The 51,902-nt window shown below is 37.9% G+C and overlaps 3 protein-coding genes and 1 long non-coding RNA gene across 4 annotated transcripts; 2 read left to right on the top strand and 2 right to left on the bottom strand.

Annotated features, from left to right (window-relative positions):
- The first annotated feature begins 4,730 nt into the window (after positions 1 to 4,730).
- On the top strand, positions 4,731 to 31,736 carry LOC140137521 (tyrosine-protein kinase STK-like). Its single transcript, XM_072159238.1, has 11 exons — positions 4,731 to 5,165; positions 7,853 to 7,946; positions 9,046 to 9,144; positions 9,840 to 9,943; positions 13,511 to 13,660; positions 14,761 to 14,916; positions 25,956 to 26,101; positions 26,842 to 26,958; positions 27,759 to 27,927; positions 28,841 to 28,972; positions 29,372 to 31,736. Exons 1-11 carry the CDS (start codon positions 5,003 to 5,005, stop codon positions 29,575 to 29,577), a joined length of 1,536 nt encoding a protein of 511 aa, XP_072015339.1. The 5' UTR covers positions 4,731 to 5,002; the 3' UTR covers positions 29,578 to 31,736.
- A 1,466-nt stretch (positions 31,737 to 33,202) lies between these two features.
- Positions 33,203 to 36,958, top strand: LOC140137522 (uncharacterized). Its single transcript, XR_011856857.1, has 2 exons — positions 33,203 to 35,738; positions 36,103 to 36,958. It is a non-coding gene; the product is annotated as an uncharacterized lncRNA (long non-coding RNA).
- A 1,937-nt stretch (positions 36,959 to 38,895) lies between these two features.
- Positions 38,896 to 40,866, bottom strand: LOC140138364 (sepiapterin reductase-like). The gene has a single exon (XM_072160272.1). The coding sequence runs from the start codon at positions 40,847 to 40,849 to the stop codon at positions 40,055 to 40,057; it is 795 nt and encodes a 264-aa protein (XP_072016373.1). The 5' UTR covers positions 40,850 to 40,866; the 3' UTR covers positions 38,896 to 40,054.
- A 6,285-nt stretch (positions 40,867 to 47,151) lies between these two features.
- LOC140137105 (uncharacterized) lies at positions 47,152 to 48,856 on the bottom strand. Its single transcript, XM_072158763.1, has 2 exons — positions 48,266 to 48,856; positions 47,152 to 48,078 (listed from the first exon to the last, which is right to left on the bottom strand). The coding sequence occupies exons 1-2, from the start codon at positions 48,854 to 48,856 to the stop codon at positions 47,152 to 47,154; spliced, it is 1,518 nt and encodes a 505-aa protein (XP_072014864.1).
- Positions 48,857 to 51,902: the final 3,046 nt, after the last annotated feature.

The following is a 51,902-nucleotide window of genomic DNA, read 5'->3' as shown; positions in this document are numbered from 1 at the left end:
TGATAAGCTCTTCAAATATTCAGAGTCGCAGAAAAAAATCAAGACGGGAAAAATAATCTTTAATATCATTTTTCTGAAGCTCTGAAAATATTCTGTGAACACGATCACTCGTGAAATATTTTCTGCGAACTTTCTGCGACGATAACTGATAAATAAAACTAAACGCCAGTGACAGGAATGAATATAGCATAAGTAGGATTCGTTCCCCAGAAAAGCAGGTTTTTCATTGATTTGCCAAGGAAATAATTTTTGTTGTTGCATATTGTTTTGGAAAAACTTCAACTGTTCACATCTTTGGAACTAAATTAATGTTCAATAACTAGGATTTTGGGTCCTAAAAAGGGGGGATCAAAAAAAATTCAGTCCTTAATAGAGGGGGATCAAAAAAATTCGAGGGTAAAATTCCGGAGTAAAATGTACAAGAAGGCATGTACATTCCAACAATTTTGCACGCTCCGCACGCACGAATGTTAAGTATTCAATTTTGTAATCTCAAGCTACAAATCAACAAAATGTGCGCACTTTACAATTTGGGTGTAACACTATGACTCCAATGAGTAATAACTCCAAACAGTCATTTTTAGCTAATGACATAGGGGTAGATCCGGGTGGGAAGGGGCATAAATCCCCCCAATATATTGTTAGGGGATGGTCCATACAATCAGCCCCACAAAATTGACGCCTGTATATGGGTTTCTAACCAAAATTAACCCCATATTTGGTCATTTTAAAATAAAAAGTGCCAATTTTTGTGCGCTTCGTGCAAATTAATTCTAAGACTGCGCTGGGGCTTTGCCCCTGGACCCCACCTGTTTAATAATTGTGTTCATACTCGCGCTCCGGCTCCACGCTCGCAGAAAATATTTCAAACAACAGTTCACGTTCCCAGAAAGGAAATTATTTTTCGCTGCCCTGGCGGCATACAAGGTTAGTTGACGGTGCATGCATCACAGTACGGTCACCGACGGCAACCGTTAAAAAATCGATATGCTGCCCTCTATAGATATAGCATTGATCCCTTGTTCTCGAATTCAAATGTAATGCATGTGTAAAATGAATTTACCAAAAGCCGAATCCGGATTCGGCCGTCTGCCGTATTCATAACGAATTATTATTGAAGGGATCAGATATGCATAATTTCAGTCCGCAAAGTGCAAGAAGACAAGAGGTCAAATTTTCCATGTTAAAAATAGAATCATGGAGGTATATAAATATATGCTAGGCATGTTTGTTCCTCTTTGTTGTTTGTGTATTAATTTTCATCATCATCATCATCATCATCATCATATCATCATCGTCGTCGCCGTCATCATGCTCATCAACATTAATACCTGACTACTACTAGCCACACCAAAACAGCACACCAAACCAACGAAAATAAAATCAAACCAATTAATCAATTTTGCTGCAAGTCCTCAGAGAAAACCACATTGGTGATACCGTCCATCACTAAAATATCAATCTTAGACGTGTAAGAATTCTTAGGCGTGTAAAATCTTAGGCGTCTAAGATTTCATTGGTCAATAATTGAATACGCCTAAGATGATTGGTTGTTTGGGATTTCTGGTCCTGTGATTCGTTGATTTAAGTCTACCGCGAATTTCTTAGACGCCTAAGATTGCATCTTAGACGCCTAAGAATGCATCTTAGACGTCTAAGATTGCATCTTAGACGTCTAAGGTTAGGCGTATTCTTAGGCGTATTCTTAGGCGTATTTTGAAGGTTTCCGCCATCCATATGGGAAGGGGCGCCGAATGACTAAAAATTTGACCTGTAAAGTTCGCATGTTTGATGCCATTGGTCAATAGTTTGATGCACTCGTGAGGGCGCACAAGCAGTATCGGAAATATTTTCAGGCCGTGTAAGTCGCGTAATTATATCATAAATAAATACAATATGCTGATGATCATCGTTTCTTTAAACATGTACAAAACTCGATCTTGAGCCGATATTTAGGCGTGCCATTTATTATCTCTCTGTCGCCCCCTCTCCCTTTTCTCTCCTTATTCCTTATCTCCCCCTCTGGTGTCTCCTTTTCCACTCAAAGCCCACACTCCTTATACACCTCAACACGAATACACACATTTGATCAGTCACCGGTACATATAGGCCTATTATACGAGCTTCTATACGGTTTTATCCACACAAAAAATAGCAATTTTCTGTGGCATAGGCCTATAAATGTGGTTATCATGATATAGGGATTTCCCCGTTTATTTCCGTTAAAATAGGCAAACAGGATTAGATAATAGCCAAAAAGTCGATGCATGAACTTTGTACCTATTATGATGGTATGTTTCGATATGTTAGGCCCATTGCATACTTTTTATTAGACGTAGAATATTTAATGCAATATGTCTTCGTTATTTAATTTATTCCCATTCTATTTCCAGTCATTTTTAACGAATGTTTGATGACGTAACTTCGATAACGTATTTCCAAGACATTCGACATCATACATGTCATAAATAATTGATTTTATGTAAACACACATTCGTTAGGACTAGGACTGGATGTAATGTCAGAGAGGGTCTGTCATGGTCCCAAGCACTGAACAAGTGCTATGTTATGGAGGACTGATAAAGAAGATCATTGTTAAAAGGGCCCAGCATTGCTCCTTGTCCATGGGCCGCTCGGGCTCTTGCCACACCCCTCGCCGAAAGCTTCTTACTATAAAAGTCGCAGCCTGCACAAAACCTAATTTCATATTGAAGTACCCCGCAATGTCAAGTTATTTTTTGCTGAAAAAGTTTGAAATAATATTATAACTTATTATGTTGGCTGCTTAATGGTGTTCTATGGGAGATTTTATGTATTGAACATGTCGAAAAAGACATTAATTGAAAATAATTTGGTCTGTTTCCTAAAAGCACAATCAATATGGCCGATTCCAGTTAGGTATTAGGTGTAAGTTGGGAATTGAGTAAATGATTACAAAATAATTATGCCAAAATATCAGGTTTGAACAATTAATTAACTAAATTCACTTTCAACAGATCGTATATGATGCATTGTGCTATATTGGTCACCGTTATTTTAAATTATATGATCGTTTATTGTGCAAATACTAGACAAAAGTGAGTCTCCAGCATTTGAAAAAAGGAACAACTAACAAAGATATATTAGTTTCAATGACATTTGCTCACAACACATTTCAAGCTTCCGGAAACACAAATCGTTTTACAACCGTTTGAATGTCGGGTTAATCGTATAAAGGGTCTAGAAATTGAATAACATTCAGAAAACATTTTCGAAAACTTAATGCAAAACATTCCAACTTTATGTTATTAAGTGTTGACAAAAATGTTGCCGAAATGTTTGCCAAAATATATTTTGCAATAACATTTTGTCAACACTTTTAAAATGTTTTTGTAATGTTTTTTCAACAACAAAAAAAGAGTTTTAAAAACATTTATATAACCCGACATTTACATGTTCTTAAAATGTTTTGACCAAAACGAAGTGCGTTTATAACACGTTTTTGTGTTTGCTGGCACAGTGCAGTAAATAATAACAAAATCACATTTTTTTCCTTTCCCAATTTTCGGTACATATTCAAGTAAAGTGTCAAATCATGGGAACATGAAAAGATTGCTTCTGGTTGAGTCTCTCGCCGCCTCTAACACCAAAAAAAACCCCTAGGTTAAAAAACGGCGAGAAACAACAACCATTTATAGTCAACAACAACAACAACAACAACAACAAAGAGCTTTCAACAACAACAACAACAACAAAGAGCTTTCAGCAACAACAACAACCACAAAGAGCTTTCACAGAAGGCTTCCACGCCGAAAAGGGGCCAAGTTGTTAGGGACGCACCACTTGAATACCAGGGGGCTGGCCCGGGGGGCTGGAAGTTTAGAAAAAATAAAATCTTTCCCCACTATCACTAAAAAAACTTTCACCGTTATCCCCCACAATAATACATGACTTATGATAACTAGCCCCCCCGGAAGTCAAATGGTGCCTCCCTTATGTAGGCCTAATGTTGTTACTGGTTGTTAATGTTTTTTGTATATTTTTTGGAGGGGCTCAAATTCTTGTAGTTTGTTAGCTTTTGTTTGTTTCTTGGTCTTTCCCTGCCATCATTCGGAAATATCACCTTCTTTTCACAAAAATGTATTTAGATCTACTATATAAAATTGCATACCCTAATACCCCCTTACTTTCCAAGAAAAAAAAGCTTAAACAGGAATTATTTTGACAGCTTTCTTTTAAATACAAAAATTCCTTCATAGTCACACACTATCAGAACAGAGAAAAATGTCAAAAGGAAGTTAATCATTCTTTTTCACTCTTAATTTTTATGCAACTTCGCTAGGGTCGTTCAACAGGTCGTCACATGCAAGCAGAAACCTTTTGACTATAATTTTCTATTGATAATATTCACTCAACCGGCAATCACAGACAGATCTAAATTCAGAAAGTTTGCGGAATACAAATAATATTACGCCATTTTGAACATTTGTTTCCGCGTTGAACTTTTCACATGAGTGAGATTGAGATATCGATGCCTGGGTCGATTTTCAATGAAACATAGATGCAGGATTTGAGATCATGTTTTATCATTTTATAGCACCACTTGTCCCCTGCCAGTAACAAGGATCCAATTTGAATACAATATGATATCGGTTCAAATTCCAGATATATTTTGGAAAATTTATTGAGCACTATAAATACAAGTGAAAAATTCCGTTTGACAAAAATAAAGCGCAAATATAAAGTTTTTCCCAAGTAACCTTGCAACAAGTGAACGATGAAAACGTTAAACGACCGCGCATTTGTTGCAAACATGCACTACAGACGGAAGTCATTCGAGTAAATCAGATAATAATACACACAAATTCTACAGTACAACACTGTTCTATATACCATATAGCAAGTTCCTGCAACTTTTGGAAGTACAAATTCAACTCAACATGACATAAAAATATATATAAGTTGTAAATTTGTTACTTCTTATTTCATCGAAGTGCCGATCACCGGATCCAGGGATTGAATCATGGGGTGTGCTGGAAGCACAGAAGATGAAGTTCAACCTGCAGCGACCACTCCTAATAATAATCACACTAATCTTGATCCTGGTAGGGTGACTTCATTCGTACATACACACACAAATCCACAGATGGTCATACCAGGCGCTAGCCCTCATACCAAAAAGAAACGTAAGTATATATGATTATGTAATAATTTTTCACTTCATATATAAAAATTATTGATAAATAGGCCTATGAATACTTAAGAGCGAATGCGGCCCTCGCGGCCTACCATAGTTTCACCATGTGCATTAAGTTTCGTATCTGACAGTCTGTTTGACATAATGTTAAAAGGAAACAGAGGACCAATTTTATCCAATTCATATAACAATGTACATAATGTAGCCTAATGCTAATTATTTGATCATTTGGCTTTAGAAGGGTAAACCTGATTTCTCTTTTGTTTTTGAAAAGATACTTTTGTTTTAGTTTTCAATGTCTTTAAAACATTTTTTTTTGGTTGAAATTATCAAACTCCGTGCAAAAATTATAATGTTATTGAATCTGAGGTGTTTAACATGCTTATGAATAAATAAACACTGATAGCAACTTTAATATTGTTAGATATTATTTATAACTTCAAAATATTGTATGGTTTTATAATGCAATTTAATTACCCTAGATTAAAAAATACACAATTACAGTATTATTTTGTAAAGTGTGCCACCAGGTAACCTATACCATGTGTACTGAAATATCTCATCTTCCGTTCTTATCATGCTTATACCTCATATCCTTTATGTCGGCTATCATTGAAGATAATAGGCTATAGGCCTATTCTGTCGATACCATGATAACATCCGTCTTTCCTTAAAGACCCATTCAGTGATCCCAGCGCAAGTGTAAAAATATTAAAATTACTTCGAAATGACTTAAAAGTGAAGGATAAGTCATTCAAATTTCATTTGGTATTTTAGAAATGAAAAATTTGGCAAAAACAAAGAAAACAGAGTATAAGTTATATTGTCGAAGTTGAAGCCCCATTCAAATACATATAGCTAATTTGTCAGTATATAAATTACAGTTTCATGTATAAAATGTCCTATTTTGTCCTATTAAAATGTCCTATTTTGTCCTATTAAAATACACAGGCTATGTTAGCACATCTGTGACAATGACAACGATACCAAAATATGGATGATTTTTACTATCATCCGGATGAGCAAATCACTGAATTGGCCTTTAATAAATCGTGTTCATTGTCCGACTGATACTGAGACATTTTGTGCACATAATACTTGACTCACTAAAACATTTAGTAAAATGTTACAATGTTGATATTTACTTCAGTTCCTTTGTTTAAAGGTTGCCTTTTTTAATCACAGAATTGCAACATATTTTGACCTTGTAAGATTATATGATAACATGATATGAAGCACGTTTTATTTGAATGTTGCCACGAAATGTTTATAACATATTGCTATTTCAATGTCAATGTCAATGCCGGGTGTCATTGTTGGCAAAACAATATATCGTTTTTCAAAATATTATTACAATTTTCATTTTGTAAATATTATTGTTATCGCGTTTTGATAATAACTGGTTTATAAGCGTTTAGGACTGCTTCGAAAGGTTATCACAACATGAAAATGATTTTCAAGTCATGTTTGTGTTTCCTTGAACATTTGAAAAGTGAATGCTTACAAGTTAAAAATTTTCAAGAATATAAAGACGTTTCTATACCAATAAACCTCGTCTATACAAGCATAATAGCCTATTGACAAATTTATAATATTATGGAGTTTGAGCACATAAATTACCGATACAAGCATATACAAACAAGTATTGTAAGACCAATCTATTGTATTGGCATATTTACGGCTGTTTCGTATTAATTTAGCTTTCATCAAAAACACTCTATATGCTTGTAGGCGAGGTTTTACGGTATATAGTGACGCATTTGACACATTAATTAGGCCTAAAAATTGTTTGATTGGCGTAGACCGACCTTAAAAATAGGCTCGACCCTAAACTTTTTTCCTTATTTTTGTGCAATTTTTTTTTCAAAATTAAAAGGGCATTTCGTGATCCACAGCCTCATCCCCCCCCACACATTAATTAGGCCTAAAAATTGTTTGATTGGCGTAACCCGACCGACCTTAAAAATAGGCTCGACCCTAAACTTTTTTTCTTATTTTTGTGCAATTTTTTTTTCAAAATTAAAAGGGCATTTCGTGATCCACAGCCTCATCCCCCCCCCCCCACTTTTTTCAAAAAAAGTTGTTTATACTACTGGAAACATCATGGCTACATAATGTTTATGTACCAAAAATTTCTTGCAGATTAATTCGTTTAGCAAAAATATCGTCAAATTTGAATTTCGTTCTGGTATACCAGAACGAAATTACACACGGTGGCCTATAGAGCAGTGCAATACACATTATTATGTTTTCAGGGTTATTAGGAGTTAAGAAAACCTAATAATGATAATATTGGATGGCTTATTTCGCATGATACCATAACATATCGGATTCGTCATACAAATATCGAACTCGCCGTTGGCTCGTCCGATATTTTATGACTCATCCGATATGTTATGGTATCATGCTCAGCCATCCAATATTATATCATATTATCATTACGATAAAGCTGACGGGTTGGTGCCTAGATACCTATTAACCTCCTTTTTGAAGCGGGTCCGTTTCACAATTCCAGGAATGTGAAGGGGAGTACATTCCAGGTGCGGGCTGTAGATGGAATGAAAGACCGCTCATGGCTAACCATTGTAACCAAGCTAAGATATTGGAACATAATAGCTACTTATCACGCTTACCCAATGTGTATCATTTACCCGGGATTATTTATGTTAATTTTAGTTGCGAAATACGTGGGATTGTACGATTATGATGCGAGAACACCAGATGACCTGACGTTCAGGAAAGGAGACATTCTTCTCGTCAAGAGCAAAGCGTAAGTTCCCATCAGTAAAATATCCCCTGATACCAATTAACTATGCTTAAGTGCTGGCAATACGTAAGGCTTCAACATAAAAAGTCCTAGTTTTAAGATATTTTCTCAAAATATCAAGAGCTAACTTAAGAACCACTGAACTAATACAGGACTTGTTTGTACTCATTTTTGAAAATGTATAAAATACATTTTTCATGCTGATTCTAAATATCAGCTACCTTCGGCTATCATGACTATTCATAAATACGCATTAATAAATACGCACGTGATACATGGGCACGACATACCAAGACCAGCAAGCGTGACCAAATCCTCATGCCATTGAAAAGGATAGGAACTCTTCAGATAAATATCATCAAATTTTAGTATTAATTGAATAGTAATATTACTACGCATTTTGAAAGTATTTGTCGACGGAAAAATATTTATCGACGGCAACGTTTACAATATATTGAAATTATATACAAGTTGAACAAAATAGACAATTTTGCTACACAGGCTCGCGTTGTTTACCGCCTTTGCATTCAAATGTACAGGAAGACCAGCTGCAATGTAGGTCAGTTCGAGACTTACTGCAATATGGCAGCGCGGAGGTGGTTACGTGCGTATTTATAAATACATATTTATAAATTTAGTCGACGCATACTGTATAATTATGGTCATGAAAATGCACAATTCTGAAGTTTTTGAACTTTTAAAGAAAATTTGGAACGTCTGCTGTCGACACCAAAACACGTAAAATAATACGTTTATAATATTTTAAAACATTTTTTATTTACTGGGATATCAGTCTTTAAAAACGTCTTTAAAATATATCTACGTAACCTTAACGAAAGTAATTTCGTCCGCCCTTTCATTATAAGGTCGTTGATCCTACCGATCTTATAATGATTTTCTTCCCTGGTATATAAGTCCAAAGTTCTTGTTGGAAGTGAAGTCTTTAGTTTCATATCCTAACACATTTGATCTGGAAAGCAAAATATATAAAAAGCTATTCAGAGATCTTGAGTTGAACAAGTTTTCACTAATTTTGTTTCATTATCATTATTATAATTGTTTTTCTCATTATTATTATTATTTTCATAATTCTATACAATAGAGACGGTGATTGGTGGCTTGCCCAACATGAAAATGGTGGACCGGAGGGTTACGTACCTAGCAACTACATTGCAAAAGATGAAACTATTGACATGAAAGAGTAAGACTGCTTGTGTATACATAATACATAACATAATTAATTTACCATAATTTACCAATATTGGTTAAATTGTGGTAATTTTTGCCAATTTCCTAGCAAATTATTTGCTTTAATTTTCATGTGACATAGTATATTGAACATTTAATTCCATTTTGTGACAAATATTCATAAACTTGCATTACAAACGGCAATTTTAGCAATGATATGCTTTGATACTATTTAGCCTACATAATTTTCGTGAAAAGTAAATTAATTCTTCTTTGCATTTTCAAATTCGGGTCAAAATTGGTATTTTGGGGCAATTTATTTGTAATGCTCAAATTTATTTGTGACAAGAACCCATTCCGAATTTCACTTGTCGACGGCGTTCTTTGTAACAAACGAGCAACATTATATACGACACTATTTCATACCAGGGGCAGAATAATTAAACCAATGCCTTAAAACAATCATTATCATTCAAAAGAATAGGCTATTCCAGTTGAAATCCATACACCTGCAGCCTATCTCTCATATAGGGGTTAAGATTTAAAATGGAGTCACCCATTCTGGTAACACCATTTGAAATTCACACTACCTATGTGAACGATCAAGGTCATGTCTTCCATCATGTCCATGGGTAGGTTTCAACAGGAATAGCCCAATATTCGGATGGTAAATGTATGATAATCGTATTTCTTACGCTTTCATTACAGTTGGTATTTTGGAGCGATTTCCAGAAAGGAAGCCGAAAAAACGTTATTGGTTCCTGGCCTGCAAAAGGGAAGCTTTTTGATTAGAGAAAGCGAGAGTGCCAAAGGTAGGGTTTCTGCAAGAAATCAAGATAACTTTTGAAACTATCAACAAAAACTATTGAAGGAAATTTCATTTATCTTGCAACTATCTACAGTAATTAACAACCTGTTATCATAATCAGGCAGTATCGACTGGTTTTGGTAACTATCTGTTACCATCACCAGGCAGTAGTGACTGGTTTTGGTAACAACATGTTACCATCACTAGGCAGTAGTGATTAGTTTTGGTAACAACATGTTACCATCACTAGGCAGTAGTGACTGGTTTTGGTACCAACATGTTACCATCACTAGGCAGTAGTGATTAGTTTTGGTAACAAGATGTTACCATCACAAGGCAGTAGTGACTGGTTTTGGTAACAAGATGTTACCATCACTAGGCAGTAGTGACTGGTTTTGGTAACAACATGTTACCATCACTAGGTAGTAGTGATTAGTTTTGGTAACAACATGTTACCATCACTAGGCAGTAGTGACTGGTTTTGGTACCAACATGTTACCATCACTAGGCAGTAGTGATTAGTTTTGGTAACAAGATGTTACCATCACTAGGCAGTAGTGACTGGTTTTGGTAACAACATGTTACCATCACTAGGCAGTAGTGACTGGTTTCGGTAATACCTGTTACCATCACCAGGCAGTAGTGACTGGTTTTGGTAACAACATGTTACCATCACTAGGCAGCAGTGATTAGTTTTGGTAACAACATGTTACCATCACTAGGCAGTAGTGATTAGTTTTTGTAACAACATGTTACCATCACTAGGCAGTAGTGATTAGTTTTGGTAACAACATGTTACCATCACTAGGCAGTAGTGACTGGTTTCGGTAATACATGTTACCATCAATAGGCGGTAGTGACTAGTTTTGGTAACAACATGTTATCATCACAAGGCAGATATTACTGGATTTGGTAACTACATGATACCATCACTAGGCAGAAGTGACTGGTTTTGGTAACAACATGTTACCATCACCAGGCAGAAGTGATTGGTTCGGGTAACAACATGTTACCATCACTAGGCAGAAGTGACTGGTTTTGGTAACAACATGTTACCACCACCAGGCAGAAGTGATTGGTTTTGGTAACAACATGTTACCATCACCAGGCAGAAGTGATTGGTTTTGGTAACAACATGATACCATCACTAGGCAGAAGTGACTGGTTTTGGTAACAGCATGTTACCATCACCAGGCAGTAGTGACTGGTTTGGGTAACAACATGATACCATCACTAGGCAGAAGTGCCTGGTTTTGGTAACAACATGTTACCATCACTAGGCAGAAGTGACTGGTTTAGGTAACAACATGTTACCATCACCAGGCAGAAGTGATTGGTTTGGGTAACAACATGTTACTATCACTAGGCAGTAGTGACTGGTTTTGGTAACAACATGTTATCACCACCAGGCAAAAGTGATTGGTTTTGGTAACAACATGTTATCATCACTAGGCAGAAGTGACTGGTTTTGGTAACATGTTACCATCACCAGGCAGAAGGGATTGGTTTTGGTAACAACATGTTACCATCACCAGGCAGAAGTGATTGGTTATGGTAACAACATGTTACCATCACCAGGCAGAAGTGATTGGTTTTGGTAACAGCATGTTACCATCACCAGGCAGAAGTGATTGGTTTGGGTAACAGCATGTTACCATCACTAAGCAGTAGTGACTGGTTTTGGTAACAACATGTTATCATCACCAGGCAGAATTGATTGGTTTGGGTAACAACATGTTACCATCACTAGGCAGTAGTGACTGGTTATGGTAACAATATGTTACCATCACCAGGCAGAAGTGATTAGTTTTGGTAACAACATGTTACCATCACCAGGCAGAAGTGATTGGTTTGGGTAACAACATGTTACCATCACTAGGCAGAAGTGACTGGTTTTGGTAACAACATGTTACCATCACTAGGCAGAAGTGACTGGTTTTGGTAACATGTTACCACCACCAGGCAGAAGTGATTGGTTTTGGTAACAACATGTTACCATCACCAGGCAGAAGTGATTGGTTTTGGTAACAACATGATAACATCACTAGGCAGAAGTGACTGGTTTTGGTAACAGCATGTTACCATCACCAGGCAGTAGTGACTGGTTTGGGTAACAACATGATACAATCACTAGGCAGAAGTGACTGGTTTTGGTAACAACATGTTACCATCACTAGGCAGAAGTGACTGGTTTTGGTAACAACATGATACCATCACTAGGCAGAAGTGACTGGTTTTGGTAACAACATGTTACTATCACTAGGCAGAAGTGATTGGTTTGGGTAACAACATGTTACTATCACTAGGCAGTAGTGACTGGTTTTGGTAACAACATGTTATCACCACCAGGCAAAAGTGATTGGTTTTGGTAACAACATGTTATCATCACTAGGCAGAAGTGACTGGTTTTGGTAACATGTTACCATCACCAGGCAGAAGTGATTAGTTTTGGTAACAACATGTTACCATCACCAGGCAGAAGTGATTGGTTTGGGTAACAACATGTTACCATCACTAGGCAGAAGTGACTGGTTTTGGTAACAACATGTTACCATCACCAGGCAGAAGTGATTGGTTTGGGTAACAACATGTTACCATCACTAGGCAGAAGTGACTGGTTTCGGTAACAACATGATACCATCACTAGGCAGAAGTGCCTGGTTATGGTAACAACATGTTACCATCACCAGGCAGAAGTGATTGGTTTTGGTAACAGCATGTTACCATCACCAGGCAGAAGTGATTGGTTTGGGTAACAGCATGTTACCATCACTAGGCAGTAGTGACTGGTTTTGGTAACAATATGTTATCATCACCAGGCAGAATTGATTGGTTTGGGTAACAACATGTTACCATCACTAGGCAGTAGTGACTGGTTATGGTAACAATATGTTACCATCACCAGGCAGAAGTGACTGGTTTTGGTAACAGGTTGTTACAGAAACCAGTCATTACTGCCTGGTTATGGTAACAGGTTGTTACAGAAACCAGTCATTACTGCCTGGTTATGGTAACAGGTTGTTACAGAAACCAGTCATTACTGTCTGGTTATGGTAACAGGTTGTTACAGAAACCAGTCATTACTGCCTGGTTATGGTAACAGGTTGTTACAGAAACGGTCATTACTGTTTGGTTATGGTAACAGGTTGTTACCTAAACCAGTCATTATTGCTTGGTTATGGTAACAGGTTGTTACCGAAACCAGTCATTACTGCCTAGTTATGGTAACAGCTTGTTACAGAACCCAGTCATTACTGCCTGGTTATGGTAACAGGTTGTTACAGAAACCAGTCATTACTGCCTGGTTATGGTAACAGGTTGTTACAGAAACCAGTCATTACTGCCTGGTTATGGTAACAGGTTACAGAACCCAGTCATTACTGCCTGGTTATGGTAACAGGTTACAGAACCCAGTCATTACTGCCTGGTTATGGTAACAGGTTGTTACAGAAACCATTCATTACAGCCTGGTTATGGTAACAGGTTGTTACAGACATTGTCTCCGATTATAGTGTCATGTGCATCAGGTACAAGTGTGTTTCTAACATCATATTGTCACTTTTGCACACAGGTAATTACTCGTTGTCACTTCTCGATATGGAAAGCAATCGCACCGTAGTGAAACACTACAGGATACGGAGTACGTTAAACGACCAAGGATATTACATAACGGATAGAATCCATTTTACATCCCTCGATGAACTGGTTCAACATTATGAAGGTAAGTTGTCAATGCAATTTCTGATAACAATATTTAGAGTCGGATCATCATTAAAGGAGGATTTCGTGATCCTAGCATCCTCTTTTTATGACATTTTCAGTAGATATCCACGAAAAAAGCTTATTTCCAAAATTTCAGTTGATTCCGATTTTGCGTTTGCGAGTTATGCATGATTATGTGTATTACACTGCTCCATAGACAATGTGTTGTAATTTCGTTCTGGTGCACCAGAACGAAATTCAAATTTAACGATATTTTGCTAAACGAATTAATCTGCAAGAAATATTTGGTACATAAACATTATGTAGCCAGAGGTATCCAGTGGTGTAAAAATCTCAACTTTTTTGGGAAAAGTGGGGGATGAGGCTGTGGATCACGAAATGCCCTTTAAGTTATATTATTTTGCCGAGTACGGCGTCGGTTATCACAGTACTGGTGCAGCTGGTCCCTACAGTTTGATCAGCTCGTAATCGGCGGGCCTTATAACATCGCGGATTAAAATCAACATAATTTCGAGAGTTGTGACACCTCGCCAGAAGTATCACAAATTATTAATTCAAAGTCTTATACTCTATCTACTTTATTTAAATGCATAAAATAGATCAGATCTACTTTTCGGCGAAGTGGTAAAGGCCCAACAATTCCCGTCGATCGAGATTTCATCATCGTCAGATGTGTTCCTGAAACTGATGAAGCCCGTGATGAAGTCGGAGACACATCTGACGACAGCTCGACCACTCACAGGGACCGGTTGCACGAGTAAAACGACAGCATACTCGTAGCAATAATATAACATATTATGACTTTCCCTCGTGAAAGCATATCTTCTTACTCGGATATCATTCTTATTTTGCATAGCATAAACGTATAACTGGTAATTCATAACCAAAAACAAACCATTGATGATACATATGTACAATCCATTATAACTACTGTGTTTATGTTATGAGCAGTAACAATTATTATATTGATGAAGTACTCTCTTATGGCGGCTTATTTTCATGTTGTGGTATACTGCTTAAATCTTCACAACTTAATCTTTATAATTATGATGATGATGATGATAACAAGTCACTTGTGTACTTAATTTGTCCAAACAGGTTCAGCAGACGGCTTAGCATGCCAGATGACGATACCATGTCCAAAGAGTACTCCAAATAGCATTTCACTGGGTAAAGATGCGTGGGAGATACCTCGGGAATCGCTAGCATTTAATAAGAAGCTTGGAGCGGGACAGTTTGGTGAAGTGTGGCAGGGTAAGTGTGAATTTCCTTATATGAAAATAATCATGAAATGGGTGTGTTTAGGTGGAGGTGTATATCCAGGCTATACATATTATGTAGTAATGGTAAAATCACTTTATGTGAACATGTTGTTGAACCGAACCAAGGAGAGGCAGGTAATGGAAATATCACTTTATGTCCACGTATTGTTGAACCAAGGAGAGGCAGGTAATAGAAAGATCACTTTATGTCCACGTATTGTTGAACCAAGAAGAGGCAGGTAATGGAAAGATCACTTTATGTCCACGTATTGTTGAACCAAGGAGAGGCAGGTAATGGAAAGATCACTTTATGTCCACGTACTGTTGAACCAAGGAGAGGCAGATAATGGAAATATCACTTTATGTCAACGTATTATTGAACCAAGGAGAGGCAGGTAATGGAAAGATCACTTTATGTCAACGTATTGTTGAATCCAGGAGAGGCAGGTAATGGAAAGATCACTTTATGTCCACGTATTATTGAACCAAGGAGAGGCAGATAATGGAAATATCACTTTATGTCAACGTATTATTGAACCAAGGAGAGGCAGGTAATGGAAAGATCACTTTATGTCCACGTATTGTTGAATCCAGGAGAGGCAGGTAATGGAAAGATCACTTTATGTCCACGTATTGTTGAATCAAGGAGAGGCAGGTAATGGAAAGATCACTTCATGTCCACGTATTGTTGAACCAAGGGGAGGCAGGTAATGGAAATATCACTTTATGTCCACGTATTGTTGAACCAAGGAGAGGCAGGTAATGGAAAGATCACTTATGTCCACGTATTGTTGAACCAAGGAGAGGCAGGTAATGGAAAGATCACTTTATGTCCACGTATTGTTGAACCAAGGAGAGGCAGGTAATGGAAAGATCACTTTATGTCCACGTATTGTTGAGCCAAGGTGAGACAGGTAATGGAAAGATCACTTAGGGCTCATATTGAAATACCCTACCACGTTTTCACACAGAAAGAGACAGGTAATGGAAAGATCACTTTATGTCAACGTATTATTGAACCAATGAGAGGCAGGTAATGGAAAGATCACTTCATACCCACGTATTGTTGAATCAAGGTGAGGCAGGTAATGGAAAGATCACTTTATGTCCACGTATTGTTGAACCAAGGAGAGGCAGGTAATGGAAAGATCACTTTATGCCCTCACATCACCTCACCAGGCTGTGTTCGACCACTGTTGGACGTAGCCCTCTTCATTTGCATTTCTTGTCCATGTAGCTAGGTCCCATGTAGACAGTAATGTCATCACGCCACCTCCTCTTCTGTCTTCCTCTAGATCTTTCCCTGTTCTTGGTTGCCATTCTGTAAGCCGTTTAGTCCATCTGTTATCTTCCCTTCGTGCAAGGTGACCTGCCCATATCCATTTCGCTTCTTTGAGTTTAATCATAATGTCTTTGATTTGAGTTTGACGTCTTATTTCAGTGTTCTTAATTTTATCCCTTAAGGTAATGTGTAGCATCTTCCTTTCCATTGCTCTTTGGGCTGTTTGTAGTTTCTGTTCCAGGTACATGGTTGTTGTCCATGTTTCTGCCACATATGTTATTGTTGGCAATACACATTGGTTAAACATTCTACTTCTCAGATACATTGGTAATTTCTTATCACATAGAATGTCCTTGAATCTTCCAAAGCAACTCCAACCTGCCTTTATTCTGATCAAAGCTTCTTCCCTGGTGTTGTCCTCCATCTTCACTGTTTGGCCGAGATATTTATAACCATCCACCTTTTCGATAACATCGCCTTCAACTACAATGACATCCTCTGACTGGTGGTTTGTCATATATTTTGTTTTGCCCTTGTGTATGTTCAGTCCAGTCTTTTTTACTTCCTTTATTCAGATCATTTAACTGGACCTCCATATCCTTTACTGATCTTATCACCAGCTACATCATCTGCGAATCTCAGATCTGTTAGCTTCTCGCCGTCTATCTTGATCCCCCTCTCCTGTAGGTTCAGCTTTCTGAATATATCTTCCATTGCTGTAGTGAATATTTTAGGGGATATTGTGTCTCCCTGTCTCACACCACGCTGAATTCGGATTGTTTTTGAAACATCGTTTTCAATGTGGATTTTGGCTGTGGCATTTGTGTATATGTCCTCAAGAATTTGGACATAACCTTCATTGACTCCAACTTTACGTAGTGCTGTAAAGAGGTCTTTATGTTCCACTGAGTCAAAGGCCTTCTCATAGTCTATATATCCAATGCATAGCTTCAAATTATATTCATTTGCCTTCTCAATAAGTTGGTTGATGGCATGCAGATGGTCTACTGTTGAATATCCACTTCTGAAGCCTGCCTGTTCTCTTGGTTGGTTTTCATCAAGCACTCCTTTTATTCTGTTCTGTATTATCCTTGTGAAAATTTTGTACACACGGTGATAACAGGCTGATAGGTCTGCAGTGTTTTATGTCTGTTTTTCACCTTTCTTGTAAAGGAGAATCACCTTTGCCTCTTTCCAGCAAACTGGTATCCTTTTTACATCCAATATTTGGTTATAGAGTCCAACTAAATGTTGAGTAATCCCCTCTCCTCCAATCTTGATTATATCACTAGTAATGTCATCTGTTCCTTGTGCTTTGCTGTCTTTCATCTCCTTTACAGCCATTTCCACTTCTTTTTGTGTTATACTTGGGATGGCTGATATGTCTGGTGATATTGTATTTGCCTCATTTGATTTGGAACTATACAGGTCTTGATAAAAGTCTGCGCATACATTAAGTATCTCTTGCCTATCATTTGTTAAGACACCGTCTTTTTGTCTCATTTGGTGCATTCTTGATTTCTTCCGGTTCAGCTTTGCAATATGCTGAGGTCCTCTTCCAATTTTGAGAATGATTTCTATTTGTTCTTTTCTCTTCTTTCTGCTCCTCTGTCTACGTTTTTTGCTCACAGTTTTGACGAGCTCTCTGTATTCGCTCTTTTCGGGTATTGATTTGTCGATAATTTCTCTCAATTCTTTCCTCCTTCTGTCCAGGGCCTCAATCTCTTTGTCCTCCTCAGTTGTTTGCTTCCTCCTCTTCTCTTGTGGAGCTACTTCTGCTGCCACTGGTATTTTTGGTCTAAATCCAACTCTTCAATGTCTAGTCCTTCAAAGCGATTTTTCAATTCCAACTGGAATTCTGACCTCTTCTCTCTTAGTTGTAGTAGGATGTTAATCTTGCTTTTCTTTTCATTTCTGATAAATTTGAGTCTGGCTAGTCTTTTGCTGATATGAAGTTTAGCCCTCACCATTCTGTGATCACTTCCTATATCTACTTTTGTGATAACTCCACAGTCCTGGATAATTCCCTTTTGGCTACTGAGAATAAAGTCTATTTGGTTTCTGGTGTGTCCATCGGTGCTTTCCCATGTCCCATAGCGGTTTTTATTTTTCTTGAAGAATGTGTTGCCTATAACCAGCTTATGCTGTGCTGCAAATTCCAGTAGCATTTCACCTGTTTTATTTCTCTGTCCATAACCAAATTTTCCTATGATGGCCTCTTCATCTGGTTGGCATTCTCCTACTTTGGCATTAAAATCGCCCTTAACAATGGTATACTTTCCTTTGTTGGCTTCTATTGCCTTACTCACATCTTCATAGAATATTTCTACTATCTCATCATCGTACTAAGCTAGTGGGCGCATACACTTGGATGATGCTTATTTCGTCGTCCGTATTCCATAGTGGCGTATAGTGGGGCGCCGCGAATAAACGACTTTTCGAGAAAATCGGGTTTGAAGAAATGCCCAATTTAAAATCGACTTGTGTAAATCAGACATTCATTATATTTTGTAAATGATGTGAAATTTCTGTAGTAAACTAAATAGATTTTATTGTTATATATTTTTCAAAAGAAATAAATACATACTATTGCTGGCAAACTGACAATAAAACTATCGTCACTATGGAAAGCGAACAAAAGCATAATACCCTAACCTTACGTTAACCGTCGCCACCTCGGTAGCCGTGTAATCCCTATGGCGTTACTTTTAGTTGTTAAGTATTCCATAGTGGCGTATAGGTCCGATCTGCGTCGCCACTATGACATATGATGTTTTCATTTTGCCGATATTTCATAATTATAAAATGTGTATAAAAAGTGGCGTATGGTCGATCATCGCCACTATGGAATACAAAAATGTCACTTTGTAACCATCATACATTTAATTAATTAATTACTAATTAATTAGCTAATTAAGACTGATGAGACTTAGAAAAAATGAAAGAGAACATCATTAAAAACATATGTGCCAATTTTGGTCATTTTTTTGAAAATTGGCACATATGTTTTTAATGATGTTCTCTTTCATTTTTTCTAAGTCCCATCAGTCATAATTAGCTAATTAATAAGTAATTAATTAATTAAATGTATGATAGTTACAAAGTGACATTTTTGTATTCCATAGTGGCGTATCGACCATACGCCACTTTTTTATACACATTTTATAATTATGAAATATCGGCAAAATGAAAAACATCGTATGTCATAGTGGCGTCGCAGATCGGACCTATACGCCACTATGGAATACTGAACGACTTAAAAGTAACGCCATAGGGATTACACGGCGACCGAGGTGGCGTCACGGTTAACGTTAGGTTAGGTATTGCGTTTTGTTCGTTTTTCCATAGTGACGTATAGTTTTATTTTCAGTTTGCCAGCAATAGTATGTATTTATTTCTTTTGAAAATATATAACAATAAAATCTATTTAGTTTACTACAGAAATTTCACATCATTTACAAAATATAATGAATGTCTGATTTACACAACTCGATTTTAAATTGGCATTTCTTCAAACCCGATTTTCTCAAAAAGTTGTTTATTCGCGGCGCCCCACTATACGCCACTATGGAATACGGACGACGAATTATCAAAAAAATGACCAAAAATCACTATACGCCACTATGGAATACAGCCGACGATTTGGTCTTTTCCTGTCAAGTGAAGGTTCAGTGCAGCTTCTCTGTTGGAGTAGCTTTTTATTTCTGTGACATAATCGGTAAGTTTTGGATGTACAAGAAATCCCCTGTCCTTCTCTCTTGGTTTCTCCTAATCTAATGATATCCCATTTGAATTCTTGTAGTTCATCCAACAGTGTTTTAAACACTTCCTCTGTTCTCAGAGTCCTTGTATTATAAGTACAAATGTTCAACTTTTGTCCAGCCATTTTTCCGTCTCAGTCTTGAAGTTTCCGTTAGGCTTTGGCTTCAAGACGTCATGTTGAGCGTTATGACTAGGCAATTTACAGCTTCTGCATGGTTGATAGCTGTGCCCATTCTGGCCATGGGCTCTACGGCCTCTAGTTTTGCTACTTTCCATAATCTTGAAGGTTTTTTGCCATAAATCGATGCGCTGGCAGGGCGTGTTGTCGATTGAGGTTTCTGTCAGGGTTACCTCACCATTATTCTCCTCCTATCTGTAGACAATCCTGGAGATGTAGGTTCGATGTTCTTGAGATGTCTTGCAACAAGCAACATCTGCAACCATCCAGACTGCTCCAACAGCCTTTCAGGTCACAGAATATTGCCCCCAGAGCCCCCGTCTGTTAACTTTGCCGCAAGGCAGAGCCATACAGGCGATACGCGATTGACTTGCAATCTTCGAGAACGTGGGGGTTGGTAACTACAGAGTGGCGATTAGGAACAAGAGGGCTGATGGAATGCCTCCTGTGCCTACAACCATATAGTATAGTAAGAATAGCAAAGCAAGCAAAGGGTAAATAGCATGCAGGAGAAAGGTAAGGGCATGCAGGGAGAAAGAGGGGGTTAGGTAGGGAGAGCAAAGCAAGGTTGGAGTTGCGCATCATGCAGCCATTTATCACCTACGTATTGTTAAACTAAGGTGAGGTAGGTAATGGAAAGATCACTTTATGTCCACGTATTGTTGAACCAAGGAGAGGCAGGTATTGGAAAGATCACTTTATGTCCACGTATTGTTGAACCAAGGAGAGGCAGGTATTGGAAAGATCACTTTATGTCCACGTATTGTTGAACCAAGTAGAGGCAGGTATTGGAAAGATCACTTTATGTCCATGTATTGTTGAACCAAGGAGAGGCAGGTATTGGAAAGATCACTTTATGTTCACGTATTGTTGAACCAATAAGAGGCAGATAATGGAAAGATCATTTTATGTTCACGTATCGTTGAACTAAGAGGAGACAGGTAATGGGAAGATCACTTTATGTCCACGTATTGTTGAACCAAGGAGAGGCAGGTAATGGAAAGATCACTTTATGTCCACGTATTGTTGAACCAAGGAGAGGCAGGTAATGGAAAGATCACTTTATGTTCACGTATTGTTGAACCAAGGAGAGGCAGGTAATGGAAAGATCACTTTATGTCCACGTATTGTTGAACCAATAAGAGGCAGGTAATGGAAAGATCACTTTTTATGTCCACGTATTGCTGAACCAAGGAGAGGCAGGTAATGGAAAGATCACTTTATGTCCACGTATTGTTAAAACAAGGTGAGACAGGTAATGGAAAGATCACTTTATGTCCACGTATTGTTGAATCAAGGAGAGGCAGGTAATGGAAAGATCACTTTGTGTTCACGTATTGTTGAATCAAGGCGAGGCAGGCAATGGTAAGATCACTGTATGTCCTCGTGTGCTGAACCAAGGAGGGGAAGGTAATGGAAAGATCACTTTATGTCCATGTATTGTTGAACCAAGGAGAGGCGAGTAATGGAAAGATCACTTTATATCCATGTATTGTTGAACCAAGGAGAGGCAGGTAATGGAAAGATCACTTTAAGTCCACGTATTGTTGAACCAAGGAGAGGCGAGTAATGGAAAGATCACTTTATATCCATGTATTGTTGAACCAAGGAGAGGCAGGTAATGGAAAGATCACTTTATGTCCACGTATTGTTGAACCAAGGAGAGGCAGGTAATGGAAAGATCACTTTATATCCACGTATAACCGAGGAGAGGCAGGTAATGGAAAGATAACTTTATGTCCACGTATTGTTAAACCAAGGAGGGGCAGGTAATGGAAAGATCACTTTATATCCATGTATTGTTGAACCAAGGAGAGGCAGGCAATGGAAGGATCACTTTATGTCCACATATTGTTGAACCAAGGAGAGGCAGGTAATGGAAAGATCACTTTATATCCCTGTATTGTTGAGCCAAGGCGAGGCAGGTAATGGAAAGATCACTTTATATCCACGTATTGTTGAATCAAGGAGAGGCAGGTAATGGAAAGATCACTTATGTCCACGTATTGTTGAACCAAGGAGAGGCAGGTAATGGAAAGATCACTTTATGTCCACGTATTATTGAATCAAGGAGAGGCAGGTAATGGAAAGATCACTTTATGTCCACGTATTGTTGAACCAAGGAGAGGCAGGTAATGGAAAGATCACTGTATGTCCTCGTGTGCTGAACCAAGGAGGGCAGGTAATGGAAAGATCACTTTATGTCCACGTATTGTTGAATCAAGGAGAGGCAGGTAATGGAAAGATCACTTTATGTCCACGTATTGTTGAACCAAGGAGAGGCAGGTAATGGAAAGATCACTGTATGTCCTCGTGTGCTGAACCAAGGAGGGAAGGTAATGGAAAGATCACTTTATGTCCATGTATTGTTGAACCAAGGAGGGGCGAGTAATGGAAAGATCACTTTATATCCATGTATTGTTGAACCAAGGAGAGGCAGGTAATGGAAAGATCACTTTATGTCCACGTATTGTTGAACCAAGGAGAGGCGAGTAATGGAAAGATCACTTTATATCCATGTATTGTTGAACCAAGGAGAGGCAGGTAATGGAAAGATCACTTTATGTCCACGTATTGTTGAACCAAGGAGAGGCAGGTAATGGAAAGATAACTTTATGTCCACGTATTGTTAAACCAAGGAGGGGCAGGTAATGGAAAGATCACTTTATATCCATGTATTGTTGAACCAAGGAGAGGCAGGCAATGGAAGGATCACTTTATATCCACGTATTGTTGAACCAAGGAGAGGCAGGTAATGGAAAGATCACTTTATATCCACGTATAACCGAGGAGAGGCAGGTAATGGAAAGATAACTTTATGTCCACGTATTGTTAAACCAAGGAGAGGCAGGTAATGGAAAGATCACTTTATATCCACGTATTGTTGAACCAAGGAGAGGCAGGTAATGGAAAGATCACTTTATATCCACGTATAACCGAGGAGAGGCAGGTAATGGAAAGATAACTTTATGTCCACGTATTGTTGAACCAAGGAGAGGCAGGCAATGGAAGGATCACTTTATATCCACGTATTGTTGAACCAAGGAGAGGCAGGTAATGGAAAGATCACTTTATATCCACGTATAACCGAGGAGAGGCAGGTAATGGAAAGATAACTTTATGTCCACGTATTGTTGAACCAAGGAGAGGCAGGCAATGGAAGGATCACTTTATATCCACGTATTGTTGAACCAAGGAGAGGCAGGTAATGGAAAGATCACTTTATATCCACGTATTGTTAAACCAAGGAGGGGCAGGTAATGGAAAGATCACTTTATATCCATGTATTGTTGAACCAAGGAGAGGCAGGCAATGGAAGGATCACTTTATATCCACGTATTGTTGAACCAAGGAGAGGCAGGTAATGGAAAGATCACTTTATATCCACGTATAACCGAGGAGAGGCAGGTAATGGAAAGATAACTTTATGTCCACGTATTGTTGAACCAAGGAGAGGCAGGCAATGGAAGGATCACTTTATATCCACGTATTGTTGAGCCAAGGCGAGGCAGGCAATGGAAAGATCACTGTATGTCCTCGTGTGCTGAACCAAGGAGGGGCAGGTAATGGAAAGATCACTTTATGTCCACGTATTGTTGAAACCAGGAGAGGCGAGTAATGGAAAGATCACTTTATTTCCACGTATTGTTGAACCAAGGAGAGGCAGGTAATGGAAAGATCACTTTGTGTAAATGTATTGTTGAACCAAGGAGAGGCAGATAATGGTAAAATCACTTTATGTGAACATATTGTTGAATCACGGAGAGGCAGGTAATGGAAAGATTACTTTATGTTCACGTATTGTTGAACCAGGGAGAGGCAGGTAATGGAAATATCACTTTATTTTATCCACGTATTGATGAATCAAGGAGAGGTATGTATTGGAAAGATCACTTTATGTTCACGTATTGATGAAACAAGGAGAGGCAGGTAATGGAAAGATTACTTTATAGCCAGGTTTGTTGGACCAAGGAGAGGCAGGTAATGGAAAGATCACTCAATGTTGATGTATTGTTTAACCAATGTCCACGTATTGTTAAACAGGCCTGAGAATGATCATCCATGAACAAACCAGAAGTGTTTGAAAAAAGCCTGAAAAGTGCGTGAAATTGGGCTAAAAGGTAAAAAAACGAAAAGGAGAGGCAGGTAATGGAAAGATCACTTTGTGTCCACGCATTGTTAAACAGGCCTGAGAATGATCATCCATGAACAAACCAGAAGTGTTTGAAAAAAGCCTGAAAAGTGCGTGAAATTTGGCTAAAAGGTCATAAAAACGAAAAGGAGAGGCAGGTAATGGAAAGATCACTTTGTGTCCACGCATTGTTAAACAGGCCTGAGAATGATCATCCATGAACAAACCAGAAGTGTTTGAAAAAAACCTGAAAAGTGCGTGAAATTGAGCTAAAAGGTCAAAAAAACGAAAAGGAGAGGCAGGTAATGGAAAGATTTGCTCATGTAGTGTTGAACCAAGGAGAGGCGAGTAATGGAAAGATCACTTTATGTCCACGTATTGTTGAACCAAGGAGAGGCAGGTAATGGAAATATCACTTTATGTCCACGTATTGTTGAACAAAGTAGAGGCAGGTAATGGAAAGATCACTTTATGTCCACGTATTGTTGAACCAAGGAGAGGAAGGTAATGGAAAGATCACTTTGTGTCCACGCATTGTTGAACAGGCCTGAGAATGATCATCCATGAACAAACCAGAAGTGTTTGAAAAAATCCTGAAAAGTGTGTGAAATTGGGCTAAAAAGTAAAAAAAAAACGAAAAGGAGAGGCAGGTAATGGAAAGATTTGCTCATGTAGTGTTGAACCAAGGAGAGGCGAGTAATGGAAAGATCACTTTATGTCCACGTATTGTTGAACCAAGGAGAGGCAGGTAATGGAAATATCACTTTATGTCCACGTATTGTTGAACAAAGTAGAGGCAGGTAATGGAAAGATCACTTTATGTCCACGTATTGTTGAACCAAGGAGAGGAAGGTAATGGAAAGATCACTTTGTGTCCACGCATTGTTGAACAGGCCTGAGAATGATCATCCATGAACAAACCAGAAGTGTTTGAAAAAATCCTGAAAAGTGTGTGAAATTGGGCTAAAAAGTAAAAAAAAAAACGAAAAGGAGAGGCAGGTAATGGAAAGATTTGCTCATGTAGTGTTGAACCAAGGAGAGGCGAGTAATGGAAAGATCACTTTATGTCCACGTATTGTTGAACCAAGGAGAGGCAGGTAATGGAAAGATCACTTTATGTCCACGTATTGTTGAACCAAGGAGAGGCAGGTAATGGAAAGATCACTTTATGTCCACGAATTGTTGAACCAAGGAGAAGCAGGTAATGGAAAGATCACTTTATGTCCACGTATTTTTGAACCAAGGAGAGGCAGGTAATGGAAAGGTCACTTTATGTCCACGTATTGTTGAATCAAGGAGAGGCAGATAATGGAAAGATCACTTTATGTCCACGAATTGTTGAACCAAGGAGAGGCAGGTAATGGAAAGATCACTTTATGTCCACGTATTTTTGAACCAAGGAGAGGCAGGTAATGGAAAGGTCACTTTATGTCCACATATTTTTGAACCAAGGAGAGGCAGGTAATGGAAAGGTCACTTTATGTCCATGTCCACGTATTGTTGAACCAGTAAGAGGCATGTAATGGGAAGATCATTTTATGTCCAAGTATTGTTGAACAAAGGGAAGGCAGGTTATGAAAATGACTTTGTTTATTATCATTGCAATCAGTCAATCGAGAAAACAAATAAACTTTCCATTGTCATTAATAATAACTCCCATCTACATTATGTTTCAAGGAACATGGAATGGCAACACCGCTGTTGCTGTCAAAACGTTGAAAGAAGGAACAATGACTCCAGATGCATTCTTAGAAGAGGCCAATATCATGAAGAAACTCAGACATAAGCACTTGGTGTCACTCTTTGCTGTCTGCTCAGATAAGGTAAACAACTATTGAGATTAAACACAAAGAATACCAACTCAATATTACCCGTGTTATTCCTGTGGTAAATCTGCCATTTCATTTGGTGTCACTCTTTGCTGTCTGCTATGGAGATTAGGCCCAAAGAGTACCGACTAAAAACTGCCCCGTGTTTGTTACTGTGGTAAATCTGCCATTTCATTTGGTGTCACTCTTTGCTGTCTGCTAAGAAGATTAGACCCAAAGAAAACCGACTCAAAAATTACTCTGTGTTTATTCTTGTTGTAAATCTGCCATTTCATTTGTTGTCATTCTTTGCTGTCTACTCGGATAAGGTAAACAACCAATGAAATTAAACCCAAAAAGTACCGAGTCATTTAGCGTGTATGCTTTTTCAACCCGCTATTGAGGTTAGTGTAGTGACTAGTGTTGTTTGAGCACAGAATAATGGTCAATTTGGCACATTCTGTTTGAGGCTCCACTACATTCACAAGATGTGTACTCAGCCTTGAAAAGGGTGATTGTTTCAAATATGGTGTTATTGTAAGGGGGAATCAATTAGCTGTCTATTGATATGCAACACGATATGAACATGTCACAAATAATCTGAGATATAGATGCTTGAAAAACCTTTCCAAACTTGAGTTTATTTTTTTAATCCAAATAAAATTAATTCTGTATTTTTCTGGAATGAGGAGTAAAACCATAGTACAAAGTGAATATTAGTATACTGATAGATTGTTACTTCTTTTGACTTGCAGGAACCAATCTACATAGTAACAGAGCTTATGAGCAAAGGTAGTCTTCTGGACTTCCTAAGGGATGATAGTTATAGTAGAACCCTGAAATTAACAGAGCTAATTGATCTAGCAGCACAGGTAACAACATTTTGGTTTTTGGGGGGCTGTAACTAACGGGGGTAATTTGCAAATATCAGGAAAAAATTCATTTCAGGCATATCTACCGGATTTTTTCCTGTCAAAGGCTGATAGAGCTGTCATGTGTCATGGACACAACATAAATAAGCTAGGAGCAGTTGTAGCACCAGGGTTTTTCAGGGGGGCAATGGGGAAAAGTGAAATCTGTGGTGGAAAAATCAAGAATTTTGGTTCTGTCGACTTCTAACTGGGTTCAACATGGGGAAAAGCTCATGTTTGGTCCCATGACATAACTGCTTTATTAGGGAGGGAATTCAAGAGAGATGTGTTTCTCTTGGTGCAGAATATACAAGGTCAATTGTTAGAATATTAATGGCAATGATGAGAATCCAATGATGTGGAAAAGTATGTGAGCTGGGATTAATGGAAAGTATGTGAGCTAGGATTAATGGAAAGTATGTGAGCTAGGATTCCATGTATAATGGGAGAGGCTGTGAGGTCTATGAATAAAAAGGTTTTGTGTATTATTATGGGGACTTTAAAAAAAATTGCACATCTTATTCGCTGGGCAGCATGCTTTTCCAAGTGTATCATTAATTGCATTATATGCTACCTTTTTTTGTACAAGAGGCAGCATATTGATGATAGATGCCACCAACAAAGGGGTATTCTGAGTCCTGCTAGAAGGGAAGATGATCATGATGACTTGCAAGTCCAAATTTAACCCTAAAACAGATCACCGTAGCACTAAAAACAACATAACAAAATCACATACCTCAGTTTCAATTCCCTGATTTCAGATTGCATGTGGATTAGCATTCCTGGAAACGGGTAACTTCATCCATCGTGATATCGCCGCTAGAAACATCCTCATAGGAGACGCTCCCACATCATTGGGATTGGTCGCCAAGGTGGCAGATTTTGGTCTCTCACGACTGTTGATGAATGATGAATACAATCCACAAACAAGTAAGCATATATCACAGATTTGTTTCTTTTTCAACTCTAGATAACACTTATATAGTTTCAAATAATTGGTTCAAAATCATGAATATACATTTTAGGTACATGATGATGATGCACAGGGTTGCATTTTGGCCGTATAAACCAAACCCCTATCATGATACTTCATTCCCCATCTATTATATGCTGCCCCTGGCTTTTATGATAAGACTATAGTTACTAGGTCATTTCAGTGACTATAAATTGGGGCTCCACCTGTCAACATAAACCAACATGGCTGCAAGCAGGCAGGGAAGTTTGTATCTCATTTCCCCTGGGTCACAATATCTGCCCCTTAAATGATACAACCCATTTTTGAGTGGAAAACGCTCTAAAATGAAAGAAAGTACATTTTGTTTAGGCAATATTCACTCTTTTGAGAGTACAGACTACTTTTTTCAATCCTCTTAGAGTGAAAGTTTTCCACTCAAAAAGGGGTTGTCCTCCATTCCACTGTCACTCTTTTTTCCACTCTTTCCACTCGGTGTACATTTAGAGAGTATAGTTTACAATGACTTGTAGTTAAGATTGCTTGATAATTTTAGAAACATCTATGACATTGACAGTCTATCTGATAGAGATATTTTTATTCTTATTATGAGTGTTCAGGACTACGATACTATTCATCTTTTGAAAAATGTACTATACAAATCATTTTGTTGTAGTTTGACTATATCTTATTGTGAGATGAATATCAAATAAATACTGATTCTGTAACAGATAAAACTTACCTAGATAAGACAAGAACTTCAAATATGGGAGAATGGGTGCATGTTCCACACCATGGATCATTTAGCATCACTGGGTTCTAGTTCAACCCCTAAAATTAACCAAATACATCATGACTTACCTCGCCATGAAAATGTTCATTTCTCCGCAGCGCACAAATTTCCCATCAAGTGGACAGCACCAGAGGTCTTCTTGTATGACAAGTTCTCAATCAAGTCTGATGTATGGTCCTATGGAATCTTGCTAGTTGAAATTGTGACCAAAGGAAGAGTACCATATCCAGGTATGTGTCTATGAAAAAACACAAAAGTTAAGTTGACCCATATCCTTCTGCCCATTATCATTAGGGCTGGACCGTAAACTAACATTTTGAGGAACTAGCCAGTCCCATGTGTAACTCTATCATTAAAACGTTACAACCCTGACATGATAAAGAGCTACAAAGACCCAATTTCCATCATCTGGCCCCCAAAAAAACCCATTTTAGCAACTTCCCTCAAAAGTGCCCATCTGATAAAAAAATAGACAAAATTGGGAAGGCAAAAGAAAAGGGGATATGGAGCCTGTTTCTGAACAAAATTCACCCTATTCATAGGCCAAAATAATGTAAGATACCAATTTTTTACATGCTACATATATGCACACACATTTTGATGGTGTCCATGTATTTCTGTCCACACAGGATTGAATAACAAGGAAGTAGTGGATCAGGTTCCCAATGGGTACCGTATGCCCCAGCCACAAGGATGTCCAGACTCAATGTATGATATGTTGAAGAAATGTTGGCATTCGGATCCACAGAGCAGACCAACCTTTGAGTTCTTATATCACTTCATGGATGACTACTTTGTTGCTACAGAACCAAATTACAAGGATCCAGAGTACTAAGAGATGGTTGAAGATGCTTTGAGCTGTGTTCATTATTGGTATGTTGGAATGAAAAGTCAATGGAAATTAACCTCTACACATAGGTGTTGACTGCAGACGACAAGTGTCAAAAAATTTAAATATTCAAAAATTTCAGAAATGTAAATTTTCATGACCATATTTGGAATTAGCATGAAAAATGCATTAAAATGAGTACAAACAAGCCTAGTATTGGTTCAGGAGTTCTTAACAACGTTCTTGATATTTTGAAGCTGTACCCAATGAAATGTGCACTGACATCACTGGCATAGTCTTGTCTTCAAATGTAGCATCTGCCAGAGAGATTAATCTTGCCTGCACCAGTAGCAAACTGCATGACTGCCTGTCCAAATGGATGGGTGGCTAGCTAGGACACTGCTTTGAGCTAGGTTCATTATTAGTGTGTTGGAAGGAGAAGTTAATGGAAAGAACAACAAATTTATCTATTCAATAAACTGAATGAACTCTTTCAATTACACACATTTATTGCAGACTTTTTGTATTTCTATATGTTAAAATGCACACCTTTCTTATTTATAACCAAGACTAGTCTTTCATGCAATGACTGTATCATTTATATTTTTATGCAATGATTGTATCACATAATGATAACACCAACTGATGAAAATGTTTGTCACTGAGTTTTATTGCAAAGCAAAATGATTGATATTAAGTCTTACTTGACATGATATAGTTTGAGAGTCACACAATTCTTTTGCCTAGGGAGCCGGACTTGTATTTCAGCTTGCATCACCCACATATGGGTGATTCACAAGTTGAAATACAAGTGGCCCCTGTGTTTTGACTACTAATTGATTTACATTTGGGGCTCTACATAATTATGTTGCCTTGAGCCTTTATTCAGATTTTGACCTGATTGTTCTTGTCACATTAAAAAACTGCCACTTTTTAGGAGCTAGAGCACTACATATACTGTAACCACTCGGGTATAAGCCCACCTTCGGCTATAAGCCCACCCCCTATTTTTCAAAACATTCTGGGAACAAGGGTGCACTCGAGTATAAGCCCAGTTGTAATTTTGGTTACGTTCTTAAATCAAATCAACACTTTTAAAAGCATGTATAAAAAGATATCAGTTGATCATTAACAATTGACACAGATGATAGAAAATATTGGCACATCAGGCATACGCAAATGGGGATGATTGTTCTTATTTTTAAATTCAAGTACTAGCCCCTCCCCGGTTATAAGCCCACCTCCATTTTTGAAGTGAAATCTGCTATCTATGGGGGTGGGCGTATACCTGAGTGGTTACGGTATATGTTATTAGGTATATTAGATACAGTAATTTAGTATCAACCACTAAAATAAACACTGCAAGTAAACATGAATGAAATATAAATCAACTGAATAGGCCTTTGTGTGCTAATCATTCAAAACATTAGGCACCACATTTCGTTGGGTCCTCTATATAACATGCACTATTGGCACCCTGATAGGTACTGATGGCCAGGGTTGCAAACAAATTTCAGCCCAATTCATGGGTCAAATAATCAAAAAGACACCCAATGTTTCTCTTAACCATTGGTTTCTATGGGACAGGAAACTAACGGAAGTCTCGGGAGCAAATGTTGAAAAGTTGCACAATTTTTTTCTTTACAATTGGTTTCTATGGGACAGGAAATTGACACAAGTTGTGGGGGGAATCTTTAAAAGTTGCCCAATTAGGCTACCAAATTGCAGGTTTGGCAACCCTACTGATAACTCTTTCTATCATACCCTGGAGATGTAATCAGTCATTTTGCATATTGCTATCATTCTTTTTTAATAAAAACCGATAGCACTATGCATCAGGGTCTTAGCTAGCCACCCGTCTGGCCGTCATTTTAGATGGCCAGTTTGCTTCTGGGACGGACAAAATTAATGCCTTTGACAGATGCTATATCATAAATTGTATGTTTTGAGAAGCTAATAGACCTTTTTAGTAGACCAGGTTTGTAGAACAAGGCCATATCAGCATATATTTGAACTCTTTGAACCCCCAATATGTCTGGTAAATGTTTTACAGGTCAAATTTGGACAGGCAATTTTATTCAAATGACGGGCAACCCTCAATTTCTAGCTAAGACCCTGCTATGCATGATCAGGTTACGAAATAAATGGGCATGATAGGGCCTACCTACAAATGTATTGGGGAACCGATAGTGCTATTGAAACAAACTATAACACCATCCCTTGCTGAATATAATTGATTCAGGAAAGATGGAGATAATGAAAAAAACAATGTCATCTCAGAAAGTGAGAGTTTCACTTTCATCAGGGATTGTTTTTTCAGATAGCTTACACAAAGATTCTTATGTATATCTATGCAACACTTAAACAATGAGTGTTCTCACACCACTGAAAACATGTCCTTTTGTTGAGTGATCTATGAATAGAAATTAGTAACATTACACAGCAAAGACCCCAGATATGCAAATTTCCTCTGATGACATTGGTATTTCATTCACATATCTGTTACTACTTAATCAATTTGAGTCAGCAATACCTCAGAATTGATAGAGATATCACTCATATTCTTGCAAGGGTGAAACAATCTGAGCTATTCTAACAACTCAGTTTGGCAAAAAGTGAGCACTGTTTCAACTGAAATTAGTTGTGCTCAGGATTTACTTTTTTTTAGTAAAACTCAAACACAGTCTACCGATGGCAGAACTGCAGGTCAATAGCCTCCATTCAAATCCTGACCTTGAATTCCAGAAAAACCCCATTTTGATTCACCAAATTATCAAGTATAGCTCCAATTCTGGGTTCACCATTTCCTGTTTCCTGGTATTTTGTATAGACTGTATAAAAAATAGAGATAGGCTATGATTTAGGACAAAAGGTGTAGCCTGGTATATGCTACAGTAACAAGATTAAAGCAAGGCCTGTTGCCCATTTATTTTCACCCTTTGAGTCCTGTCAAGTAATAAACTGACCCTGTACTTATTTTGAGCACAATACATTGTAGGTGTGTAGTAAATGGAAATGTAAACTGGCCTCAAAAAGAAACTTATAATTTTTCACAAGGTCATATCTTAAAATCCTCTCCATAAAAATGAACAAAAATTGCACACAGGATTACTTCAATACTCTTCTCTAAACACATGTCAGTAACCAAGCAGTTGTCCAACTGACACAACAGCAAAATGCACTGACATGGAACACCTTCCTGGACCAAAATTCACAACCCAACAGATTTCTTTGGCTGGGTTCCAATTATTCGCCTGTACATGAACAAAAATTACACACAGGATAACTTCAATACTCTACTCTAAACACATGTCAGCATCCAAGCAGTTGTCCAACTGACACAACAGTAAAATGCACTGACAAGGAAACAGCTTCCGGGACCACATTCACAGGCGAATAATTGGAACCAAACAAAAGAAATCTGTTGGGCTGTGAATTTTGGTCCAGGAAGGTGTTCCATGTCAGTGCATTTTGCTGTTGTGTCAGTTGGACAACTGCTTGGTTACTGACATGTGTTTAGAGTAGAGTATTGAAGTAATCCTGTGTGCAATTTTTGTTCATTTTATGGAGAGGATTTTAAGATAGGACCTTGTGAAAAATTATAAGTTTCTTTTTGAGGCCAGTTTATAAATGAAATAGTGGTAATTTTCGCACAATTTATTTTCACACTTTTTGCATTTCAGAAAGTTACAGTGAAAAATAAACAATACACAAATATTCCTTTTATGTGTATAATTCAATAGAATCACAAATTTAGAAACAAGTGAAACCGCTCAAAATTAGCAAAGCGCGAAAAATTACGCTTTCAAAAATTTTCACAGTACTAAGACTTGTGTTACATTTGTGGCAATATTTATGAACATTTACAATGTAGACATATTAAAGGTTTGTATGCACAGAACAAGTTAGAGCTGGGTTAACTTTACCCCAGGTCTAAAACTATGGACAAGTCCTACGGAGAAGTTTGTTTACATACTCTAAATTATTGTAGATCAGCAAATTTATACATGTAGCTTTAAAATATTAAATGACTGCCGTTTATCTTTTGGATTTTGTTGGCAATAAAGGAGGAAAAGAAAAGGGTAAAAGATATCTCCTAGTCTAACTGCCTTGGTTAGACAAGGTCTAATGTTTAATCTAACTTCTTTTGTGCATACAGACTTTGGTGTATATTAATCAGATTTTCTTATTATACTTACTGTACAAAGATATTTGTTGGTTGGATGGATTACCTGCATCAGTCCAATGCCATACATGTTAGTGGTGTGATCAAGCAAAATCAGACGGAAGTCGGACATTACATGTTCAATTTTCAGTTTCAGGAATGTCAGCAGCATTTGCAATGCTACATTTTGCAGAAAACCCCATTGAATTTGGACAACCAGTTCAAAAGATGTGAGCAGTTAAAGAGTTTCCAACACACTAGGAAACAAAAGGAAATACTTCCTTTTTGTTTGGCTATAACTCAAAATCAATATTTCCGACTTCCGACTGATTTTGCTTGATCACATCACATATTATTTTAACATAGAAGATTAAGAAACATTTCAACAAATGGTCAAAATGTTCAGTGTCATTTTGCTAAATAAATGGCTTTTTGTTTTATTACTTTACTTTACTACTGATTAAAATAAATGGCTTTTGTTTTATTACTTGACATTACTACTGATTAAAAGACACACTTAGTGATATCTTGCAAAACTGGCTAGAATATGTGACACAATCTGGTCCATGGGGGCCAAAGGCGGCAAATTTGAAACTGAGATAAAGGCAAAAATATGGAGTAAAAAACAATAAAATACATAAGAAAATACATATCACAAAACCTCATAACTTTAGAACCAGTATGCTAGACCTTTGGTGTTTTCAGTATATGATACTGATAGCCTAATATTACTACAAGGTAATAAGTATAGTAACTCAATTTGCAAAATTGCCTCCTTTGGCCCCCATGGAGCAGATCATGTCATATATTAAGTGTCAAAATAAAAGTTGCTTTCTGGGCTATTTCGGTTAAAATCCATACACCCCCTATGAAAGACATGACCTTAATCTTCCACAGAGGGGGTGCAGATTTCAAATGGAGTCTCCAATTCAGGTATCCTCACTTGAGTTCACACTCCCTGTGTGGAAGACTAAGGTCATATCTTCCATAGGTGTATGGATTTAAACTGGAATAGACCAAAGTCAGTAATTGCAGTGCTTGCCACATCACATTCATGTATAAGGAAGCCAGGAAATAAAAACATACTCAAAGAACTTTATCTTTAAGGTGCTTAATTTATATATTGTTCTTCCTCTTTTGTTTCCCTTTATTTCTTTATAATAAAACAATGTATATATCCTGGTTTGATACACAGTGATACATGTTACAATTTGTACATAAATTCAAAAATTTAAACAAAATTATTTTTTTGACAAATCATATGTACATAAAAGAATTACATATTAAAACAGGGGTACTATATTGTATATACTGGAGTAAATGATTGTACTAGTATACATGCAATACTACGACTGTAGTTGGCTTTTGTAATACAGAAATGGTGTCCAGAAAATAACTATCTAACTTTCTACATGTCCACTCCATTTTCTACTTGTGACACAATCTGGTCCATGGAAGCTAAAGGCTTGAGATTCAGGCAAAAATAAAAAAAAAAAAAAAAATACATAAGAAAATAAACATCACAAAACTTCAGAACTAAGTATGCTAGACCTTAATGTTTTCAGTATATGATAGTCTAATGTTTGTATTTAGGTAATAATTATAGTTATGCAATTTTTTAAAATGCCTCCTTTGGCCCCGATGGAGCAGATCTGTGACTGTGGTTGTTTTTACGTAAAGAAATTTTGAGAAGAGATTTATGTGTACCTGTTGCATAAAAATTTTCATGTAAATTTTATGAAAAGTGCATTATCTAATAGAAATGAATAATATGATATAAATTTCTATTATTGCTTTGTACGGCCGAGTTTCGTTAAGAAGTGTTACAGTTAATGGGATAAAGTACCTTATTGGGCTATTCAATTGAAATCCATACACCCCCTAATCCCCCCTATGGAAGACATGACCTTAACCTCCCACACAGGGAGTGTCAATTTAAAATGGGGCTACCTGATTGCGTGACTCCGTTTGAAATCTACACACCACAGTGTGTGTGCTTAAGGTAAAGCCAAGAATTTTCTGCTTTACAAATGCTAAATTCCGCTTTTCTCCACTTTGTAATTTTAGCACATTTCGGACATAATAAACTTTCACAAGAATCTTGTGACGATCATTGCGATTTGCAAAGTTGGGATGGGTGATTGGGTATCATGGCTGCAATGGGAGGTAGGACAGGCGTTGTACGGTAAATCTGTGACGGATTTTACTTTATTTTGATGAATTTCGAAGACCCATTTCATTTTTTTTCCCTTTTTCTAGGTCATTTTTGCTTATATTTTTATTTTTTTCTCAGAAATGCGTTTTCCGCTTTACCTCCGAATTCGCGGAATTTCCGCAACGCGGAAAATTCTTGGCTTTAGCTTAAGGTCATGTCATCCCAGGGGGTGTATGGATTTTAATTGAAATAGCCCATTTAGGAACAACATGGTTTCTTTACATGGCAAACACAAAATGACCTTTATAATATTTTTGATCATATAAATGTATAGCCACAAATCACTTTGTCATCATAGCAGAGATTTACAAAATCAGTAATTTTACAATTTGCTTTTTGAATTTTTTGAAATATGGTTTTTAAACAACTTTCCTTCAACATTTATTTCAAAATTGCATTGCTGGGTAGGAAAAACCTCCTATGTGTCATTGGCCCCTGAACATGTTTAAAAGCAAAACCTCCTATATGTATGTAACCTGTAGGCAGTTTAAACATGTTCAGGGGCCACAAGCACATACATGTAAGAGGTTTTCCTGCCCAACAATTTGTGTGAGAGAACCAGAGAGGATTTGATGGCATTATATTTTATATAACAGTGAGTACTGTGTGCAACTCGAACACATTATCATGCATTGAGCTATTCCACTTCAAATCCATACACCCCCTATGGAAGACATGACCTTTATCTCCCACACAAGGGTTGTAAATTCCAAATGGAGTCACACATTCAGAAAGCTTCATTTGAAATTCACACTCCCTGTGAGGAACATTGAGGTCACATCTTCCATGGGGTGTATGGATTTCAACTGGAACAGCCCGTAATTGTACTGTATTGACTTGGTAATATAAATAATAACAGCATTTTTGTAATAGGTCATATCCACCTATGGTGAAGGTGCTCAAGGCATTGAAATATAATGAGATGTATTGTACACAGATTTGTGATTTTGTGCTTGTAAATATTGTTTAAATTTATATTAAAAGCTAATAAAATGGTTTTAAAAATATTACATATTTGACATTTACTCTGTATTTAGTTCATGTCTGATGTTCTTTGTTACTATTTTCCATACACATCTCAACTGATTTTTTTTATACATTGACAAATAAACTATGTAGGCCTACATGTGATGAGTTCCGATGCAAAAAACAATATGCATCCATTTTCTCAGTTTCAGTTCAGAAAATAATAAGATGTGTGCTACTTTTGATCATATCTTCACAACTTTCACTTGGAATTGTTTAAGGGGTACTACACCCTGCCCAATTTTGTACCTATTTTTGCATTTTTCACAAAAATTATAGCACATTGGTGACAAGTAAGATGTATATTATAGGGGCAAGGACTACAACTACTGTACTGAAAATTCAGCAACTCAAAGCAAGTAGTTATTGATTTATTGATCAGATATTGGTTTTCCCTCATTTTTGACTGTAACTCCGCAACTGTTGTCTGTGCTGAAACAAAATTTCCATTGTAGTAGTTGTAGTCCTTGCCCCTATAATATACATATCTTACTTGTCCCCAATGCGCTATATTTTTTAAGAAAAATGCAAAAATGGGCACAAAATTGGGCAGGGGTGCCAATTTAAAGCCAGCATTATATGGCATGGCATATGTGGTGGTTTTAAAGTTTGAAAATGGTGCATGGTGTTAAATAATTTTTTGCATCTGAATTCTTATACCTGATGGGGTCCATTTCACCCAACTTTACGAACCTTTGTAACTCTTGGAGTCAATTGTAACTTAATATGATTGATACCCTTTGAAACCCTTTGTAAGTAATAGGGATTTACTACGGGGACCCTTCTTAAAGTTGCATCCAATGAAAGGGTATTCGTAACTTACAGATGGCTACTTGAGTTACAAAGGATGAAAAGTTTAGTGAAATGGATCCCTGATTGTTGATCACTGCAAAAAAAACAAACAAAAAAAACAACAACATTAAATCCAACAATTTCAATGTATACACTGCAAAAAAAACCCATTAAAACAACAATTTAAAATGCATACACTCCATGGATGATCAATGTGATAGTAAATTGCTGTAACCATTGACGAGAGTGTACTTCCACAATGCTGACAAGGTGCAACTCACAATGGCGAAATTAACAACACCATGCTCCACAAAAGTACGCTCTGGTTAAAAGTTTACAGGAAAATAATGTAATTACCACTTTTGTAGACACAGTAATACAGTAATAAGTTGACCACTTAAATTGTACTTCCCTTTTTTTTTACTTACATTTTTTATCTGTGGGACGAGCTTTTTGACAAAAATAGACCACAGTTTCATCTCTCAAGGAGGTTTCATTGTTGTCAAGATGAAGACTTTTATTGTAATTTTACAATCAAGAACACCTCCTCCCCCCCTCTCGGAGTGAATAAATAAAAATATTTCGTTCAAGTCACCTTCCAGAATGTGATGGAATGCTCCGACTTGAATACAAAATATGCACATGCATCACCGCAACATGTAGGTCTGTATTTACTATCTGAATATACACATATTTTTGCTCAGATCTTGGTTTAAGGGATCTGGAATGAGCGTTTTAAGCGTTTCGACAGTATTTTTTGTGGGACATGAGAACACATCAGACATATCGAATTGCATTCTGAATATGCAGAATGTCTTTCTGATATCAAATAATTTTATTTTTTGAAATTCACGATATAATACAAATTTTATGACAAATTATTAAAATTTGATATTTTTCACATTTTTGATATATAACAGTCCTCGAAGTAAATTTTATAAATCTATTGATATATTCTTAAAGTGTATGTAGCTGGGAGGAAAAGCCGACGATCAATTGAAAATTTTGACCTTTCATATTGAAGATATGGATTTTTTCCCAAAAAGACCTATTTTTTTTTTTTTTTTTAAAAAAAAATCCATATCTTCAATTCGAAAGGTCAAAATTTTCAATTGATTGTCGGCATTTCATCCCACTTACATACACTTCAAGTATAAATCATCAGATTTATAAAGTTTACTTCGAGTATTGTTAAATATTAAAAATATCAATTTTTAATGATTTGTCATAAAATGTGTATTACATTGCGAATTTCAAACAAATCTAAATTATTTGATACCAGAAGGACATTATCCGTATTCAGAATGCAATTCGATATGTCTGATGTGCTCTAATGTCCCACAATAAATACTGTCCAAACGCTCATACCCCATCCCTTAATGATAGACACAGAAATATACAAATAATTAAAAGTATTATTAAAATTGACCACTTTATGCCCATATATGATGAATGAATAGTTAAAAAATATAATCATTCAAAAAGATAAAACAAACTTTGATCTCGGGAATGCTTGTTAAAATCAGATAAATTAAATTTGTATGATTTATTTATACAAAAAGTAAATAAAAACAATTGTTGATTACCCCTACCAGGGTCAAATGGAGTCACAAAGTTAAACTAAGCATGCTGAGCTGAAACTATATAGGCCTGCTTGTGTCAGATGCTAAGTCTAATAGGTTAGTCCAGTTGAAATCCACACCCCCTATGGAAGTCATGACCTTAATCTCCCACACAGGGGGTGTGAATTTCAAATGGAGTTACTTGAATGGGTCTATCCATTTGAAATCTACACTCCCTGTGCCAGAGATAAGGGTTGTATGGATTTCAACTTAAGGTCACAGTGGTGAACATGTGAAATTTCCAGTACAAAAGAGCCCTGTCACATTTCCTTACATTTCTCAAATTAAAATATTCAAATATAAATATGTGTTTACTGTTTAGGCAAACATAAGCAAAAACCATAATCATATAATATATTTTGTCCATGTTTCACAAAACACATTTTTTTTTTCAAATTGTTTTTACAGATTTGGAAACAGTTTAGTGTATTCCCAACTTAATTCAGTTTGAATACATAGCCCTGTCACATTTTTTACATTTCTCAAATAAAAATATTTAAATATAAATCTGTGTTTACTGTTTAGGCAAACATAAGCAAAAAATATTCATATAACATAGTTTGTTCATGTTTCACCAAACATGTTTTTTCAAATTGTTTTCACCCTAAAACACCATATTTGGAAACAATTTGATGTTTCCCAACTTGATTCAGTTTGAATACATTATTTTTTGACATCAAAATAATCTACATGATCTCCAGATTTGAACTCGTCTTTTTCTATGACGTGCATGAGCATCTCACACGTTTGATCACACGTCAAAACCATGTTACTATCTCTTGCATCTCTCATCATCTGCCTCGTATCCGCATCGGCCGAATCCTCCGTGCACTTGGTGATCATTATTGTGCGCACCGGTCCCGGGGCCCAATTTAACACCCGTACATCCTGTTCCTCTTCAGCCACAACTTTGAAGACCATGTCTCTGCCAGCTTTAGTTGTACAGTACAAGCCCCAGCTTTTGACAGGCTGAATGGCAGCTAATGAAGATATGTTGATGACGGTACGACGAAGGCTATCAGATTTCTGGAAGGTGTTCAGAAACTTTGGCGTCAACACAAATGCTGAGGTGACATTAAGGAGCATTTCTTTTTGTATATCAACTGCATTATTCAGATCTCTGATATAGACCAAGTCACCTAAACTACCAGCACATTGAACAATAATGGCATGCTGGAATGTGTCTGGCGTAACACTGTCAAAACACTCTGCAGCTACTTTTGCTATGGTTTCCTGATTGCCAAGGTCTCCAACAACACACCTGACTTCAACATTGGGAGCTTTGGTAACTATCTGTGCCTTTGTTTCATCCAAGTTGGTGCCATTTCGAGCTGTGAGCACCATAACAGAATTGGAGCCAAATTTGGGTGCTAGATGAAGAGCTACCGCTTGACCGATCCCTTGACTTGCTCCTGTTACTACACAAAATGTGGATGATCCAAAAACCGACAAAGACATCTTGAAAGTTTTTTTCAAATCTAAAAAGAGAGAGAAAAAAAGAAACATAGTCAATTTGATATCTTAGTCACTTTAAAAGGGACATACACAGATTTTTGGAATTTTAGAATGTTTCCAAAAAAAATTTTCACGGTGCCCTACTTACAGGTAAAAGGGATACTTCATGATCCACAGCCTCATCCCCCACTTACTCAAAAAAAGTTTTTAATCAGAAATTAGGACTACAGAAAGAAGCATGGCCGATGCTCAGACGGATTGCGGATGACGGGAGTCTCAAGTGATGGGAGCGCCAACTATACAACAAGATAAAAAAGTCACCCTAAATCCCTGAAGCCCCAAAATTCTAGTTTCCTATGAACAGAATGGTTTGTATAACATATGTAGTTTATAGAAAAGTGTGGCTTGGTTGTTGTAACCGACATAGGCGTAGATCCCGGGGGGATGGGGGGATTTACCCCCCCCCCCCAATATTTTGCCAGGGGGATGGTCCATACAATCACCCCCCCCCCAATGTTGACGCCTGATAATGGGTTTCTGACCAAATTAATCTCATATTTGCACATTTTAGCCCCCAAAGTGCAAATTTTCGCGCGCTTCGCGAACATTTAATCTACTTTTACACCATATTTCATCAGTTTAGCTTCAAAATAGCACAAATTTTCGCGCGCATTTATATCATAAACTAATTTTGTCGCCAAAGGGTGCTGGATTGACTATACTTCAAGATTTTTTTTTCCAACTTCATCCCCCCAATGTCAAAAAGAAATATACGCCACTGGTAACCGATTGTTAAGTTTAAAAGTAGTATACTACCAACTTTTGTTCGATCATACCAATGGTGATCTATTCTAAATTCCAAGATGGTGACCGTGGGGCGACCACAGATATGACAAATGTAAGCAATGGGAATAAATGTTTCTACAAATCAAAATAATCTCATGCATCGTCAAAATAAATTATTATCCATTCCATTATATGGTACCCCCTCACTTTCTCAAGTGCCATGGCTCAAATAATCATGGGTCAAAAATGAACAATTGTACTAGTCGGCAAATAATAAATAATTCTGTCACAATATGCCACTGTTTGACAGTGTCTCATGCTAAGCAATTCCAAAAAGTTGACAGCCCTGGAAAAAGGCCTTAATAAATGGTTTTCATATCGGCCTATTTGGTATAAAATTTACAAAATTTCTTGCCTGTTTGTATTTTGTACCGCACAACTCTAGATCCCATTTGTATGCACGCCTTGCACGGGGATGAAACAGCGCACTCACTACATTCCTAGCGAGTAGATTTTCGTGCAATATTTTGCCTATTTACATGTTTGTACCTTCCCATTTATATCCTCACATGAACCTGTAGCATATATATCCAGCGAGGTAAAAAATAGTTTTTGGGGCCTCTGATCGTCACAATAAAACACTTTTTCAGGACACAATTTTCTGTGAATTCCCTGATATTTTGTTTACTCGTTGTTATCGATGTCATTTTTGGTCTCGGACACAGACTGCAATGTGGCTCAATCATGAACAGGTCACAAACATACATTGACGACAGAAACCGGCTGGGAAGGAGATGAGTCATCTCATCACACATGTCTTAAGGGGGTACTACACCCCTCGATAAATTTGTGTCTATTTTTACATTTTCTCAAAAACTAATAACACAGTGGTAACAAAGGTTATGTATATTATAGGGCAAGGAATCCAATTACTACACTGGAATTTCAGTGACCCAAGACAAGCGGTTTGTTATTTATGATAAGAAATAAGGTACCGCTAGGATGTACTCTCGTTTCCTATCATATATACTGAACCTCTTGTCTTGAGTCACTGAAATTTCGTGTAGTAATTGGATTCCTTGCCCCAATAATATACATAACTTTTGTTACCAGTGTGTTATTATTTTTGAGAAAAATGCAAAAACAGTCACAAATATACCACAGGGGTGTAGTACCCCCTTAACTGCAATGAGCAGTATTAATTTCTTGCGTTTCATTGGTGAACATGCTTGATCAGACATAGCCTGAATAGGGGATCACTGGCTCAGAAATTATCTTTTAGTATCAGAAATTCCATGTTTAATTTACTTGAATGCATCATGTTAGACAAGGTAGAAAAGCAATTGCCACATGTGACATGTCATTATCCCTCTGGTTATATCAGATACCGCAAAACCACACTATCAGAAGAAATCGGGAAGCACTGTAATAAATGACTGGCGGCTGGTGGCAAGAATTTTTGGACAACATACGACGAAGTTCACTAAGGGTGAATTGTTGTTAGGAAAACAAAAACGACTTGTAAAGTGTAAAGAAGTCTACTACTTCATCAAAAGGTCAAGTCATCTGTGATAATAAAAATGGCGAAATTGCGACATGAACTGGCAAGAACTGCAACGTTGGACAAAATCCCTTAGCAAAATGCTAAGTCTCAATTTTGATCACTTTGCTACACAATTTTGGAAATTTGTACAAATTTTATGCCATAGACCTATCCAGTGAAGTGTGCAAATGTAACAAAAATCAAGTAGTGCAAGCTGATAATGCTACACATAAAAAATGTCTTGCGTTCAACGCTGAAGAACTGATGTGAAAATGACTATGCCCTGGGGAATAGTTCAGTTTTTACGTAATTCTTAAAAAGGAGGGCATAGCTAAAAGTAATTCAATGACTGCACTTTTAACCAATCAGATGACAGGAATCTATATGAGGTATAAAACCTATCATTCATCCCCCGCATCATATTCATATTCATATTCATTCATATTCATATTTTATTATCAAAAGGTGACCCGAAGGTCAAATTACATGATAAATTTACAAAGATAAAAACAACAAACATTCAAAAATATTTTTTTAAAGAATAACATCTATAAATCACATAAAATGGTATAAAATTTCATTTACAGAAACAATATTGCACTTTTAAAATAGTATCATTAAATATTAATAAATAAAAAGAAAAGGAAAGAAACACATATTGCAAAATACACTTCAGAAAAGGGGGTGATTGCACGGCCACTGTGCATGCAGGATACAATGAGCACATGAATAAAAAAGAAAAATTACACATTACTTGTTTTATAGCAGGTCCACAAAGTATGGTATGGGACTATTTTGGAAGCGAGAGGTTCTGAACCGCAGTTGGGTAAATTTATGCGCATTGCGAAGGTTGCGACCATGAGCACTTTGTCTAGATGGAGGAAGAAGATCTTTGGTACGGTCTGATTCGGCAAGCCCTTCGGCTAACCTTCGACAATGATCTTCTCTTCTGTCTGACAAGCGCTCAAGGTCGCAAGCTTGCACCGCCTCAGCATATGAGGTAAATCTCTGTCCTAAAATGATCCTGCATGCACGTCTTTGGAGTTGTTCAAGTGACTTTGTCTGATTTGTTGTTAACGAGGAGTGCCAGGTGACATAGATCTGCATACTCAAGAATAGGGCGCACATAACCTTTGTACACAGTAATTAGTTCTTCGTCATTGAAACCAAATTTTTTTAGCAGTTTAAGCATATATACAACTTCTGGTTGGACTTCTTTGTTATTTCATTAACATTTTTGTCCCATTTCAAGTCATTTTGAAGGCGAACCCCTAGGATCTTAGCCTCAGTTACATAGTTCAAGGGCTTACCAGCTATCTTAAGCTCAATAGGGGGCGGTGGTTCATTTTTGAAACAGACCTGGATGGCCTGACACTTGCTAGGGTTCAAGCTAAGCTTGTTTTTGTTTGTCCACTCAGTGAACTTGTCCAGTGTATCTTGAAGCTTGCTTGGTTGTGAATACGGACGATTTTCAGCAAGTGTCAGGTCATCCACGTACTTCCAACAGTTGATGCTTGCATCTTTGGACTGGACTGCATCATTAATGATAACCTGGAAGCCAATTGGGCGAAGTTTAGTCCCCTGTGGGAGGGCACCATTGAGAACTTTGAACTCAGAGAGCGACTGATTGTAGCGAACACATTGCATACGGTTGCTGACAAAGTCACACAACCAGGGAACGATGGATCTGCGGACTCCCAAGTGGATAAATTTCTCAACGAGGATGTTATGGTCTATCATATCGAACGCTTTGGAGAAGTCCGTCAAAGTCTTTGCTATAATACAAAGCACATGACTCAGGCTGCGACAAATCGCCTGTCCGATAGCCCGGGGCAATCACATTTTTTGTCGGGCAATTAAAACTCTGAAGAGCTGTGCCCGATCGGGCAAGTCTAAATTTAAACCAATTAAAGCTTGATGATTTAAAATGGAGTATTTCTGTCCAACTTGGCATGTTCACAGAAGTAAAAAAACGTCAAAACAAAGTAGAAAACTTCTTGAAATGGAACTTAAATTTCGCTAGGCACTCGTATCCCACACCAGACTTGCAGACATATACATATGTATACATGCTAATGAACATCATGCTGTTACGTGACGTACACATGTATTGGAAGTTTGGCCAATTATAGAACCTGTTTCGTGCAAATATCATGACGTCAATGACGTCAGCTGGCCATGTATTTGCATATGATTGAGATTGAGATGTACTAGTGGTTGGCGAAATACGTAAATCGCCGTGACTTTACTGACAAAATTTCACATAAAATACACATTATTTTCCACATGTAAGAAACAAACAGTGAAATAATTGAATGAAACGTTCATTTTTTATGCATTTCATGAATACTCATTTATTTATCAACTTAACTGAGAAAAGTATTGGATTTCCGTAAGAATGAAACTGCCAAATTCGGCACACTTACGGTACTATGCACTGCACTGCATGATGAGTACGGTATGTGACTTCTTCTTCTTCTTCTTCTTAAGTACGTCGACAGGGCGGCTTTATTTATATGCCACATTTCGTCAACTTAATGTATGGGGTACTCGCGCATAAAAAAGAAATAAAAAAGGGGGGAATGGCAAAAGGATAAGGTTGGATATCAGTCTAAGTGCTGTGCATGTGCTGTGCTGAAATGGATTGGTATCTAACGTGCTGCTCTGGTATGGGTTGGTAGTGCTTGAAGCTGCTGCTTGAAGGCGTCGATTGAGGGCGCTCCAGCTACTTCTTTGGGCAACTCATTCCATTCTCTCAATGTCCGGGGAAAAAGGAGAGCGGTGGACATCCTTTTGATGAAATCATTTCTCAGACTGTGTTTGTGCTTCCCTCTAGTACTGATAGTCTGTTCTGCTGCTTCCAGGTAGTTGGTCTTGTCTATACCTACAAGGCCATTGAGGATCTTATACAGCATAGTCAATCTGCTGTTCTTTCCACGATCTTCCAATGTGCTCCATTCCAAGTGTTCAAGCATGGAAGTTACACTAGCGCTCTCTTGAAATTATGGACACAGAATCTGGCTGCCCGTCTCTGGATCCTTTCCAAGCTGTTGATGTCTTTCTTTACATGCGGATCCCATACGCAACTAGCATATTCCAGAACTGGTCTCACTAGTGTCTTATAAGCAGCTGTTTTCACTTTCTTGGAGCAAAACCAGATGTTTCTTTGCAGGAATCCCAGTACTCTACTGGCTTTTGTGGTCACCTTTTTATGTGTTCTTTCCACTTCATGCTGCTTTCTAGTTCAGCTCCCAGGTATGGATGTGATTTAACTTGGTCAAGTTCCTTGCCACAGAAGATGATTGGTTTCGATGGAGGATCACGCTTAGTTGAGACTTGAAGGATGGAGCATTTAGATGGATTAAATGACATCTGCCACTTGTTCTGCCATTCTTCAAGTTCTAGAAGATCTTTCTGAAGAGAGTCAATGTGGGTGGATGTTTTCCCTGAAGAATAAACTAAGCAATCATCTGCAAAGAGTCTGGTTTTATTTTGGAGTTGGTTTGGAAGATCGTTTATGTATAGCAAAAACAGTAGTGGTCCAAGTACTGTGCCTTGGGGTACCCAGACACCACACGCTTAGAGGAAGAGTATTTGCCATCACACACGACTTGTTGTTTACGGTCTGTGAGGAAGACCCTAATACAATGGTTGATGGTTCCTCGGATTCCATAGTAATCCAATTTCCTAAAAGACGCTCATGAGGTATTTTTGTCGAACGCTTTAGAGAAATCTAAAACGCCGACATGGGTGGTCTCGTCCTCTTCAATAGGCGATGTGAAGTCATGAGCTGTCAAAAGTAGTTGGGTTTCAGTGGACCTCTTGGATCGGAACCCATGCTGGCTATCAGTGAGAATATCAAAGGCTTCTAGATGGTCCATGATATGGGAGTGAAGGATATGCTCCATCATTTTGCATATGACACTTGTAAGAGATACTGGTCTATAGTTCTCAGGCTTGGTCTTATCCCCTTTTTTTAGACCCCACATATGTTTGCATTCCTCCACTGCCATGGTAGGGCTTCTTTGTCTAATGATAGCTGGAAAAAGTGAGTCAACACAGGAGCTAATTCATCTGCTGCCATCTTGAGCACCCATGGTGGAAGGTTATCAGGGCCAGATGCTTTATTGGCATTCAGGTCACAGAGTAGTTTATGGACTCCTTTTTCTTGGATATCAAGTCTTGGGATTTCCATGAAATTACTATCACCAAGAGTTGGGATACTTGAGAGATCTTCTTCAGTGAAGACACTTGCAAATTGGGCATTAAGAGCTTCTGCCTTCCCCTTTCCGTCACTGATGATTTCATCATTGATCCTTAAGTCAGCAACTCCAACCTCATCTTGCTTGATCTTCTTGATGAATGACCAGAATGACTTTGGGTTATTGCACAGTGCCTCATCCAAATTGTCAGAGATATATTCTCTTCTAGCCTTATTTAGGCTCTGCTTTAGTTTTTTCTGCAGGAATTTGAAATAAGTCCAGTCTTCCTCTTTCCCAGTCTGTTTAGCTCTGTTGTAAGCTTTCTGTTTCTTCCTAACCATACATTTATGAGTTCTGTCAAACCAAGGCAAGTTCTTTCTGTTGGATGACTGCCTTTGGGGGATGTTCTTTTCCATAGCATCCTTTATGGCACCCTCAATTTTATCCCATCGATCTTGCACTGAGGAATGAGTAGTATCAGCAAAATACTTGACTTTGAAGTCAGATAAATCTTTCCTCAGCCCAGCTTCATCTGCTTTGCTTCTGATGTAGATCTTTCTTGGTGGTAGTTTCCTCTTCCTAGTGTTCAACTGAACTTCAGCAATCACATTGTTGTGGTCACTTGCTCCTTGCTCGCTTGTTATATTGTTAACAAGAGAACTGTTACTTGTGAACAAAAGATCCAGGAAGTTTTCTTCTCGCTCAGAGGTAGATTGACGAGTTGCTCAAGCCCGTTGTTCTCCATTAATTCAAGAAGCTTGGTAGCAGTCCCAACATTTGCCCAATGATTAAGTTTGAGCTCATAATTAGGTGCTGTAGTCCAGTCTATGTTAGGTTGGTTGAAGTCTCCAGAGATAATTTTCTCGCAGTTTGGAAATTTTGGTTTACATATGCCAAGGATTCTTGTAGGTCATATATTGTATCGTCATCATTATGGGCTGGTTTATAAGCAGTGCCAAATATGACTTTCTTTCCTCCCTTGATTTCAAGCTGGGTCCACAAGGTTTCCTTCCTGGTTTTTAAAGCTATCTCTGTGACTACAAGGTCCTTCTTGCTCGCAAAGAGTACTCCACCATGGCTGCTGGAGCTTCTGTCTTTGCGGAACACATTGTATGTGTCAAGAGGCAATTCTGTATTCTTGATATCAGGATTTAGCCAGGTTTCAGTGGCCTGGATGATGTCTGGTTTGATGGTGTCAATAAGTACTTCGAGGTCAGCAGATTTATTTCTGATGCTCTGGCAGTTGATAATCATTATGCTCAATTTCCCTCTGGTTCCTGGTGTTTTACGGATAGGGACTTGATCACCATCATCAATTTCTGCCGAGGAGTTATCGAAGGATTTCTCTGTGTTGGATGAGTTGAAAGATTTCTCACTGCTACTAGTAAAGAAGGAGTCTGAAAACACCACTACTTCACAAGCTGGACACATCCAGAGGAATGTCTGGTCATGCAGAGTGTTATATGTGATGTCATCCATGCCGCCACATTGATGTGATGCCACTGCTCGCAGTTGTCACACTGAACTGCTTTATGACAGTGATTTATAGGGCCTTTACACATGCCACAAGGTGCTTCACAAGAACTGCATCTCCATGTGCAGTTTGGATCTCTTCGATATTTGTTAAAGTCTGACATTTTGAGTTGAGTACATTTCTGATGAATCCATTCCTTGCATTCAAAGCATTGGATTTGTCTTCCACCTCTGCGGATAATGCCACTGCAAATGGAACAGGTATTTTGATGAGTTGCTCCTTGGTGCATGTTGATAACGGTAGCTTCAGTGTGGATACACTTCGCTGGGTTCACAAAATTACACCTGGTACTCTTCACAAAGTTCACTGACTGTGCTGTAAAGATGATTACAGACTGCTGCTTATACTTCACGCTGTCAGATGCTGCTGCTGTACACAAAACACACTTCTCAATATCACTGATGGAGATGGTAGTATTGGCTACAAGGAAGTAAATAAAGTTTCTTCCCTTCTGATGTTTATGGAGAAAATACACACGGTACACTTCACACAATTTCACTGACTGTGCTGTAAAGATGATTACAGAATGCTGCTTTACACTTCACGCTGTCGGATGCTGCTGCTGTACACAATACACTTCACAATATCACTGATGGAGGTGGTAATGGTGGCTACACAATATCACTGATGGAGGTGGTAATGGTTGCTACAAATAAGTAGATAAAAGTTTCTTCCCTTCTGACGCTGCTGGAGAAATTACACACGGTACACTTTACAAAGTTCACTAACTGTGCTGTAAAGATGATTACAGAATGCTGCTTTACACTTCTCGCTGTAAGATGCTTCTGCTGTACACAATACACTTCACAATATCACTGATGGAGATGGTGATGGTGGCTACACAATATCACTGCTGGAGATGATAATGGTGGCTACAAAGAAGTAGATAAACGATTCTTCTCTTCTGATGCTGCTGGAGGAATTACACACGGTACACTTCACAAAGTTCACTAACTGTGCTGTAAAGATGATTACAGAAGGCTGCTTTACACTTCTCGCTGTAAGATGCTGCTGCTGTACACAATACACTTCACAATATCACTGATGGAGATGGTGATGGTGGCTACCCAATATCACTGATGGAGATGGTAATGGTGGCTGCAAGGAAGTAAATAAAGTTTCTTCCCTTCTGGTGCTGCTGGAGAAAAGACACTCGGTACACTTCACAAAGTTCACTGACTGTGCTGTAGAGATGATTACAGAATGCTGCTTTACACTTCACGCTGTCAGGTGCTGCTGCTGTACACAATACACTACAATGTCACTGATGGAGGTGCTAATGGTGGCTACAAATAAGTAGATAAAAGTTTTTTCCCTTCTGATGCTGCTGGAGAAATTACACACGGTACACTTCACAAAGTTCACTAACTGTGCTGTAAAGATGATTACAGAAAGCTGCTTTACACTTCTCGCTGTAAGATGCTGCTGCTGTACCCAATACACTTCACAATATCACTGATGGAGATGGTGATGGTGGCTACACAATATCACTGATGTAGATGGTAATGGTGGCTGCAAGGAAGTAAATAAAGTTTCTTCCCCTCCGATGCTGCTGGAGAAAATACACTTGGTACACTTCACAAAGTTCACTAACTGTGCTGTAAAGATGATTAGAGAATGCTGCTTTATACTTCACGCTGTCAGACGCTGCTGCTGTACACAACACACTTCACAATATCACTGATGGAGATGGTGATGGTGGCTACACAATATCACTGATGGAGATGGTAATGGTGGCTACAAAGAAGTAGATAAAAGATTCTTCTCTTCTGATGCTGCTGGAGAAATTACACACGGTATACTTCACAAAGTTCACTAACTGTGCTGTAAAGATGATTAGAGAATGCTGCTTTATACTTCACGCTGTCAGATGCTGCTGCTGTACACAACACACTTCACAATATCACTGATGGAGATGGTGATGGTAGCTACACAATATCACTGATGGAGATGGTAATGGTGGCTACAAAGAAGTAGATAAAAGATTCTTCTCTTCTGATGCTGCTGGAGAAATTACACACGGTACACTTCACAAAGTTCACTAACTGTGCTGTAAAGATGATTACAGAATGCTGCTTTATACTTCACGCTGTCAGATGCTGCTGCTGTACACAACACACTTCACAATATCACTGATGGAGATGGTGATGGTGGCTACACAATATCACTGATGGAGATGGTAATGGTGGCTGCAAGGAAGTTAATAAGGTTTCTTCCCTTCTGATGCTGCTGGAGAAAATACACACTGTACACTTCACAAAGTTCACTAACTGTGCTGTAAAGATGATTAGAGAATGCTGCTTTACACTTCACGCTGTCGGGTGCTGCTGCTGTACACAACACACTTCACAATATCACTGATGGAGATGGTGATGGTGGCTACAAAGAAGTAGATAAAAGTTTCTTCCCTTCTGATGCTGCTGGAGAAATTACACACGGTACACTTCACAAAGTTCACTAACTGTGCTGTAAAGATGATTACAGAATGCTGCTTTACACTTCACGCTGTCGGATGCTGCTGCTGTACACAATATACTGCACAATATCACTGATGGAGATGGTAATGGTGGCTACAAAGAAGTAGATAAAAGTTTCTTCTCTTCTGATGCTGCTGGAGAAATTACACACGGTACACTTCACAAAGTTCACTAACTGTGCTGTAAAGATGATTACAGAATGCTGCTTTACACTTCACGCTGTCGGATGCTGCTGCTGTACACAATACACTACAATATCACTGATGGAGATGGTGATGGTGGCTACAAAGAAGTAGATAAAAGTTTCTTCCCTTCTGATGCTGCTGGAGAAATTACACACGGTACACTTCACAAAGTTCACTAACTGTGCTGTAAAGATGATTACAGAATGCTGCCTTACACTTCACGCTGTAAGATGCTGCTGCTGTACACAATACACTACAATATCACTGATGGAGATGGTGATGGTGGCTACACAATATCACTGATGGAGATGGTAATGGTGGCTACAAAG

Source organism: Amphiura filiformis, chromosome 17 (genome assembly GCF_039555335.1).
Source record: "Amphiura filiformis chromosome 17, Afil_fr2py, whole genome shotgun sequence".
NCBI classification, from domain to species: Eukaryota; Metazoa; Echinodermata; class Ophiuroidea; order Amphilepidida; family Amphiuridae; genus Amphiura; species Amphiura filiformis.
This window is presented reverse-complemented; position numbering and strand designations above follow the sequence as displayed.

Bases quoted from the DNA above. Each gene is read 5' to 3' on its own strand.
- LOC140137521 (XM_072159238.1), top strand. From the start codon at position 5,003: ATGGGGTGTGCTGGAAGCACAGAAGATGAAGTTCAACCTGCAGCGACC. The intron at 26,102-26,841 runs GTAAACAACTAT...TTTGACTTGCAG, and splicing joins TTGCTGTCTGCTCAGATAAG to GAACCAATCTACATAGTAAC. The intron at 26,959-27,758 runs GTAACAACATTT...CCCTGATTTCAG, and splicing joins TAATTGATCTAGCAGCACAG to ATTGCATGTGGATTAGCATT.
- LOC140138364 (XM_072160272.1), bottom strand. From the start codon at position 40,849: ATGTCTTTGTCGGTTTTTGGATCATCCACATTTTGTGTAGTAACAGGA.
- LOC140137105 (XM_072158763.1), bottom strand. From the start codon at position 48,856: ATGGATGACATCACATATAACACTCTGCATGACCAGACATTCCTCTGG. The intron at 48,079-48,265 runs GTAAACCAAAAT...TCTACCTCTGAG, and splicing joins TACAAGAATCCTTGGCATAT to CGAGAAGAAAACTTCCTGGA.